The sequence below is a fragment of the Limanda limanda genome, chromosome 23 (genome assembly GCF_963576545.1).
Source record: "Limanda limanda chromosome 23, fLimLim1.1, whole genome shotgun sequence".
Lineage (NCBI taxonomy): Eukaryota > Metazoa > Chordata > Actinopteri > Pleuronectiformes > Pleuronectidae > Limanda > Limanda limanda.
In genome coordinates, this window is record NC_083658.1 from 3,500,584 (window position 1) to 3,570,368 (window position 69,785).

The 69,785-nt window shown below is 45.4% G+C and overlaps 4 protein-coding genes across 6 annotated transcripts in view; 1 reads left to right on the top strand and 3 right to left on the bottom strand.

Moving 5' to 3' along the window:
• The first annotated feature begins 1,041 nt into the window (after positions 1–1,041).
• On the top strand, positions 1,042–8,876 carry stk24b (serine/threonine kinase 24b (STE20 homolog, yeast)). Its single transcript, XM_061067112.1, has 11 exons — positions 1,042–1,771; positions 3,640–3,870; positions 4,189–4,245; positions 4,476–4,584; positions 4,900–5,057; positions 5,244–5,429; positions 5,518–5,666; positions 5,780–5,903; positions 6,086–6,154; positions 6,525–6,661; positions 6,911–8,876. Exons 1-11 carry the CDS (start codon positions 1,730–1,732, stop codon positions 6,948–6,950), a joined length of 1,302 nt encoding a protein of 433 aa, XP_060923095.1. The 5' UTR covers positions 1,042–1,729; the 3' UTR covers positions 6,951–8,876.
• Positions 8,877–9,679: 803 nt separating this feature from the next.
• Positions 9,680–16,085, bottom strand: LOC132996637 (solute carrier family 15 member 1-like). Its single transcript, XM_061066953.1, has 22 exons — positions 16,062–16,085; positions 15,826–15,910; positions 15,348–15,489; positions 15,022–15,141; positions 14,833–14,932; positions 14,269–14,359; positions 14,098–14,178; positions 13,682–13,764; positions 13,457–13,543; positions 13,173–13,262; positions 13,023–13,067; positions 12,903–12,935; positions 12,721–12,809; positions 12,429–12,510; positions 12,218–12,334; positions 11,996–12,133; positions 11,787–11,833; positions 11,529–11,636; positions 11,324–11,438; positions 11,103–11,240; positions 10,778–10,885; positions 9,680–9,922 (listed from the first exon to the last, which is right to left on the bottom strand). Exons 2-22 carry the CDS (start codon positions 15,830–15,832, stop codon positions 9,680–9,682), a joined length of 2,064 nt encoding a protein of 687 aa, XP_060922936.1. The 5' UTR covers positions 15,833–15,910; positions 16,062–16,085.
• A 3,015-nt stretch (positions 16,086–19,100) lies between these two features.
• On the bottom strand, positions 19,101–51,656 carry LOC132996635 (dedicator of cytokinesis protein 9-like). 2 transcript variants are annotated; one of them, XM_061066951.1, is made up of 52 exons: positions 51,468–51,656; positions 44,945–45,061; positions 41,619–41,708; positions 40,740–40,822; positions 39,433–39,502; positions 38,731–38,826; positions 38,166–38,300; positions 37,902–38,076; positions 37,547–37,602; positions 37,019–37,093; positions 36,790–36,930; positions 35,903–36,238; positions 35,719–35,801; positions 35,254–35,376; positions 35,071–35,150; positions 34,788–34,975; positions 34,233–34,298; positions 34,038–34,130; positions 33,687–33,798; positions 33,454–33,572; positions 32,618–32,704; positions 32,443–32,532; positions 32,187–32,302; positions 31,754–31,823; positions 31,513–31,638; positions 31,342–31,413; positions 31,099–31,245; positions 30,901–30,984; positions 30,677–30,788; positions 30,407–30,585; positions 30,213–30,320; positions 29,966–30,062; positions 29,700–29,830; positions 28,641–28,755; positions 28,476–28,542; positions 28,336–28,383; positions 27,776–27,912; positions 26,798–26,913; positions 26,575–26,712; positions 26,267–26,449; positions 26,059–26,172; positions 25,702–25,917; positions 25,520–25,577; positions 23,984–24,090; positions 23,227–23,349; positions 22,934–23,047; positions 22,242–22,388; positions 21,764–21,974; positions 21,122–21,312; positions 20,940–21,040; positions 20,701–20,839; positions 19,101–20,023 (listed from the first exon to the last, which is right to left on the bottom strand). In XM_061066951.1, exons 1-52 carry the CDS (start codon positions 51,654–51,656, stop codon positions 19,907–19,909), a joined length of 6,288 nt encoding a protein of 2,095 aa, XP_060922934.1. In that variant the 3' UTR covers positions 19,101–19,906. The 2 variants fall into 2 exon arrangements, with proteins under 2 accessions (XP_060922934.1, XP_060922935.1); XM_061066952.1 differs by lacking the exons at positions 37,547–37,602; positions 51,468–51,656 and adding an exon at positions 46,797–46,910 and having other exon boundaries at positions 29,966–30,050; positions 30,171–30,320; positions 37,019–37,161.
• A 9,038-nt stretch (positions 51,657–60,694) lies between these two features.
• Positions 60,695–69,785, bottom strand: part of LOC132996638 (bone morphogenetic protein receptor type-2-like) — a 25,951-nt gene continuing 16,860 nt past the window's right edge. The window contains exons 6-13 of one of the 2 annotated variants that reach the window (XM_061066955.1): positions 67,486–67,716; positions 65,321–65,435; positions 63,996–64,156; positions 63,706–63,853; positions 63,294–63,430; positions 63,010–63,182; positions 61,600–62,921; positions 60,695–61,436 (exon numbers count right to left, since the gene is read on the bottom strand). In XM_061066955.1, the coding sequence (XP_060922938.1) occupies positions 61,186–61,436; positions 61,600–62,921; positions 63,010–63,182; positions 63,294–63,430; positions 63,706–63,853; positions 63,996–64,156; positions 65,321–65,435; positions 67,486–67,716 (2,538 nt within the window). In that variant the 3' untranslated portion in view covers positions 60,695–61,185. Of the gene's footprint in view, positions 61,440–61,599; positions 62,922–63,009; positions 63,183–63,293; positions 63,431–63,705; positions 63,854–63,995; positions 64,157–65,320; positions 65,436–67,485; positions 67,717–69,785 lie in introns of both variants that reach the window. The other variant, XM_061066954.1, reaches the window with a different exon arrangement.

Consider the following 69,785-nt stretch of genomic DNA (forward strand, 5'->3'; position numbering starts at 1 on the left):
AGCGTCCCATCATTATTCCAGCGCCGCAGCACGCGATGCTGCACCGGCGTTGGCCCGGAATCAGCCTCTACGTCACACGGTGATGCTGCTGGACAACTTGGTGCTCTGGCGCCCTCTTGTGGTCACGCTGGAGAAACGTCACTCCAAATGGAACTGCACTGCAAACTGGAAAATCTGAAAACATGTAGTTTAGGCTGATACTCCCAGTGTTAGTGTATTAGCTCCATGCATGGACATGCAATAGTATATTGGAGGAATGTTATTGGCTATGAGAGAGAACATGCCGTAGTGCAGGACTGGGAAATCATATTTTTGCTAATATAAATATTGTGATTTTTCTCAACAAATTATATTTTATTGTACATTTAAAACTGAGCTTAACTCAAATAACAGGACATTATGCCTTTACTTTCTGCAGGTCTATACTAGATGTATAATGTGCTGAACTTGTTATATTGCTGTCAATGACAATTATTTATTGATCTGTAGTGAATTGTAATAAAGTTACTGATTACTATTTATTATTTTACACATTCCTATATTCCTACATTTTATACATATTTTGTACTTTATGCAGAAGCTTGGATCGACCTTAATGTTTGAAATGTGCTTTATAAATAAAACTGCCTGATCAAGGTGCATCATGAGTCCAGAGATTTTATGCATCGCTGCATGGGATCCAAGAGGCTTTCATGCAAAATATAACAGTTTCATTTAATAGTTTTATAATATATAGTTTATTAATAACTTTTTGTCACTGACTGGACCAAATCCCCAGCTCACATGTAGCTGTGTTGTTTAGTGTGGCTCTGCAGAAGCAGACACTCACCTGGAGGTATGAAAGCACCTGACTCCACCTGACTCCAGCTCCATCACCTGACTCCACCTGACTCCAGCTCCATCACCTGACTCCAGCTGACTCCAGCTCCATCACCTGACTCCAGCTGACTCCAGCTCCATCACCTGGAGGAGGAGAGGGGTCGGGGTGTTGTTGTTGATCCGGATCCGGATCCGCCCAGCCTGGCGTCACGGGCACCGACAAGATGGCCGAGAGTACGGGACGAAAGTGAGAGGGGGGAAACAACAACACTGGCGGGCGACCCTCGGCGCGGATGCCGGAGCTGTAGCCGGAGACGAGTCGGTGCAAAGTGAAGACTAACCCGCGGAGGGATCGCTGCACCAAGCCTCCGCTCCGTGGCTGACATCTGCGGCATGCAGCCGGATCCAGCTCCCAGTCCGCCCGCTGACAACGTTCGTCAGGTCGGCTAGCCAGCGAGCTAACCATGCTAGTTAGCTGACAAGCCCGTCAGCCAGACAACACGCGTGCAGAAAGGGACAGTTCGGCTCATCGGGACCAAACATCTGTTGTTGGCTCCTCGTTTCTGCAAAGTGGACTCTGCTGCAGCAGCATGTTCCTCCTGAGGTCGGATTCAACCCGCTAGCTAAGGCATAGCATCGGGTAGCAAGCTAACATTGCGGATTTCTCCAGGGTTAGCATTAGCTAGCAGCAGCCCGTTAGCTTGCTCAGCTGTTTTTTGGGGGACGTGGGTTGTTCCGACGCAGGAGAAGGAGCTCCGGTGTGTGTGGAGGACATCTCCTTCACCTGAAAGCACCAGCTCCCTGCGGCTCTGGGTGAACTGGTCCTGGAGGGTTGCTGACATTCAGCGGGACTGTACACAGAGGTGAAGCCGCCGGACGAGGCGCACACCCAGGCAGCAGCAGCAGCACCATGGCCCACTCTCCCGTCCAGGGACACCTGCCCGGGATGCAGGTAAGACGGCTGTGTGTGGGGCTGGTTGTGGAGGTCAGTGTCGGAACAAAATGTCCCCTCCTTCACTCCTGGTTTGCACTGCGCACTTCTCCAAGCTGCAGATGCAGGACATGTTGTCTCTACTCATGGGATCACAACCACTATAATTTGCAATCTAGTGCCACGTCTTGACAAGAGAGGGATGGAGATGCACGGTTCAGATATTTCCTCCATCCCTTGAAGGCAGCAGAGCTCTGCAGATCCCCTGTGGAGAGATTCAGCATCTTTACTTTCATGGTTCTCAGGTAGAAGGAAGTAGAATATATAGAAAAACATGACAATAAGGTGAATTACAAATTGTGCAAAGTGAAGGAAAGAAACTAGATGAAACTCCGGCATCCAGTATCACACTAAACACAAAGAGTGTCAACACAAGAGCATAGGAATAAGTCCAATGGTACAACAGATGTGAGTGTATATTTAAAAAGAAGTAGAATCTATGGTGCACACATGAGCCCTGTTTCTCGCCTAGCATCTTTAGGATGGTGCCTGTAGGGGGTAATTGTGTTGCATAGATAACTAGAGCTGATAACTGCTCCTAATGTAAACTGCTTGGTGCATCACATTGTATTCCCTGGGCCGGCTTGTGGCAGGCTTATCTGGTCTGGAAGTGCAGATGCAGAATCTGGAGAGAACATGCTGGAGCCGACGCAAACTGAGGAAGGCTTCACTCCATTTAGGACATTGTAACGGAGATTACAAGGTCTCTCCACCAAGTACTGAGGTGATCCATCCTGTACTTTTTGCGTAATCCTGCTAACGAGCAGATAAAGAGTGCAGAGGAAAACTAAACATCCTGTGTGGAGGTAACTACAGGACACTGAGGCGAGTGGATTCAAAGCTGTTGCTTGTGAATTCAATGCAAACATTGATTTAATACAGGTCCAACTCCAACAATTCACATTGTAAGTTTGCAGCAGGACTCAGTATTGACCAGAGGCTCTTGTTCCAGTTTCACCCCCCTGCTCCCAACAAAGCATCTCTCTGTTTTATTGAATAACTCATCCCTTTCTCACCTCTTCATCTGCTCTGCACCACACTTTCCTCACAAATCTATTTCAAGGCACTGACACAATCTCCTCTGGTGACACAAGGATCCCTTCTTTTGTAAGAGGGTGTTGTCTGTGAGCTCTAAACAGACGTATCGACCCTCTCCCGGCTCAAAAGAGGTCATAAAAGCAAGTTGTTTTTGTCAGCGACCGCTCTTGTGTTTCCCACATAACGGCCTCTGGAGAGTTAAGTCATTTCACTTCACTTCCTGCAGCGTATGATTAGGTTTTTTCATTCCACGCTCAGATATACACACATGCACTGTGCTACCCCTGAAAAGTTGGAAATACAAATTCAGAGGTCCTGTGTCAGACCGCACAGCACAGGAGAGGAGTCAGTTTTAGGCTGTTGATAGGACATCACAAGACATTAGACATTTAATAGACTAATCAACATACTGGCATATATCTTCAATTTGAATCATGGAAACGGGATGAAATAGGACGATAAACCCCAACGATACAGCTGGATATTGAAGCACTAAAATGTAATTCAGACACATGTTTTGTGTTATTTAAATTCTTTTTTAATCCGCATGTTATTACACTCTTTCCCTTTCATTCTCCTGTGTCGTTTTCTGTACAAAAACACAAGGTGTCGCAATGAGTGAATTAATGTATCCTGTAAGAATGGCCCCCTGCTGGCGTTTCCTATTTACTCCCCGACATTCATTTCCGTTCAAACGTTCCTTTTTATTTCTGTTTCTTTCCTCTTTTTTTTTTTAAACCCCCTCCTTCCCTTTCCTCCCTGCTTTGTTCCCCCATCCCGTTCGCCGCCAGAATACCAAAGCGGACCCGGAGGAGCTGTTCACCAAGCTGGAGCGCATTGGCAAGGGTTCGTTCGGCGAGGTGTTCAAAGGCATCGACAACCGCACGCAGAAAGTGGTGGCCATCAAGGTCATCGACCTGGAGGAGGCCGAGGACGAGATCGAAGACATCCAGCAGGAGATCACCGTGCTGAGCCAGTGCGACAGCCCCTTCGTCACCAAGTACTACGGCTCCTACCTGAAGGTGATCTTTGTTAGTTTACCCCATAGACCAAACCTCCAAGTCATCAGATCTAGTGACACTTTGAAGGATTTCGCTCTTTCTACCCACGCTTCTCCCTGAATAATCCTAAATTAAAAACAGGATTAGCTTCAGATGGCTTTAGACGCCCACCAAGCCCCCCCCCCCGCTGACATCATAACCTGCATCCTGGCTCTTGACACCTCGCAATAAGCCAGTAACCCCCGTTAATGAACGAGCTGCGAATGCACCAGAGCCCTTAATGACGGCCTTGCGCTCATCACAGCTCATTCTCTTCTGTCTCTGTCTCTTCTGTACCAGGACTCTAAGTTATGGATCATTATGGAGTATCTAGGAGGAGGCTCAGCATTAGACTTGGTAAGTGATTCACAGAGCCACTCTTGCTCTGAGCTCTGTTCTTCTTTCCTACTCATGTAAACTGGTTTAGTGACGCATCACAAAACGTCTAACAAGGCCCAAAATACTTCTAACTTTCTTGTTCCTATTTTATTGTAAATCTTTGGGCCTCTTGTTTTGAGTCTGAACAAAAGTTATTATCTTTGGCCTTAGTTGACAGCAGCAGCTCACCATTTTTGTTTGTCCTGAAGATGGAGCCCGGAGCCTTGGACGAGACCCAAATCGCCACCATCCTGAGGGAGATCCTGAAGGGCCTGGAGTATCTGCACTCGGAGAAGAAAATCCACCGGGATATCAAAGGTAGCCGACGGACAGAGAGTGCTGCTGTTAGAGGACACAGGTTTCAGCTGACTAAATGGCATCACACCAATATCACATAACACGTTAATGGCATTGAAGTCCACTCAGGGCTCCATTCATTGTGTAGCTTGTGTGTCAGTGGGGAGTTGAGGCGAGCACTAAAAGGCTTTTGACAGTTGTTTCCCTGTTTATTAAATAAATTGGCGATGCAGATAATTGGCTTTGACAGAAGTGACTGAAGACGTAGGGAAGCTTCTCGCTCAGTGTGTAGTCTGAGTCGAATCACACCGTCTGTCCTTCCTCCCCCCCCCGCAGCCGCCAATGTGCTGCTGTCCGAGCAAGGGGAGGTGAAGCTGGCAGACTTCGGCGTGGCCGGCCAGCTCACCGACACCCAGATCAAACGCAACACCTTCGTCGGCACGCCCTTCTGGATGGCACCCGAGGTCATCAAGCAGTCGGCCTACGATTTTAAGGTACGTTCAAAGCCACTGATGTTTATCCGTACCCTACACTTCAATACAGCTTCTCCAGAGTTCTCGAGCTCCTAGAACAGAGAAGTATGGAAACACTGCTCGACCCATGAAAGAGGATCTCTGCTGGGAGTCCAGGGAAGAAAATGAAGTAGTAAAATTGTCTCAGTGTCTCCCTTTGCATTCCAGGCTGACATCTGGTCTCTGGGCATCACGGCCATCGAGCTGGCGAAAGGCGAGCCGCCGCACTCCGAGCTCCATCCCATGAAGGTTTTATTCCTCATCCCAAAGAACAACCCGCCGACACTGGAGGGAAACTACAGCAAACCGCTCAAGGAGTTTATAGAGGCCTGTCTCAATAAAGAGCCCAGTTTTGTAAGTGTTTCCTTTGCAGATGTGACTATTTACTCTGCTCAGACTTTCAGGCTCTTTTTTCCCTGACTCGTTTTCTTCTCTTCCACAGAGACCAACTGCCAAAGAGCTGTTGAAGCATAAGCTGATTGTTCGCCATGCGAAGAAGACCTCGTACCTGACTGAGCTGGTGGACAAGTACAAGAGGTGGAAGGCAGAGCAGTCTCGAACCGCAGAGTCCAGTTCTGATGAGTCTGACTCGTAAGTTGCTGTTTTCAGAATCCTAATCGATTCCTCTGTCGTTCTTACGGGTCGTTGTCTGCGTTTTATTGCACTCCACTTAGTGCTTTCCTGTTTGGTATCTGTCCAATCAGAGAGCAGGATGGCCAGGCGTCGGGAGGGAACGACTTTGGCAGTGATGACTGGATCTTCACCATCCGAGAGAAGAACCCCAAGAAGCTGCAGAATGGGGAGGGCCAGTCGGGGGCCGCAGATCAGGTGAGACCAATGGTTGTCTCCCGTCCGAGGTGGACAGTAGAAAGGGACAAACCTGTGTCTTGTTGTTTGCGTCAAACATTTCAGCAAAAGCCGTCCTCGTTTCCCCCCCCACCCCCCAAGGTGAAGCTGTGTTACTCCCACTCCCTCTCTCCTGATCTCACATCTCTCTGTTTGGTCCGCAGACGAAAGACATTCCAAAGAGGCCTTATTCACAGAGCCTGGCCACAGTCATCGCTCCTGCATTAGCTGAGGTAAGGAGCTACATGTGGATAACAAACAACTGGGCTTGCCACAGATTAGTCTTGTTTACACTCATGACTTCTCTGGGTCGGAAAGACTCAGAGTGGAGTTTTCCGAGGGTGTAGTCTGTGCCTGAACCGACTTGAGGCTGCTTATCTTTTTGGGTTAGTTTGAGTAGTTAAAACTGGGTCGACGGACCGCAGGGGGTCCTTGAAAGTCCACAGGCTCAGAACAATATGTAAATGGTTTCATTCCCCAACACTGAACTAATTCATGGGTGACTGGTCTGATTAGAGGCTGTATTTCCTTTTCTCTCTTACACTGGTTACTGAACCTTTTCCATGAAATACATGATCCAATCTACCTTCTCCCCGCTCTCAGCTGAAGGCGAGACAGGAGCAGGTGAACGGGAACCCCATGGTCCTGGACGAGCTGAGGGAGGCCATCCTGCTGGCTGAGGAGTCCTACCCCAGCATCTCGGACTCCCTGGTGGCCCACATGGTCCACAGGCTGCAGAGGTAACAGTTCCACTCTGACCCAGTTCAGACCTGGTATATAAACATCCGTTTGAGGGCTAAAGTGATGCCTGACTTGTCCAATAACAATAACGCCAGGTCACCATCTGTCCTGCATCCTTTGGCCTCTTTTAGCTCTCGATTGAAACTCTGATATTCATCTGATTTCCTAAAACAGATCTAGCATTTCTTTAGTTTGAGTTGCAGACGGAATTTACTAATCTCTGCCATTCCTGTCTCGTCTTCCTGCAGTTTCTCTACAAGCAGAACGTCCTCCTCCTCCTCCCCATAGTGATTCGCTCTCTGCTACCCGCCCTGCTCTCCCAGGCCCACCCCCCCCAACACCACAGCCAGTTCAGAGGGTTTATAGTCAGGGGTCAACGCATTCAAAACCAGTTGACCATGTTTGAACTCCCGGGTGTGGGGAGGGGGCCACCAACCCCAGCCTGTAAAAAAAAAAATGACTGAACTCTGAAGCGGAAGATACTTTGGAGAGCTTCTTTTTGCCTCTTAAGAGAGGGGGGGGCAGCAGAACCCCCCTCGTGGATTTGGCTGTGACTCAAAGGTCGGCTCAACCCGCCGGGAAAAACGACAACAGCCAAGTCGGACTCTGGGCTCTGGACTCAGAGTTTGCTCAGCAAGGAGCCGAAGATCTCCCCCCAAAACCCCAAGACGAGACTGGAGTCCCCTTCTGAATGCAGGCGTCATATCCCCAGAACCTCTGAAAGCATGCTTGATGAACCTGCAGGGATATCAGTGTGCAAGCTGCGTGTGTGCGTCTGCGAGTGTGCGTGCGTGCATGTGTGCTCTTGCGTATGTAAGACTCCCTGTTTAGGCAAATTGCAGCATTCTTAATGAAACCTCAGGTAAAGTGCTTTAAGTGGACTTTGTCCTCCGAGGCAATGCGAGGAGGAGGATGGGGGAGGGAGGGTGTCGCCATGCTGTACATGATTACAAGTCGTCATTGCGGGAAATGAATCACTGTGTACAAAATGGTCATGCACATTTTGTTGATATTGATAATGTTTAAAAGTAGATATTTAAAGATTTCAAGAGTTACTCCGACGGAACAGAAAATGCCTTGCCTTTATAAAATACACACACACACACATCTATGTTCTGGCATTTCATCACACACTTTTTATTTACTCGTCGGTGAGTGAGACTCAGTTCAGTATTCATCAGTGTTTTCTCTCGGGTGTGGCCGAGCTCCGATCTCTCATTTCAATCACCTGCTGAATCATTGAACTAACTCTGATACTAGGCTGATTTTGTTTAGAGGCAGAAACTTTTCCTTAGTTTTTGTAGTCAGGGAGGGGAGCTCCTTCCTGTGCTGATGTTTAGACAATTTAAGTCAGTTTTTAAATTGTTTAGGACAAGAGTGAAGGTCGACCTGTCAGCAGCGTCTCTTAATAACACAGGAACCACTGTGGTTCGAAAGGTGATATCATGTGAAGTATTATTTTTCCGTTAAATTACTTGCAAAGCTAAAGTGAGGGCTGAGGACCGTCGCCGGCAATCACATCATGACACTCGCTCATGGCCAAACTAAACCGTATATCAGGACACGCCAAGCTGCAGAAACCAACGCCATCCAGATCCCCTCGCGCCAGACGTGCGTGCTCTGACTTCCACGCCATGCTATAGAAGTGCCATGTCCTCGTTTACGCTTTCACCAGTTGTAGTATGATTTGCACCTTTGTTTTTTTCTCTCCTAAGTTTCAGATCAGTTTTTTTTGCACTTTGAAAGTGTGTCGAGTATTTAAAGAAAAACTGTAAGAGGAGGAAAAAAGAACCACAAAACGAAAAAAGTTGCTAATAGCCATGTTTTACTATACATGTTTACTTAAGAGTTCCAGAATTTTACTACTGTGCTAACGCAGCAATAATGTTGAGGAGTTGCATCAAGACGCACTTGTCAACACAGGGATTGAAAGAAATTAAGAAATATCTGATATTTTTATAACTGCAAAGAGTTAAGTATGGAAATATGGAATGCTTTATGGATATGGGCAAAAAATATCTATACCTTACAGAAAAACATATGCTACGGAAATAACTACAAAAATGTGTACATTTGGTCTCCTTTATCATAGCTGACAGTTTATAGTACTGTATATAATCTTTGCTTGTGTCATTTGAGAATTCCCAAGTTAAATGTAAGCTCCTTGTAAGCTTTCAAAGTGACATGAGAAATAAAGATCTAATGGTAACAGAACTTGCACGTTTTTCATTTTCTTCTAACTTCACGAGGACATTTTAGTTTTTTAGAGATTTCAGGTACTTGATGGAGACATTCATTATTGTTATGGCGGATTATTACGGATTATTACGCCGCCCCTGTGAGCGTGACACATTAATGACTCGCATTCCCATGAGCCTCGGCTGCACTTTTACTGCCAGTCGTCAAATGTTGTCATTAAAACACAAACAATGCGTGTGTGATATTGTTCACATAATTACAAAAGGGTTTGTACAAGGAAAAGGAAATTTATTTGAAATTAAGCCATTACATAGTTTTTACAAAACTACTGCTGATATAAATATTTACCAACAACACAAGTACGGGTGTTTTTCTCCTTAAGGGGACGACAGACATTTCAGACTTAGATTTTAACCTGAAGCATGTGATAAGGTCATGCATACAAAATAGTGACAGTATCTTACAATACATACAACACACTGTGCTGGGAAATAAATACAAATGTTGGAATGGTTTCACATTAAGATGCTAAACAAAAGGAAATAATCTTAAAAAGTAATTTACAACAGCAAGATGGAAAATTAATAATCAGTAGTGAGCCAGGGATTTTAATTGTTTGAGTAAGGTCTTTAAACGATTGGGAGATAATAGTGTTTGCCGTGATCCTTCACTAATAGTGTCCAGCAAGAGCTTCCCCATCGAAGCCCTGTTTGTGTGCTCTTCACATTTTCTGCACCATTTCCCTCAGGTCATCCATTCATTTATGCCAAAATGGCCAAAGAGGTGCAGGCACTCTCAGGCACGAAAGGGAGGCGGCTTCACATCTTGGACTGTCGGCTTTCCTCCTCGTCCGAGCTGGAGTCAGAGGAGCTGTCGCGGGGCTTGATCTTGTCCTTACTGGCCATTTCCACCGAGTTCTTCCGCTTCTTCTCATCGGGATCGAGCTCGGCAAACTGGGCCTCTATCACGGTCGGGTCGGTGTAGGTGTAGAAGTAGGCCATGATGGAGAAGACAACGCAAACGACCAGCAGCAGAGAGGCGAAGAGGATGTACTCAGCCCACTAGTGACCACAAAGACACACACAGCGTCAAAGTTGATCTCAGCTCAGGACATTTTTGGAGAACTGCACTTGAGGAGAGATATTTGAGAAGATTCTAATATTTGTCCATCAAAAATTAAGCCTGGAGTGGATTTCATTCAAAGACAAAAAAATGTAATTCCTATGTTTTCGAGCGCTCCCCAGCACATAATGAGAACCTGAGAAAGATGCATCTGTTTAATATGAAGGGGAACTTGTGTTTCTGCTCCCCAGCACTGGTGCATGGATTTCTACAGGACTACACTTCAGGGAGCTAAGACTATTAGAGAAAGAGTTGGGATTAGAGGTTTGGGTCAAAGCTACACTACACAAATCTGGAAAATATTTAAAAAATAGGTTACAAAATCTTACATTAAGGGATTAAGTTAATTTACACATGAACATTTGAATGGAAAGCTACATTATTAATGGATTTGAGCATTAAATTAGCACTTTTTTATTGTTGTTGCATTCATATAATATGAGCTATTTATCAGACTCAAGTTATATGGCTGTGAGAATGGGGTAGGAACTGCTTTTTGGACACATGAGGGCAGCAGAGAGTTTGGACAATAGTGGTAATTACATTAATTATATGAAGGAAGACCTTGAGATGAATGTTTTGATTGTGTCCCAGCAGGTTTACAATGAACATTAAAGACATGTTGTCATTCCACTGCAACTGTTTGGGTAAATACTTGAGTCACAACCGGAACTGTATCTTCTTATTCAATCAAACGCTTTTACATCCAGTTTCATGCACAAATTATATGCATGAACTTGCCCAGGGTCAGTGAGGAGAATACACGTCTACTGTTAGAAATACAATCTGCCCACCTTCTCTGGGAGTTTTATAAGCTCTGCGACAAGGAGCACAATGATGTTCCCGACAGCCACAGTCAACAGCCATCCAGCCTGCAGCACGGACTTCATGTTGCTCGGGGCCTGCAGAGCAAAACCACATTAGGACCGAATGTTACAGAAAACGAAAGACACACATCTCTTTAAAACTATATTTAAATAAATTCAATTAAATAAATTTATATAAATATAAAGATATTTAAACTTTAATATCCGACATACGACGGAGAGTTAGAGTCATAGAAAGAGAAGAGCGAAGCTGCCTGGTCCGTGTCAGATACATGATGAAATCAGCCTCTACCTGTGAGTAGGAGAACTCCAAGCCAGTGACAGAGAACACCACCTCTCCCACAGTGATGAGGAAATACTGAGGAATCTGCCAGGCCATGTGGATGGTGTTGGGACTGATGGTCATCACTGATCGGATGTTATCTGCACACTTCAGGACAGACAGAAATCCAGATGAGCCCCATCAGTGAAAAAGTGACATATACTGTGACTCAAGGTGTTTTCACCACCTACGTTTGGCCCCATTGTGAACGTGGGAAGGATCATCAGAGTGTACGAGCTGCCAAAGCCCAGTTCTTGACTGTAGGTGCACTCCCCTCCAGTCTCATTCTTGATCTTGAACTCAGCACTGACACCAGAAGAAAAACACCATTCAGGGCAAACATCCTCTAAAGTACTGCATGGGACGTATATGTATATAATGAAACATCAGTCTTACTTTCCCTGTCTCACGTTGAGGTATATTGACATGTCGTTAGGGGGGATGGCCTTGAAGTCCAGGTCACCCATTGTGACATTCAGAGCGGAGCTGAAGCCGTTCAGGAATCTGAGGGAAGGAGAAGTCAGTGCACAGGTGAGAAAACAACACTTTAGAAACAATATAACAAATCAAAATGTAATAGAACAAAAAAGTACTCGTGTCCTCTCAGGCCTTCTACACAAATGCTCACAAGCTTCGTAACAATGTGAAACTTGCCTGATGGCGTTAGCTCCTTGTTGCGGCTTTTCTATGATGTCGACGAACTGCAAATACAAAAAGATACTTTAGATACTGTCCACATCTTTTCATATAATCAGTGGAGAAAGGAATCAACAGGATCAACACAATTAAAGTCCAACTGAAATCACATTTAGTCAAGTATGCTGATCAAGTTTCAACCCTGTACATTGGCCAGGTATACTCACAGGTGCAGCAGTCTGTAGAGCCCCATCCTGGAAGATGACGACAGTATTTCGAGAGCCATCCTTAAAATTAACAAAGTAGGAGTTGTTGGGCAGGACCAGCTCGAACGGCTCATTGAAGGTCAGGAAATCCTCACGCGCCTGTGGGAAAAAAAACCTTATTCAACGTCAATCCGTCTCAGAGCAAAGCCACTAAGTCTTAATGAGTCTGAATTGTTGGTGTACCGTGTACGCCTCCAGGGTAAAGTCGTGGGTTCCTGTCTTGATGGGCAGCGGCATGTCCACCATGTTGATGAACTTGGCTTGGCTCTCAGTGCCTGATGGGAACTTGGGCAGGGTTTGCTGTAGGAGAGGAACAGGGGGGTTGTTTGTGTGAGTTGTGTTTCACGAGGTGCAGGCTGTTAAAAGCTGATTCTCATGTGTGTGTTGTGCTCACGTCGATCTGTATCTGGACCAGACCAGCGGCCACGAACGCCAGAGCGGCGAAGACCATCCCGACAGTCATCCTCTTTAACGGACTGCACACACACACACACACACACACATTTGATTTCATAATCAAACACATCAGGACACAAAAAAACAATACACCACAAAAAAACTGTATACTAGTATCTCAAGGATTTATATCACTTTATTTTGTTTTTCTCAACTATCAAAGACTCTGGTTCTAATCTGGTGTGCGATAAATATACAAGTTCATCGTCAACTGTTAAAATCAAACTCACGTGAAGTTTAAATTGCACTTGGCAATCAGTGGGTAGAGCAAACTGTCCACGACTGGCACCAGAATCAGGATCAGGATGGGGTTGACAGTCTGGTGAGAAGAAAGTGAGTTGCTCCTTTAAAGCTCACGCCGTCAGCGTGTGGACACCAGGACAAGTCAAACGGGACAAACGCTTTGTCTTACCTGCATCTGATCGGGCTGGATGATGAGGACTCCCTGTTGAAGAGGAGAAGAAGAACTTTAAATTAGGCTTTATTGAACAAATAAATTGTGATTTTGTAAAAAAAAATGCAGGAAACCTACAAAGTCCCCGTCCATGGTGGTCGCCTGGAGCGTCCATCTCGAGCCCTGAGGAGGAGAAACAGCTTTTATCTTAACCGTTTTCACACATGAACTCTAGAGCATGCAAGAGGTGTTTCTGTGTATCCTAATCAGTAGAAAATCCGTAGATACCTGCTGGTCAAATAGAGCCCAGAACATGGGCAGTGGGATGTAGAGGAACAGCACCTTCAGCACCATCTTCACCTGAGCGATCAGGAGTTTCTGGACAAAAACAGAGAAGATATCTGTTTGAGTGTGTGTGTGTCTGTGTCTGTGTGTGTGTCTGTGTGTGTGTGTCTGTGTGTCTGTGTGTCTGTGTGTGTGTGTGTGTGTGTGTGTGTGTGTGTGTGTGTTGTGTGTGTGTGTGTGTGTGTGTGTGTGTGTGTGCGTGCGTGCGTGCGTGCTGCTGCACTCACCGTGTATTTCTCGTCTGCCCAGTCCATCCAGTGTTCTCTCTTCGGGTACTGAGAGGAGCGATGCCTGTAGCGGTTCTTGATGGCAAACTACAGGAAGCAGAAAGGACATTTTAAGCCTCTGACTGAAATGTGAACTGCAACTGAGACTGTGAACAGATGTGACGTCCAAAGGTTTGATTTGAAACCATGTAAAATCTATTCTCATGCTTTGAATACATCACTTACCCCGATGCATTTGCAGACTTTCACCATGATGTTGCCTTGAGGGGCCGTCTTATTGTACATGCCACTTCCAACAATGAACACAACTGCAGACACACACACATATTACACATATGTGAACATTAAGGTCTTTGTCAAAGGCAAATATTATTGTTAATTGATTGTCAATTGATTGCTGTTTAAAATACAGGATGGTTAATGAAGGTGAAGGAGAAGGTTTCATTTGAAGAATTGTGAATAAGGTCTTTTACGTTTTAGTGGAAAAACAACATGAGACAATTCATTGCGGTCAGAAACTAGTGTTGTTTTCATTTGTCTTCTTTGTCTGCAGGGGACGTTTAATGAATCCTTCCTCATTACAAGTAGCACTGATCTGCAGGTAACAACCAACAGCTCAAAAATAAATGGAAGGTTCTTACTGAGAGCGACGACCATGAGAGCGGCGGGGACACCGAAGGCCAGCGGGTAACACGCTTGGGGAACGACCCCACATTCCTGAGCTGGAAACCACACAAAGACATTAACACACGTTTGCTTCAAAGTCCACATTTGTGTTAATCCCATGTTTCATGGTCCGATGCCACGCTCACCTCTGAGGATGGGGGTGATGACGGTGGACAGCAGACTGCCGGCGTTGATGGACAGGTAGAAGATGGAGAAGAAGGTGCCTCTCTGCTTCTCCTGTTGGACACAGCAAGTCAAAAGATTCTTGGATCCACTTTTCTAACCTGATAAAACCTTTAAGCAACATTTCAGCAGTATCTTTAATATTAAGAGATAATCTCTGTCCCCAGCCTTGAGCAGTGTAATAAAGTCTGTTGGGACATGTACCGGCACTTCGGTTAATAAACAACCAGCTGGAACAAAACAGATACAAGAAGTGCTGACGAGAGGACGAGAGATAGCTGAGCGACGTGTCTGTTTAATTGCACACTCAGAAAGGGAGAGATAATGCTTGTGTGCAGCCTGGGGTGTGTGCACGCGTGCATGTACATGAGGGACAGGGTGGGGTCTATGTGTTTGAGAGAAAAATGAAGGATTTTTATAGTAAAGATTCTGGATTTCATATTCACATCTCGTCATTAATATTATATTAATGTATTTACGGAGAAACGTGGTGTTCCTGTGATTTGTTCCCTTTACTCTCTGTGTACCTGATGGTCTTCAAACTGGTCTCCACCAAACGCAGCGACGCAGGGTTTGATTCCTCCTGTTCCCAGGGCGATGAGGATCAAACCCACCATGGACAGACCTCTGAGGGGGACAACAGCACAGACACAGTGTCAGTACGTGTTTGTGAGTGTTGATCCACCGCACTGCTGTTCTGAGCGGGCTCAACTCACACGTGGAGGGGCAAGTTGTCGGGCTTGCCGTCCTTGTTGGCATCTGTGAGATCATTGATGGCACTTATAGCCATGATGATTTGTCCCAAGGTGTAAACGATGGACAGGTAGATGATCGTCCTGTGCAGAGGGAGGACGAGGAGGAGGGAGGAGGCGTTGAACATCAGATTCAGAAAGATAAGATACACAAGGGTCAAAAATCCAAGGATCAAACTTAACAGCTGAGCCACAGGTTTGAATGTATTTAACATGTGCAGCACGGCACCATGTGTTCTGCACGGTTTTATAAGCACAGTGCAATCCTGCCTGCAGCCTTTGGAACTCACTTGAACTTGCCGAGCCACGAGTCGGCCACGATGGCCCCCAGGATGGGCGTCAGGTAGCACAGGGCCACAAAGGTGTGGTAGATGGTGGTGGAAAAGTCATCGTCCCACTGCAGGAAGTACTTGAAGTACAACACGAGCACGGCTGCAGGACAGCGAGGGAGGAGGAGGAGGGATGGAGCGAAGTTAGCAGTTAGATTTGTTGTAATATTGCTGCCATTTGGCACACGGAGGAAGGACCGATGCCTCACACATCTGTACAGTGCATGAATGAAAATATTATATAATATAAAGTAGTTAATAGACTCAAAGTAAAAGTTAAGCACACCTTTTTGAGTTTAGCAAAGTAACAATACCTGTAGGATTAGACTTAATTACAATACTTGATTAAATCTACTTTCCACCAATAGGTGCAGGTGAGGCAAAGGAAAATAAAACACCCTCTAGAAATATGAATAAAGATCCAGAACAGCCGACTCACCTCGCATGCCATAGTAGGAGAAGCGTTCGCAAAACTCATTGACCACGATGAAGAAGATGCTTATTGGGTAGCCACAGACGGCGGCCTGTAAGGACAGGAAACAAGCCATTATCAATGAGAAGCTTTTTATACTTTAACCAACCACTTGATGGTGGAATTTCCATCCTTCCAGTCTTGTTTGATATCAAACAGTAAAGAATACATATTACAAACAGTACAGTAAAGGTTGGACTTACAGTTTTGGGCCTGGTCCTTTTCTTCTCCTCACCACTTTCTGCAGAAATTAGATGTTGGAAATCATAAAAATACAGATTGTCTTGGGTGACATATACAATGTTATTATAACTATAATTGCCAAATACACTGGTTAGGTATATACGTTTTCCATGTTTTGCTGAAATATAAGCACATAGACACTGTGAAAAAGGAACAAATAAATATGTGGGAAATAAATTAAGAATGTTCCTCAAGTAGTTCCAGTGTGAAAAGTGTCCCAGTCACAAGGTCCCTGTCCAGACTCACCTGCCATGGCTGCACTGTGTTCCTACTGGTTCCTTCTCCAACAGTATCCTTCAACAAAGAGAGGCAGACCAGTGATCTCAGTCCAGACCAGCGACACTAAGACGGAGCTGAGGCCTGAGCGGCTTCTTATGTGACCTCCCATCAAACTCCTGCAACGCCCACTGATGCTGGACTCCACACAGTAGAGTCGCCTGCACCTCCCAACATGCATGTGTGTGTGTGTGTGTGTGTGTGTGAAATGACTTTATGGCAGTGGGACCTCAGTGAAAGGGTCTTGACTCACAGATAAAGAGGATTCGTCAGGTAAACTGCTGAAGCTGCAGTCTTCATAGTTTTGCTATGAACTGGAAGGAAACTTCCTTAATAAAACATTAAGTGTGTGATTGCAATATAATTGTATTTGAGTAGTCTCAAATTATGGCCTGCATCGGAACTTTTTAAAATCTTTTACTGCTTTTACTTTTATTAGCTTTTGTGCAACTCTTCTTTTTATTGTTCCTGATCAATCACATTTTTGCAATTGTTTCTGTATCTGCTTTGTCATTAACCGCAGCCAGTTTTTAAAGGTGCTTTATAAATAGTTGTTATCATGTACATGCTATGCAGACTTTTTCATTGTACACCTGCACTGACATAATATCAGATAAGCACTCACAAGTTAATCGTCACGTTCTATTTTTATATGCCCTTGTCTTTATATTACATTCTCACTCATTTCTCCCTTTTATTGATGTGCATATTTCCCTGAAGTGTAGGTAATTACGGATTATCTAATCTCACTATCATTGCACTGTCATAGTCATAAAGCATCTGATCTGCAGTGGTGGGAAGTAACAAAGTACAAATACTTCATGACTGTACTTAAGTAGATTTTTCACATATCTGTTCTTTACTTGAGTATTTATTTTCCTGACGACTTTTCACTTTTACTCACTACATTTGAGCACAAATATCTGTACTTTCTACTTCTTACATTCTCAAAACTGGTTTGTTACTTTGTTACTGGTTAGCAGCGTACAACACAAAACATACAACACGGCCAATTATATAAGCAAACGCAAAAACAACTTTCAGCCAACACAACCAAAAATAAACAATGTGTCGTGGACTACTGCATATTCACGCACACAATTCTGTTTTTTTAATGGACCTCGGGTAATCAGGCCCAGTTTTCCACTCACTATAATGGCAATATAATTTTTGCAAAGATTTTATATATCTATATATTGCCAATTCCAATCCTTAGTCGCCCTTTGTGCTGACTCAACACAACTTAGAAGCTGTTGAGTCTTTATATATGTATCGTACAAACTGGCTAATGTGTACAACTTCAAGCAGGGTTGTGTCTTCACTTTGCCGTCCCTACAGGCAAGAGACCCTACAGGTGTATTGTCACCCTGCTGGAAACAAATGCAAACACAACCGCAGGCCCATTCAGTGAAGAGAGTCTAATGATAAATAAATAGGCTTACATGTAGATGCGTGTACAAGCTGGCGGGGAGGTATACAGGCAGGTAAATATCCAGGCAGGGAAAGAAAAATGACAAATCAAAGAAAAGTGCCACATCAGGTGAAGACATGGAGAAGGGCAGGTCTGGGGATATGAAAGAGAACACATGGCCATGGAGAAGTCGGGCTGGTTATTACTTATTTTTTTCAGGCCAAAGGCAAACGCAAAAGAGAAACTATCTTATTTTGTGTGCCTAGTTTTCCTTTGCTGAGTTATCATAAGGGGCATTGTGTATCACTCCTGCTACTGATGAAAGGTCCATGTTTAGTGATATTTACAGACTTTATTAGTGGTTATTCTTTGGTCTATAAGTGTCCTTAGGTAGACTCAAGAGGCACTTGTTTATTCTATTGTGTTGATTCTTTGTTTTCTCTAGAAGTTCAGATCGATTGTCCAATACTATTTTAAACTCAGCATCTCGGGTTCAAAATTTGTAAAATTATACATTATATATATAGTGTTGTTATAATTTTTCAGTCAGTTGAACTAAATCCTGAAGAGAACAATTTTGGGTTGTTTTGTGTCTGTATAGGCCTACTATAAAAGGACTTAGCATTTTAAATTTTGGTACTTGTACTTTTACTTTTGATACTTAAGTACATTTCAACACAAGATACTTTTGATACTTAAGCACATTTAATATGAGCTACTCTAAGACTTTTACTCAAGTCATTTTCTGACGGGTGACTTTTACCGGAGTCACTTTCAAGTAAGATATCTGTACTTTTACTCAAGTATGGCTTTCAAGTACTTTATAAATAAACACTGGCCTGTCGTTTCAACCAACTAATCAGATCAAATTTAAAACAATTCTACAAATGAATACATTGCAATGTAAATTATTTCCAGTGTGTGTGTGTGTGTGTGTGTGTGTGTGTGTGTGTGTGTGTGTGTGTGTGTGTGTGTGTTTTGGGATTAGCTGGTCTTTTACACGACAGTGGCGATTTCACAGCAGTCAGCAGCCTCCTGATTTCACTCGTGTTTCTTTCGGTGAAGCTCTGCAGGTTCACTGGCATCACTCACTGCAACACAGAGCTGCAACACTTTCACTCAGGAGACAGAGTTCAGAGAAGAACATGCAACGATACTGATTCAATTCAATTCATCGAGAGAGCCCAGGAAACAGCAGGAAAATGTGTGGAAAAATCACAGTGAAATACTCAACAGTGAACATATAAAATCAAGGCAAGGACAAAGGTATTATTACAGATTTGATTTATTCATAAGTCTTAAAGGTATTTACATGAGCAGTCATTAAGTAAAAATGTTTTTTAATTTCATCTCACAGATAATAAAAGGCATCTACATGACAGACAAAGAAACAAAGGGGCAGATCACAAAGTGCCATCCTTTATCTTGCATTGTCTTTTTTCATAATGTCTTTGGCAAGAGGGGTTTTCTGTGCAGTAGGTTGCCTAAGTAACAATAGAAAATATTGCACACGCCTTTTCTTTCTTTACAGAAAATAGGTTAAAACATTGTGGTTCACTTGGCTTCAGACGGTTCTTATACGCGTCCATTGGCCTAAAATAGAGCGAATAATTATTTAAATTGTTGTTGGTGGAAGAAGAGAGAGAAATGCATCTGCTGTAACGGCGCCTCGATGGAGAGGAACAGGAAATGTAAAAGTTCTGTGCATGACTTGAAGAATGTATGTGTTGTTACAGCAGCGGCATTTATTCCTAATAAAAAAACTCCTGTGGAAAAACACTGCAGATAAAACGGGAACCGTGCTGTAAAAACAGATAAGGTTCAGAGATTGAAATGCAGATGAGGCTCCTCGTGTTTGTTGGAACGTCCTGTGGGTGCGGTTGAAACACTTATGACGATATAACGCCATCAGTCACGGTGCTGGATGCATGTTTGCCAATTCGCCATCTTACACACGATTCAACAAACAGGCTTAAATGTGGCTCCGTAGTCTCCATAGGAAACAAGAAGAACGGGCCCATTGATATCAACACCACAGCATCATGGTTGTTTTTTCCTCTCTACTTGCACGTCATGAGGAGTGAAGGCCGCACAAGACCGGAGGGAGACGCACGCCAATCAGAGCGCGGTGGTGGAGCCGTGAGCGTTGGCGCTGGTTGGCGTGCCACTGATGGCGTTGAAGATGCCCATAGAGTCAGACAGAGCGCTCCTTGTACCGTCCTCCACCGGGTTGATCTAGAAGAAACGGTCAGAAAGGACGATTCGCAAAGATGCTGACTTTATCCTGACAGATGCACACATGCATGCAGAGACCGGAGGAACGTTAGTAGAGGGAGGGTTGTTCCGCCAAGGAGGCGATGTGTGACGTCTCTTTTTTGCTTGTTTGTTCGTTGGTTGGATTCTACACAAGAACCACTAAACAAATTTCCATGAAATCCTGATTTTCCAGAGAATATTTCATGGATTTGGATAAGTTTAAAAAAGACTGTTGGACCTCCCCCTTCCTTTTGAAATGACTTACAAAAATAAGAGGTATTGAAAAATCACAAAGATGGCGTATTTTTTTACTTTTGGAAACCGGAGTAGGTTGAAAGTACAAATGAAGTTCAAATGAGTAAAATAAAGCGTTACCATCCGATCTTCTCGGGCCAGCACAAAGAGAGCAGGAGATAAGAGACGTGGTTAGTGAACGGGCAGCAGACGTAGAGGTAGCTTTTAACAGTTAGTCGAAAAAGGTACTGAAGCTACAAAACTTGAAACAATGAGGAATGTGCAGACAACAGTTATAACAGTTGAAGAACAGATTGGAAAACAAATCTGGGCATATAAAAGTAAATATTACACATGTCAAATACAAAGAGATCAGAAAACAGTATTATGACACAGGATCTGAATGACGTGCACACATCTACCTGCTCGTGCATGATGTTGGACAGCTCCCTGGCCAGGTCCCTGTAGTTGGCCTTCATCTCGTCCTGATACTCCTGCTGGTCCTCTTTGATCAGCCGCTCGTTCACCCCCAGCGCCTGACCGCAGGCGTCCACAAACTGCCTGAGGACGGATCCACAAGGATTTCAGTGGCGCTGTTAAATCATCTCGAGAGGGAAGAGAAGTAGTTTTATATATTCAAAGGATTCGGACAAACCAGTACCTGAAAACCTCTTTGAGCTGTTTGACCTTGTTGTCAGGATATTTCTTGGCACTGCTGTCGTCCAGGAAGGCTCTGGCGTAGGCAAGAGGACCAGCGTTGACCTGGAAGACAGTATTCATAAATCATATAACAAATACACTGATGTCCCCTAAGTAGTGATGCAGTGGCCTTGGTATTTGTACCTGAACGCTGATGCTGCCCTGCAGTTTGAGCTGCAGCCGGATCATGTCCACCTCCGAGGCTGAGCACAGCAGGCGCAGCTCGGCCACCTTGGCGCTCATCTCGTCGATGGCCACCTCGATGGGGCTCATGTCGGTCTGGTGCTGGTACATGACCGCTATGCGCTTCTTCACATAAGGGAAACAGTGGGTGGCTGGGGAGAAAGATCATGATGTCAGAGGTCAACCTGCAGGTCCCAGCTTGGATCCTGAGACATATACAGTAAACATCTCAAATGTGTGTTTGGTTTAGTCTTAATTATTCTTAATAGAATATTATCTATGTTCCACATGTAAACAGTCCCTGAGTGAGTGGGCCTGGATACAGCCAAGACATTATCAGTCAGAGTGATTATTAACAAGGTAAGATAAGGCCCTGAACTTTGGAAGAAAGCAGACAGTCCAGCAATAAACCTCCCGTGGCCTTTTGTGATTAACGTTAAGGGTTGTTGACACTGAGCCGAGGCACCTGAGACCATGTTGTCATCAACAATAACAAGTGGAAACGAGGAAGTTGTTCTGTGCTTCCTGTCACTGCTGCAGTGATGAGGCTGATTGGAAAAGCTTGTTTTGGTTCTTCCTCCACATTAATGATGCTTGACCTACTGGTGAGAACCGTCCGCCGTTTACACTGCTCCTCCACTCCGCCCTGCTTCTTGCCCGACACGGTGAACGGCGTCTCGAACACGAAGCGCCGGATGTTGTGGCTCTTCTCGAAGTCCGTCTTTCTGTCCTCGAGCTCCTTGTCGTCCAGGTGGGGTGTGACGTGGGTCACCTGGATATAGGCGTACTTGGAGTCTAGGTCCTTTGGGTTCACCTGTGGGTGGAAAAACCGTAGACTGAATATAAAGATGGAGGATGAGTCTCCACATCCTCCCTCTATCCAAACATTAAGTTTAGAGTAAATGAAAGATTTAACACAATGCATGTAAGACAGTGTATTGCAATCAAAAGTGTTTCAGTCAGTCAGGCCCTTTTCTTTCCTGCACAATAAAACTTACCTAAACACGTTCTCCATTGCATAACTGCCAGGGACAGACATTTATCGTTCCAGCTACATAAACACACAGAAACCTGATCCCACCTTGCCGGAGTCCTGAATGATCTTGACGTTCTCCTGTCCAAACTTGTCAGAGTAGAGCTTCAGGAGCCTCTGGGAGATCTCAGACAGCGGAGTGAACTTCGGCTCCTTGTAGATGTATTCCTTTCCATCCTCGTCCTCAAAGAAGCCCTGCAGGAGAGAATCAGGGCAGAGTCAAACTTTGAAAAACAGCCTTCAATTCTGCCATATAATTGAAAAATGATTATCCACAGGGGAAAAAACAATTGAAGGTGTTTTCAAACTGTGGTTCATTGCATTTGATAATGGCAACTAATCCAAGAAAGAAGAAAACAGAAGAACTTGAAGATGCATAGCCTGCGATTAGTTGAGAAAAGACCCCACAGTACAACAAAGATGGAGGAGACATGCAAATCTCATTTGTTCCCAGCTGGACTCACACAGACTTTAAAAAATAAAGAGGAATTGCAGCTAAACCGGCTTCTGTTTCCCTACGAATATAAAACTACTTCTATTCACTACTTAAGGTATCATCCCTCAAACAAACACACCAGACCAACACTCAGTTTAGTCTCTACACACTTACCGCAGCCTTGGAAGGAGAGCAGGAGAAAAGAGAAATCGCTGTTATTAGTTCATACATGCAAAAGATATGATCCTCATTTAATTAAGAGTTTTAATGAATAAGCTTCACTCGGAGTAACTTGGTCCTTTACCTGTCCAAAGAAGGCCACTCTGAAGTATGTTCCCAGCAGTCTCTTGCCAGTATGCATCACCTCCATCACTTTGGTGTAGGCACGGTGGAGGGTGTCGTACAGATGTGTCAGTTTCTGTCCCACACAAAAAAAGAAAAACAGCAGAGATCGATTGATATTAACTTTAATACCTTTGAAAAAAACAATTTGGCAGAACTTCAAAGTTGTGGATGGGCTGTTATTTGTCCTTCGGGGTCCAGGGTCACTTTAAAACCATTTTAAACATAGAGCCTGACATATTTATTGGGAGTAACCTCGAAGTCTCTGCGCTGTTCATAGATAGGAATGATGAGCCTGTAGACATCAGCGATGAGCTCGTAGCGCTCCGCCTTCCAGAGGCCATCAGCACACTCCTCCAGCAGCTCCATCAGCACCTCCTGAACAAACAGACACACACACACACTGATGCCAACGTCAATAAAGTTCCCCTCCGGCTGCAGCTCCAGCTCAGAACATTTAACTGATGCAAAGAGGGAGCTTTCTGCTCGTTCTTATTTGTCTTGAAGGTTAAAGGGTCACTGCAGAGACAGCAGACGTGGGAGGAAATGGATTCATCATCGCCTTTCTTTTTATTGGCAGATGACACTGGGTCCATCTCGTAAAGAGAAAAGCTTCTAACAGTGGATAAAAACCCTTTTCATTGCCTACAGATCGGTTGACCAACTCATAAAATCTTAAGTTCCCCACGCATCACTCTCTATTTTACTGTTAAGCAAGCCTCTGCCCCTGCTGGAGTATCCATGAGCAAGAAAACCTCTAAGAGGGCTGACCCTGAGCTTTTTCAGATTCCCGGAGCTCAGTGGATTAATCCAGAACAACACACGTACCAAGCTCCGGGTCAAAGTCGACTGTATTTTCGTTTGAATGCTCCAAGAGCAATTGATACTTCACAGAGATAAGAGCTGCTGCAGGTCTTCGGTGACACGTGATGCTACAGAGGAAACTCCTAAACACCGAGGGAGTGGCAGTGAGGCAGAGCACGTCGAAGAAGATGACGTTAGAAGGTCTCACCTCGTTGAAGTGAACATCCTGCATCCCCACATCCTCCATCATGGCCGCCTCCTCGTCGATGTTGGGGGTGATGACTCGGAAAGAAGAGCATCCCTGTCTGAACATTCCTAACAGAAAGGTACAGACAAACAAAGTGTTAGACTCCAGCTATATTTACTAACCCACCTACTTAAAACATTATCTTGCATAAAAATCCACAGTTAGACAAGACAAGATGCCACAAAGCTGTGTTCTAAAGGGAACATCTGAGGGGAGTTCGGTCGCTCTTAAATACCCACCTGACAAACACTAACCTACCACATTGTGTAACAGATCTGAACACGCTTAGCTGTCTGCTACGTGAAGAAACAACAAGAGCTGGGATCTTATCTAGAAAATGCACCGTTGGAGTGTTTTGAAGTCGTGAATGCGCAGGTGACCCTTGGACAGGTGCTCAGGTGCTCAGGTGCAAGATGACAGGTCACGTCCCAGTGTGTGCATGTGTAGGTGTGTTTCAAAACGTGTTTATTTTTACTAGTCAAGGAATTAAGAAGTTTTAGAAGAAGAAACATTTTTAGGACATCCCTCACCTGAACATGTAAATCATCTCATATGTTTAGCAAACTAAGTATTTTTACGGGTGCCCATCTTTTACCAGTGACTCTTTTACATTACATTACATTACATTTCATTTAGCTGACGCTTTTATCCAAAGCGACTTACAATAAGTGCATTCAACCCTGAGGGTACAAACCAAGAACAACAAGAATCAAGACAGTAAAATTTCTTCGAATTAAAGCAAAACTACAAAGTGCTTAAAGTAAGTTACATCTTAGTGCTACCAAAGTGTTAGTTTCAAAAGTGTTTTTTTTAATTTTTATTTTTTTTATTTTTTTTTTTTATTCAAGGTACAGTCGGAAGAGGTGTGTTTTTAGTTTTCGGCGAAAGATGTGTAAACTTTCAGATGTCCGGATGTCGAGTGGGAGCTCATTCCACCATTTAGGAGCTAGGACAGCAAACAGTCGTGATTTTGACGAGAGTTTAGCTCGCAGTGAAGGAGCAACGAGTCGTTTAGCTGAAGCAGAGCGGAGTGAACGTGCTGGTGTGTAGTGTTTGACCATGTCCTGGATGTAAACTGGACCTGATCTGTTTACAGCATGGTATGCGAGTACTAGTGTTTTGAACCGGATGCGGGCAGCCACTGGTAGCCAGTGTAGGGAGCGGAGGAGCGGAGTAGTGCGAGTGAATTTAGGTTGGTTAAAAACCAGTCGAGCTGCTGCATTCTGGATGAGCTGCAAAGGTCGGATGGCAGTAGCAGGTAGACCTGCCAGGAGGGAGTTACAGTAGTCGAGGCGTGAGATGACCAGGGCCTGGACCAGAACCTGCACCGCCTTCTGAGTGAGAAGGGGGCGTATTCTCCGGATGTTGTAAAGCATGAATCTACAGGACCGCGTTGTTGCAGTAATGTTGGCAGCTCTTTGAATGACCTTTGTAAAATAGGATCATAAAAGGAAGCGTCCTGTTACCAAGTCACAAACACACAAAACCTTGACTCACCTTTTCTCCACAGGTACTCAGCCACCAGAGCCGCAACGTGCACATAACACATGGCTGCCTGCAGGTTGAGCACACAAATCACAGGTTAGCACAACAAACAATGGGAAAATGGGAAATTTGTTGAATAGCATCATGTTTTGGAATGAATTTGTGTCCTACAGGAACTGAAATGAGGAAAATACCTCTGACAGATCTCCGTTCTTGTTGTGGATGCGTGCCATGCTGTCCAGCCAGGTCTTGCGGAGCTCGGGCGTGCTGGTGTAGGACTTGGCCAGGCTGTACTGGAGGTCCACCAGCATCTCCGGGTCGTTCTCGTGCTCCTTCATCTGCTCGGTGGCCATCAGCACTGTCCTGATGCGCTTGGTGAGGTCCTTCACGTCTGAGGGAAACGCTGTGTGCTGCAAAATACAACAGCAACAAATCAGGCTGTTTTGCTTAAGGCCAAAAAGAAATGTATTTCTAACCAGAATCTCTGTTCGCGTGTTGATTTGAGCAATAAAAGAAAGTCAAAAGAGAGAAGGTCATCCCCCCCTCCCCACCTTGATGCTCTTGTCACTGTTGGCACAGTTGTTGATGATGGACAGAGACTGCTGGAAGCGGGTTCCCCCGATGCCGATGACATCTGCAATCAGCTGACTGACAGCAATCACCACCTGCACAGGAGAGGACACTGCATTTGCTTACAGAAGACAAATAAAACCATATTCATAGCTTTGAATTTGCAGAGACACAACCAGGAGCATGTACCTGCAGGTGTGTTCGCACAAAGGACCTGCGGCCCGTGTAGTCAAAGTTACTTTTCATGAGGAAGTAGAGGAGGTGGGCGGCGTCGCTGCGGATGGAGCTCAGCTTGGAGTTACAGCACTTGAGGATCTCGTAGCACAGAGAGGCACACATGTCGGCCCGGCCGTCAAAGAAGGTGCAGGGGAACTGGAGGGTTGAAGAAGAGAGACCGGACGGAATGCAAATGCAAAAAGAAAGATTTGTCATTTAAATAGAAACAAGATGATAAAACTGAATTAACAAGGTGGCACGGTAAAGGAAGAATATTTCACCTTGTAGATGAAGGTCCTGAGGGAGGTGAAGACCTGTTTGAGGGCAGCCTCTGACTGAGGGATCTGCAGGAAGCACAAATGCACCTGGAACACTTTCTTCATCAGGGGGTTGTGACCCAGGTCGGAGTTCAGCTGAGTCTGTGGATGTGAGGGGAAATGTGATGCAGACACAAAGCATGTCACATACTGTGCTTTAGAGTCGTTTTTTTGTCTCAGCTAATACCTTGAATCCCATGATGAAGATGCTGAGCGTGTCCAGCACAGTCAGACACACCTCGGTCGACACATTGGCCTCCAGCAGACACTGGCTGCTCACATCTGCTTCTGTATGACTGTACACTGCACAGAACGCACAAGGTCACGCTCACAGATATCACTTTTTTGGAGCAATAAATATGGCACAGAATATGGTCTACCGGCCTTGCATTGCTTTTATTATTATATTGTTAAGTATAAATGATTACAGGATTATTTGCTAGGCCGGGGCTTGCATGATTTATATTGCAACAATCATTAGCTGTCAATAGAAGTCAGTAAAACACAGATTCATTGAAGCCCAGTGGCTTCAGAGGCACAAAAATGCCTAAATTATACCAGCTCGACACAATTGACTTTAATTTAACAATATAAGGCTGTGGTCTTAAGTGCATTAAGGTCCAAATCCAATTCTGTTTGTTTCCAGCATGACACGATGCCATCTCCCATTCCCTCTTAAAGCCAGGAGCACTTGCATAGTGGTTGGGTGCTTTTGTAAGAGTAGTAAGAGAGGAAGCTTCTCTGCAGAGGAAACACTTTGCACTTCTGTAATCTGAGTTTAACTTTAAATTAACAGTGAAATTGTATTTTTTTTATCATTTTATTTAATCTTATTTAAGTTATTTAATTTCTGCCTTTTTTTCTTTACCCTGAGTGTTTGATTGTGGGTTGGGGGTGTTCATAAATGTTTGTATGTTTTTAAATGTTTGAATGTATGTTTCTTATATGAAAAACTCAATAAATATATTGTTAAAAAAAAAAAAATGAACAGTGAAATGCACAGCCTCAGGCAAACAATCCACCTGATCACTCCACAAGCATATTTCCATCAAATCAACTTTGCCTCTGTGTTGGTCGGAAACATAGATTGTGTATAAAGATGGATGACGTGTCATTATCTGTCAATCTATGTCTCATGTGTAAAGTTAAGGCGGATGGGGCTCACTGTTGTTAAAGGTATGTGCGGTCTCCAGGTTTCCCAGCTGCTGCAGGCGGGCGTGCAGGATCCCTGCCCTGTTGCGAGACACAGGTAGAGTCAGAGACTTCCTGTCAGGAGCCACAGGCCCTGCCCCCTCCTGGCTCCTGTGGAGGAGATGGACGGTGGTTAGACTACAGTCATGTGACAGCAATGCTGATGCATATGAATGGATAAAGGGCCACAAAAGGATGAGATAAAGACATTTAATAAAAAATACAGCAGATTCTTGATTTGCTAGAATGTTTGAACTTTGTTAATAAAGACAAATGGCAGCATCATGCATTGAATTAAGCAAAGTGAGAAATAAAAAAGACAGGGGTTTCTTACCCATGCAAGAGGGGCCAGGGCCCGGGACATTAACCACAAAACAACTTGCCAGCAGTGTTAACAAATGAGAGAACAGACCAAGAGCAAGCGGTTAAAAGACCTTGTGTTTATAAGTCTGTGCTCAGTTGTGAGTGTCAGAACAGTATTATTGATCAAACTTTGTTACTTTGAGTTGAAGAATTAATTGATAAATTCAGTACCTGGCGATGAATCTCTTCCCCATGTATCTGAACTGATGAAGGCAGACTCTGCAGGACAAACACAACCAGTCAGAGAATCACACCTTGCATGCAAGTCAGATTCTCCTGATTTATTTACTGCACAAAGCCTCTGTACTTACTCTATTAATGTAAAGAAGTCCATCAGCTCTGAGGAGGCTGCTTTGTTCCAGTACGCAAAAAGAGCCTCTAAAGAGACAATATGGGATAAAAACATTCACTCTAGGCCTGTAGTTAAAAACATCTATATACTTATCATATAATATACTTGTGATAGACTCTCTCACCCTCGGACATGCTCTTGAGAATATGCAGAAAGCACATGAGCAGGTTTTTGATCTCGTCCCGGTCCAGTTTGTCGCAGCGCAGCATGGTGCTGCCCAGGGCCGACGCACACTGGTTCTGATGCACGGGACGAAACGAAAGGGAAAGAAAATATATCAGTCTTCAAAGATAGAAAGAACATTGCAAATTTCTTGTTTTTTGGAGGGGAAATGAACACAAGAGCAGAAAAAGGTCACGCTTGCTGAAGCAGTTCTGTGCTCGGACAGAACAACATCAGCTGCAGGTTTGAAGAAACACTCTCAAGTGAAAAAGGTCACGAGGTCAGTTCAACCTCTGCGCTGGTAAGAGCACACACACACTCCCTCATGTGGGACACTCAGAGAAGAAGAATGTTGGGAGGAAACCATGGGAGGATTTTGGACATATTGTACAGATGTGTGCAAACTGCAGAGTTTGTTTTGGTCTCTGAAGAGGAAAGCGCCAAAAGCACAATTTGCTGAACTCTGTACAATTCCAGCCAAAAGTTCCCTCTGGAGAAGTGAGGAAGGTCAAACTGAATACTTGGATAGGTATGTTTTCCTCATGATTTCCATCAGCCGCCTGCTTGACATTATCACTGTCCTGCAGCGGGTCGGGCCGGGGGGCCGTGAGGAGGGAGAAGTCCATGGTGACGCGCTTGTTTGCAGAGCTCAGCGGAGGGGCTCGGTGCTCGGGGTCCAGGGGGAGAGGGGGCACGTTGACCGAGTGCCTCCGAGTAAATCTCTCTTTTTGGTGGAGTTGGGAAGTTAGAGAGCGAGTAGAGGGGGTGTAGGAGCTCTGGGGGAGGGGGGGAGTGGGAGGAGAACATAGAGGTCCAATGGTGCAGATGATACAGTTAATATAAAAGTAAAGAGTCCTAAAGAGCTTATTTTATCCACTTGCCCACATCATGGATACTTTCTGTCCCTAATCTCTAGAATATTATAAGAATGTGTCCCGGTCTTGACTCTTGCACAGTGTCCGAATGTCCGAATGAATCAAGCCTAAAACACCTGAAACTGTTCTATCATGCATCTGTGTACCTTCTCCAGGGAGTTGGTCTTGTCACTGCTCTTGTCCAGAAGACTGTTTCCAGAGTCCGTGGAGACCAGGGAGCCTCTGGAGTCTGCGTGGTGAACCGAGCTGACATTGGGAGTGGAGCTGTGAGGGGATGCTGCAGAGGTGCAACACAAATAAAAACAGTAGTTTGTTGCATGTCAGAAAATGGGAGTGAATCTACAGTGCACACGTTCAAATGTAAAAAAGAAAAATAACCACGTGTGATAAATGTGTGACCAAAACTAGTCACCTGTTCCAGAGATGACCCCGAACACGTCTTTGTGGAGGGCGTTTTCTATGCAACTCCCGGGTTTCTGAGGCGGCACCAGAGAGTCCTCCCTCGCATTCTGGGTATAGAAGAGGTATAAGAAACTTTTATTATAAAAGAATAATTAAATCACACTTGTCATGCTGAGATGTCATTAACCCAGTAATTCATGATATGGAAACATAACAATCCTCCTATTCAGAGTCCCACCACTAGATGCCAGGCTTACACTGTGGGTGCTGAAAGGTGCTGACTCCTTGATGTCGAGTCTGTGGACGTTCTCCTGGAGGAGGCCGAACAGAGGCAGGTACAGGGTGGCGAGTCGGGCCTGTTGGCTCTATAAAGACAAAAAGAAGCCAATAAGAGGCCTTCGCTGTACCTAACAGTTTTTCCCTTTGGTGGTGCAGAACTTTAGAAACTCACTTTCGCAGCGTAGCGGTCGTCGAACGTGTGTTTGATCATCAGGCCCTTCAGCACCTGGATGGCGATCTGACGGACCTCTCGGAACTCCTGAAGAGCCCCGCCCACCTCCCTGAGCAGCAGGCCCACCAGGAAGTGGTTTCGACAGAAGTCATCGGTCAGAGAATAGTCGAGCTGGAGATCTGCAGCGAGAATTCAACGCAGAATCAAAGATATGAAGAGAAGAGGATGTAGAAAGCAGGCATAATATCAAATGCATCTTTTCGTTTTTACCCTGGAATCTCTGTATTCTCCCCTTTCCAAATGGCATGGGAAGATTTAGAGGAACATAATGTTCATGGCTGCAGACGACCCGCAGGAACTCAAACTTGAACTCGTACAAAGTCTGACAGGAGAACAAGAGAGGAGACCTTATGTGGCTTGAAGTTTGCTTCAACTTTATGGTTGATAACTGGGATAAAACCATTAAAGAACAGGCAGCAGCAGAGCTTTTCAACCTTGGGGTCTCCAGGCACAAAGCAGTTCATGTAGTTGTTGATCTGCTTGAATACGAAGCCTCGGTCCAGGAAGGTGAAGCAGCGCTGAGGGAGAAAAATGCAGATGTTTTATTCCTGATAATCAATAAGCAAAGATTATTATCAGTAACTTGACAATGCAGTGCAGTCTAAACCAGTTTTTCAAACAGAAGTGTCAACCTTGATGAAAACTGCCAGGCTGTGGTTGGCATTATGAGCCGCGTCAAGGTTGTCTTTATATTTCTGGGTGATGTGCGGCATCAGCATATTGACCAGAGTCTCCACCGAGTGGTAGAACGTAGCAGAAAAGCGCTGGTTCCTTGAGAGCTGCACAAAGAGAACGAGAAAAGAAAAGGGGAAGATGAGTTCAGCTCATAGGAGAGGGGGTTGAAGAGAGGAGGAGGAGACAAAGAGGAGAACTACCTTGACCTTTCCACTCTCCATGAGATACTGAGCCATTGACTTCATGAGAGCTTCAAAGAAATACCACGAGTGCTGCAACACAAACACAAAGTCGGTGCAAGGAAAACTCACACACTAAATGTGTAAGAGTTGAAACATTTAAAACAAACACAAGCTATGACTGTAGGTTACCTTCAGCAGCTTGTTGCTAGTGAGGAAGTCAGTAGATGGCTTCAGTATGGCTGTCATGGCTTTAGCCAGCTCCTCGTGAACTGTTTTCACATTGATGGAGGAGTAAGGCTCTGGCTTGAACACAAACTGAGAGAAGAGAGGGAGGAAGGACAAACATATTATTACTTCATCTCTACAGGAACATCCGATCTCACTTTCCAGCTTCATGTGACATGACAATGATTTCAAAAAAGAAGTGCACCTTGACATAAGATCGCAGGTGATGTTCAAGTCCCTCTTCGTGGCACTGTGCTACAACATGAACCATCACCCTGCAGACACAGAGAAAGACAAGGAGGACGTGAGGCTTCCTGGAGGGAATGAGCTGAATATAGGCAGAAGCTTCATTAACTGTAAGGCTCTGACACCTCATTAAACACAGAGCTTCAAACACACACTGAGATATAGAACACATACATGCAGTGTGTGAGCCATAGGTGACTGTCTAATGAGGAAAAGGATTCAGGGTATGAAAGAGAAACTGGGGGAATGTGCTGCTTTGGAATGAGAGCGAGATAAAAGCGATGCTGTTTTATTTAAGTGCTGTATCATATAGTTTTCTGCTTCTGGAAACCAGGCTATTCGTGTGTGTGTGTGTGTGTGTGTGCGTGTGCGTGCGTCTGTGTGTGTCTTGCCTGGTCACGTTGACAGCCACGTCCTCTACTGTGGCTCTGGTTAGGACACAGAACAGCTGGTTGAGGGTGGTGGGCAGAAAGTTGACCATCACGTGACCCTCCATTGCGTGGAGACTCTAGAGGGGAAGTGGATGAAGTGTTGAGGGAAAAGTAGACTGTGGCATGAAATGAAAGAATTGAATCTGACGGGGGCATGAATAAAAAAGGGCGCGTCCCATTTCCCCGGGGCATTGGAAATAATAGGAGCTCTGCAAACCTTCAGGTATTTAACCAGCTCCCCCTCCGATGCTTGTTCTGACATCTCCATGCTTTGACGGTGATGGAAGAAGTTGTGTAAGTGCTGGTCCTGAGGGAAACATGTTATTTTTAATTCACATTTCATTCTTATTAGAATGTTTAGGGCACTGAGCCCAGGAGACATGTGTATGTACCTGAGTGTAAACTGTAGAAACAAGATGAGTTGAGACTTTGAACACAGGTTTTCCTCCATCTACCCATTTGATCTCTGGGCCAGAGTGCTGCAATAACAAGTGGGAAAAGATTACTATTACTACAAACACTATGTCAATCAACCAGAAACACCATACACAAAATTAGATAATAACTGATCCAATGATTTAGGTCTAAAAAGTAATTTTTGTGTCATACATTTCAAATTATTCGTATTTGTTCAGTAAGCAAGTTTAAATTAATATTTTTCAACTCCATCTTCTCTTTTTTATGCACTGTAGATTTTGCTATTCCCCATATTTTACAGCCCATAATATTCAGTTAGTGTCCAGAATAAAGTGTCCTGCCCGTTAAACAGTTTTCTTATGGCACATTTATGTGAATGCAAATATAAGCTTCCTAAATAGAAAAATGCTTGTTGCATTTTAAGAAAAGTGGTTAAAATTGAATTTAATGCACTTTGTTTACATAATACAGCAGTTTTCATTGGATTTACAATAATATCATTGTCCCTGCCTAAGTGGTACCATGACACTGACTGTTAGCTATAATGGATTCATTTTAATACTGATCGGATTAGGAAGTATGCAACCCTTTTGGACGTGTATAACATCCCAATCCCATCACAGGTAATGTGATGTTTATACATTAACCATCACCTGCATTTGAATCCTCTTGGAGAAGTGTTTGAGGAGAAGACGTGAGAACAATCTGACCTAGAAAACAACTTCGGTCTGAAGCACTTGACTCAACTTAAAAACCAAATACTGCAGCAAACACTGACTCACACAAAACACTGCAACCTCTTCTCTTTTACCTTGGTGACACCATCCTGGGCGCCCAGGTACCCGGCGGGTAGATTCGCCGCCACAGGCAACTGCTGTTCATTCATGATGACTCTGCCGTCCCTCAGCAGAGGCAGCCAGGCTGTTCCCACTGTGGAGGAGAGGTGGAGTCACATGTTCACACATTATCCACAGCAGACAGATACACACTTTTTTATTTGTATTTTGCACTTGTTTTTATTCTGCTCCGACTCAAAGCTCCGACCTGGAGTCTCCACTTGGTCTTTCTTCTTGCTGTTGCTGTCACAGCTGACATGATAGAAGGTGAAGAGGAGGTGATGCTTCTCATGCAGCTGGGTGGGGAGCTCCATCTTTATCTGATGGTGAGAGAAACACAGATTCCTGAGGTTGGTGCTTTAATACAGAGGAAGCTTTGCCGAGGAGAATGAAAGGGAGAAAATGCCTGCTGAGCGTTTCCAGTGAGGATTCAACGAAGAGTTGAACTCAGACAATTTGAAAGAAGGTGAGAGGTACCACCATAAATCTAAATAAACAGCTTAAAAATCTGAATATTAAATTACCCACAGTACTTATTACACTGATAATGAGATATCACCTCATCGTAGAACTCAGGGTTCTGCTGGTGGTGCAGGATGGCTGCATACGCCTGCTTGGTGAACAGAGGAGCTCCTGGACGACCATAGATGCACTGCAGAAGATGCAGAACGCAGGAGATAGCATGAGCTTCTGCAGAATGCTAACAACTGAAACTTTACTGTGTGCAGCCTTTGTACAGGATGTGTTCATGCACCTTCAGTGGCTGGGCCTCATCTTCATCAGAATCCTTGAATTCAATGCAAACAGCAATGTTCCTGGCCTGGATCAAAAGAGAAAGAAGGCAGATTAAAATGGAAAAGCAAGAACTAGTTCATGATGACATCCCCGCTGTCCTGGACCCAATTTCATGTCTGTCATTATCCTCACTGCTCCTCTGTGTGCATTTCAGATGTCCATTAGTTTCAATGAAGGAGGGGAAATATTACAGGCAGCTCTGATTTAAAATAAAAGAGGGCAGAGATGACAGATGAGGGAGAGAAGGCAGGTTCCTATATGGAGCTGACCTCGTGAAAACAACATCCCACTGTTAATGCATTAATCAGAAGCTGCTGCTCTGCACCGGGATAATTCTATCCAGCTCTGCTGCTTGGCTGAAGGAGCTGGAGGCAGCTGCCAGTTGCCCGGCTGAGCAGGAACACAAAATGATGACGATAAGAGAACGCCTGCCAAACAAAAGCATTACTTTCCAAAGAGAGTGAGCCATGTAGCCTCTGTTAGTGTTACTGCTACGCATCTTTACTCCACGGACCTTCGTGAAGGATTTCTGCCCGTCGTACTTGAGTTGTTTCGGGTAGACGTACAGGTGGTTTTTATAGATGGTGAATGGTTGGGAGCACTTAGCGATGCAGGGTACGAACTCCTCCACCTCCAGAAGAGCGCTGCCCGGCCCGTCGCCTTCGAAACTCTTCACCGGGATGTAGGAGGAAGTGACACAATCTGCAAGCAGGAAACGTGGGAAGTTACAGAGGTCAAGCTCAGAGTCGTACGGTTATAAATAGACAGTGATTTACTAAATATTTAGAAGGGTTTACTGGTGACATCCGGGGGCACACTGTCGATAGTTACATCTAAGTTCCCTAAGAGCACAGGGAGTTTGGCCATTTTCTCTGGTCTGTTGGGAAAACAGAGCGAGAAGCAACAATTATGAAAACATCTCAAAACTAATTATGATCATATCTTATAAGGAAAGAGGAGAGAGAAGGGAGATAACGGACTTTCTGAAGTCAGTTAGCAGTTTGAACATGTCCTCGTCCGACAGCTTGCTGCTGTCCTGTCGGTAGAGAGCTGAGAAGCGAGACGTCTTGTCCAAAGTTCCCGAGGCATCTTTGAACACAGGCCTGCGGAGACGGGAACAACAGAGGAACATGGAATATACTGGAGATAGAAGACACTTCACTTCACTGCAGTTTCCATTCAGTTTATATGCAGTGAATTCAATCATCATGTGTCAGTACATGTGTAAGTAAGTCCCCTTAAGAGTTTATATTAATTGGTACAACAGCAGCTGTTTCCCTATGCTTACAGTCAAAATCTGTAAATTGCCTGCTCTCAAATTTCCAGACATTCGATAGAGTTCATGTCTGAAATCATTAATACAGACATGACAGAATCACTGATCTGTATTCCCCCAATATGTTTAACTATTTCCTCAAAGAATGATGCACAGTGGTGTTTCCCACCTTGCAGCCCAGGCGAAAGGCATCCTGTACTGTCCCAGTCTGTTACAAGCTGTCTTAGCATTCTTCAGCACCTTCTGAGCCATCTAGACAGGAAAACAGGGGATGAGTTTTACAAGTGAATCGTTCCACCTGAGCACAATTTAATGTACAGCTACTTTCTCACTGTCTCGCCGAGTGTGCAAACCTTAGCAGAGTCCGAGCTCTTCATGTAGGGTTCAGTGCAGTGAGTAATCCCCCCCTGCAGGACCTTCTCAATCCTGGCCACTAGGAAGATCTCTGGGTGGGGGCATGTGACTGAGAACACCCCCTGCTTGGGGTACTGGAGAGCCTCCTCCGGGAGCCTGCGGCCGCTCAGCACTCCATCATCTCCACCTCCGTTGATCTGCACGTCCTGCCTGTTACCAGAACCTGCTGTCATTTGTCGGACCAGCTGATGGTTGAGATCCACGTGGAAGTCGGCTGAGATCTTCCTGCTGTTCTGGACGTCAAAGAAGGACAGGACCACATAGAAGGGCTCCACCTTCGAAGAATGAGGACAGGAAGGGAAAGATGAGACAAGTAGAAACTAACTGTGCTGATACGTCCTAATGCATCTCACATATTCCATCGCCACTGATGTAATTCATTTGCCCATTCACTCTTTCCACCATGTCCGTTACACAAATCCATCTCTGAGTGAGCGTGAGTGTGAGAGTACCAGAGCTAATGGCTGTGGTTTCCCGGCTGAGAGCCGAGTGTTACGGAGGACGACTCCTTCTGCAGAGACAGAGACATCGGAGAGTGACGGAGAGTCAGACTGGTGCTAATGCATGGTGGGAGGCCCGGGCTGGTTGCCATGGTAACTACCATTCCCTTTTGCCAACAGCTACGGTTTTGACGGGGGCCGGCCAAGTGGGCCATCTGAGCTGTCTGGGATCTTCTTAACTGATTTAGACCTCGTATGCTAAAGGATGTTTCCGAGAATTAAAGAATCACAACATGTTCCTGTACCTGTAAACACGTGGGCATCCTACAGACGTTTGCCTTTATCACAAATAGATCAATAAACGCCATAAGCTGTATTTCACGTACATTCGTTGTCGGCCCCTCTTCATTCTCGGCGACGCAGCCCTGCAGGTTGAAGGCCAGGTCGTTGCAGCGGACCAGGACTCGCTTCCCGAACTTCTCTTCAAACTGACGCACGTCTGGTTCAATGCCAGAAAAGTCCAGTTTCTATGGAAACAGACGATACTGTCAGGTCATTTAAATATTATCAGCACATAATGCACAGAGCTTCACAGTCAGGTGTTTTCTTCATCACCTGTGTGTAAGGGTCCAAAGTGAAGAGTTTCAGGCGAGCTTCACTTCTCATTTTGGACTCAATATCTCGGGCGGTCTGTCGTAAACAAAGCAAAACACTGTATAGATTAGTGAGCAGAGGCGGGATGGGATTGCTGTTACTGTCTGCTTAGTCACTTGATACATTAATGGTATGAAACATTCATGTGAGCAGGTTAATGTGGAATTTGCAAGTACATAATGTTTGTTTTCAGACTGCCACGTCCCACTGCTGGACGCCTGTGCAGCACTGGTGCTGACCTCGTCTGGCCTCTACATTTGGACCGTGCACAGTAAACCAGATGTTTGCTTGGTTAGCACCAACAGGAAGACGAGGGGACCTGCTCGCAAATACAGCTGTTGAGGTATTCTGCTGCAAGTTAAGCTCCAGGTCCAAGGGAAGTCATGTGGACACCCAGAGCCCCTCCTCAACAAACAACCACAGAAGGTGAGCTGCTGTTGTGCTGAGCATCGATTCAACATGCTAGTGGAGATGGAAGAAACAGGCTACCTGAAAGCTGTCTTGAAAACCTCCGGGGGTGAGGTCTGTTTTTCCGTGCTCCTCATCTGTTGGAGAGATCAACACGAGCCGTGTGTGCTTAGGCAATTATATAAAAACATAATGATGTGTTGGTCCCTCTTTATGAGGAGGGAACGAGAATTACAAGAGAAAGAACTGTAGCAGCATCTGACTGAAGAAATAAATTATTCCACTGGGGAATAGACAAGTGGCTGGAGGGGCAGCAGGCATCAAAAGAGACAAAGACAAGAAAACAGACACAAACACCACGAGGAGGGGGAATTAAAGACATGCAAGAATAATTCAGCTGCTACTTAAAACAAGGATGAAATGGAAAGAAACACACCATCGTGCAGGTCTCCGTTCCTCTTCTCCTGCATGGCCTGTTCAAAGCTGCTGTGGAGGATCTTGTTGAGGGTCCCGATCCACTCGTCCATCTCTACCTCGCTGTCTGCAGCCAGAAGGAACGTGCTCTTATCCTGCATCTTCAGCTCGAAGGCGAACCGACGCACTTTGCTGTTCTAAAAAGAACAAACATTGATATCAGATTTAATTCAACATGAATTGAAGCCCAGGTTCTGAAGGTCCTACTGTGCACAAGGTTCATTACCTGAACAACCCCCATGCATGAATCAAGGAAGATGGTTCCTTTGGGTTCTTTGGAGGTGTTCTCGTCTTTGTAGAAGTTGAGGTTGTAGGATCCATCTCCAAGCTGAGCCAGGTGGAAGTACCTTCTCTTGAAAGACTAGAGGAGGAATATGGAGAACGTTAACAAGACAAAACCACACAGCTTCTTTCTCCTTAGAAGAACTTTCAACTTCACTCTTGTTCAGGATGACCTCTATTATTCTCTAATATCTGTATGTCAATTAAAGGCAAAATTCTGTTACTTTTTCATTATGGCATCAATAACTTACTCCTATTAAACATTATAATTCAAAAAGAGGTCTCCCTCATACACTTATGGTTCCTCAAATGATTAGAATAAGGGAGCTACTGACCGGACAGTGTCCCTTCACAACTTCTTTTACACCTGAATTATTCATTAGTTGTTTGTCAGAAGTTGTGGATCAGTCAACATGTGAAAAGTGCTTGTGATGTTGCTTTCAGGCGTCGAAGCAGAGAAGAGGGAGGGAGCTTGGATATGATTGGAGCGTTAACTCTTCTGTACTCACACGCATAGTCACACTGATTGCACTGTTCATGTTGCCTTTGTACAGCCAGCCGTGTTTTGACACTCCTCCCTTCTGGGATCCCAGGGAGGCTGAGTCCTGCAGGAGGAGACGCACACACATTAAGGCTTTTAAACAAAGAACTACAAACACATGTCTTCTTATCTCGTATACGCACTCCAACACTTAATTAACAGGTTTTGCTTTGGGATAAGAAATCTGTTGAGTGCCCTGGAGGCCAGTGACCGTCTATTCAATCCTGAGAAGAATCCTCTTCATTAAAATCAACATTAAGATCTACACTGCACTTTATGAACCTCGGGGGATTTCAGCCATGACGCCGTGTCCATTGAAGGTCACTGGCCTTCAGTTAAATCAATATCTAAAGCAAGGTAATTATCTGGAACGGATGTGCTCGTAAAACTCGACAAGTGTCATGAAGACGTTGCTCATTCCTGGAAATGGCACGGGCCTCGAGCCTTGAAGAAAAGAAAAGGTTGGCTGGTGAAATCAAATAAAAGGACACAGCACGGTGCGATAAATTAAAAGAATATTGTTTGTGTTGTGTTTGAACAGCGAGGCCTGACTCTGCAGGGTCGTGGTTTTTAATACTTCAGGGGTTTGCTGAAGAGCCAGCTGGGTTCTTCACATGAGCAGAAGTGAACCGTGAGAACGAGAGGAGGAGAAAGCTCCGGATTAACTTACCTCGTCTTTTTCCACGTCTTCATCCACCTCAAACAGATGAGCTGCCAGTTTCTCCGGTCTTGACACCTTACTGAGAGGAAACATAAAGGTTTCATGCACAACTGTTCTTCCGCCTTAATGTGTAATAATTGTGACTTCATGTGGTGGAATAATCGCTAGTTCCTGACTGGGACAATTCACGTGAACGCCACCTCATGAAGTCTGCAAAAACTTCGGTACATTAGTTGCCAAGTTGCTTACGTCATCTCTTCAGCTCTGAATTGCAGGTTTTAATGTAAACTTGTCAATTGTTACACATTTGTCATTTGCAAACTACTTGTCTGTCTCTAACAAGCACCATCACCACTTTTTAGCATATACACAAGTTTTAATGACTAACGTGCATAGAGTTTATATTCCTGTGACACCTGATTTAAGGTATACGACTCAAAGGTATAAGGAGGGTTGAAAGCTAAACACACATTGTGACTGTGTGGCTCTCAGAAACAATTATTTAAAGCTACTTAGAAATGCCTGTAGCCTTTCAGGATGTGGCTGAGATAGCAGCTGCTTCTCTTAAGTGCAGCTCCAACCCCAGACGGACAGTTTGCCCTTTGACTTTTACAGGACCCAGCGTGCTCTGGGGAACTTCTAGTATAAACAGTGTCAAGGCCAAGGCCAGGGCTTGTCTCGTTTTTATTCGACAACGTTTTAAACATGACACGCAACATCTGCAAAGCACATTCCTGTCCTTAAGGAAAGTGGCTCGACCTAGGACACATAATGCTTTGTGAGATTTCCTGTACGTTTTAATGGCATCAATCAGCGGCAGTCCCAGAATAGCACTGCTTATCCTTGGTAAAAGAATACATAGGAAGCTTTCTATTGTTGTTGTAGAGCCTCTAAGACACAGACTTCCGTGTTTCTAGTGTTCAGACAAAAACATTCTCTGAGGCCAGTGTCATTGAACACAGGGATCTCCAAACCTCCAACCCCCAAAATAAAAGTGCCATGCAGACACATGCGAACTCAATTATCCCTGGAGGTCGTTGAACCATACTAAGAATAGGGATTTCTTTCTGTTTGCTATCTTTTGTTGGTTAACAAATGCTATTTTTAATAGTATTTCAATTAAGTTTTAGTGGTTGATGCTCTTCTGACATGCATCTTAGAATACTAATGTACTGTGTCTTCTTTCACTATTCATGTCCGTGCAGAGAAATGTAAAAGTGGTTAACTCCAAAAATCACTAGAGAATAAACCCACAGTCTGATAATGGACCTGTCAGAAAACTGGTTTACACATCTGTCAGTGGACAGAGCACTCACTTTGGCAGCTGACGGAAGTCTCCAGAATACTCCTCGTACTTGTAGTTGACCACGTGCCAGTCGGACTTGTAGGTTTTGATGCACTGCAGAGACAGAAAGTGAAGCCGAGCGATTTCAACGAGAGCAAATTAAGTCATGTACATACAAACATAGTCCAGACATGGACGGACTCAGGAATCCAAAAGGATCCATGTTGAGATACACTTTTAAAATGGAAAGCATCAAATGTGCCTAAAAACCGGAGAAAACCTCCCTATAGACAGAAAACTGAACAGATGCTTTACATACACATGTTGAGTGAGGGAAGGGTTTACTTAAAAAAATTGTTCTGAAAGAAAACATCACATCTGTAAAAGAAAAGGACACAGCTCCAGATGTAGTGATGATGTAACTCCTGGACGCAGCCGTGGGGGACTATCCCCTATCGGCTCTATCAGGCCGCACCCAGAGATGCCCGAGCACACAGCCCCTCTGAAACAACACGACGTGGACGCCATCTGTGGCCAATACACCGCTCTGTCAGGAAACATGGGAGGGTGGAGAACACCAAGTTCACCTAAAGGCTAACGGCAACATGCTTGACATGCACCGTATCGGCTTTCCCTTGTCTCACGTTCATCGGAGTGCTCGGCAAACGTTTTTCTTTTTCACGAGCTTTCTCTGAAAATCTCATCAGCTCGGCTGTATCTTCACTATAAACTATAAACAGAGCGGAATGAATCTGGGGCTGAGCTCCGGTATCTAACTCCCGGTGTGAGAGTCAGTTGCTTTCTCTGGACAGAAGCAAAGCACCTGTGTTTCCAAACAAAAAGATGAGGCAGGTTCGGTACTTTTTGCCAAAGTAAAGATCGGACGAATCCAGGTATGTGTTGTTTTTACCTCTTGGACAAACAGTGAGTGAGCTTCTTTCTCAGCAGTCTCCGGCACGGTGGAGAACAGAGTCCTGCCCTGGCGCTGGAGGGTTGAGATCTGAGGAGAGAGACGGAAAGAGGGCATGAAAAACAGACTGAGAGAAGAGATTGGCAGATCGGATTAGACCTGCCGGTGCTTTTAAAACCTCATAAACATCGAATACACGCAAAGCTAATCGCCAGCTGGCTCATTTAATACAATATTATTATCCTGATGGTTTTCTTATATTTAAGAAGTTGAAAATTATGTGTATAGTATGTATTTTGCGACATAAGATATTCCAAAAAAAGAGTTTTCTCCATTTCTCCATATATGAGTTGACGTTTTTTACATCTGTATGAGAGAAAAGGTGTCAATGGATTGTGTGTTTCCAATCTTCAAAAAATATTTTCATCGAGACCAGATTTTAAAAGGATCAGGATTGTTCTACATTCAGGGGAATATTGTTTTGGTGCACAGACTAAAAAGCTTTATCCAAAACCAACTCTCATCTAAAGCTAATGAGTAGGAATGTTGAAATGGACGCTCCTGAAGCAATACAGGGTCTAACTGTCTATTTTCTATTTCAGATACAAAGCCAAACTTCACAGTGTGGCCCAAGCAGCTTCAAGACGATTTCCCTGCTTCTTCTGGGTGCCAAGTACGATTTAAGTCAATTATCGTTATATGTGTAAACAGAAATTAAAGAATTTATTGTTTTTTTGAGTAGATATGAGAAGAAACTATACTGCAGGGAATCTTCTGCAGCTTTCTCATGCTCCAGTCATCATTCCTCCCCTTGCTGGTCTTATTAGATGCATACAACTGGAGAGAGGAGAGCGAGGATCCATGTCGGGGAACAAAAGGCGCCTCAGGGCATCGAGACTGTCCTCAGCTATTCAACACTGCAACCACCATCGCTCCCACTTGGCGATTTGCTGCTTTTCTCCACAGCCCAGTAAGATGAGTGGGACGCAGTGGCACAGTGACCTAGTTTTGTCATAAATCTACGACTCTCACACGGGAAAATATATGTAGTTATTGAACCTCTGGCCCCGTTTGTCCACTTCACTCACGCAACAGCTATCAAAGACCTGTCAGTGATCTGAGTTTATTCAGTCCTGTGTGTGCGCAGGTCAGATAAAGTTCTTATAAACAACCGGCAATGATGAACTATCTGAAGTGAGGGAAATATTCAGTCCAATAATGCAGCGGTTTGGCAATAAACAAATTGACCTGATGCTTGGAAAATACTGATGCTGTGCTTTTGTTGTAGCTGCGTATCAAAGGGAATATTCCACTTATTTTAACCCTGGTTTATTGTAAGAAGATCAATGGACTACCACAGGAAGCTGATATAATATAATTTAAAATAATTAACATAAAAGGGGATACGATAAAACTGCAGGGGCTGAGCTTCACTGCGATCCTAGATTATAAAAGGGTGATTAGATAACGGGGGAATATTCATTAATGGGTGAGCGATCAATTAATAGTGTGACACTTCACAGGCGATGCTGCAGCTCCATGTTCTCCATGTTTTACCCAGTCTGCATTTTCAAATATTCACTCCAGAACAAACCATTTAACACACATAGCCTGCCTGTTACTTTGCTGTCAAAGATCTGTGAGGAAAAACTGCTGGCTACCAATTAACAGCGTTCCATTCACAGTCATTAAACCAGCACTTTGATGGGCCTCCACTGGGCCACAGGAGTCTCTTCCCAGTGGCAGTGGCGCTGCAGGGCAGATAGTGTGATGCCAGGCAGGAATTACATTCACTAACATGTAGATATCTGGGCAGAGTGGTTAAGGACGGGAGGAGAGGCGTCTTCTGAAGTCCTCTTTTCACTTTGACCAATGAAAGTGATGAAATGTTAAGTTATGTGTCTGCAGGATAAACAAATTCAAGACTCTGGATGAGCGAAATATAAAAATTCATTCCAAACTGACAAATAACGTGTTTTAAAATAAAATAAACTGCATATGCCCTTCTCCATACATGCACATGTAGAGAAAGTTATGGTGGTCAACGCTTCACCTCGTTTTACCTCCTTCCGCCACGCTCTCTTTTGCATGCCCCGTTACCCCGTGTGTGTGTGTGGGTGTGTGTGTGTGTGTGTGTGTGTGTGTGTGTGTGTGTGTGTCCATATGTGTGTGAATCTGTGCAGCACGTGCGCACGCTGGACCCACATGTCTGGCCAACTCCCTCCCTCTCCTCTCTAAGCCCAGTGATGTAAAACATATGGCAGGTTAGACAGATGGACGGACGGGGCCAGACACACACATACACACTCACACACACACACACACACACACACTGACACACACACAGAGGGCAATTACTAATGGCTGTGCACTGTAGACGGCCTTGTAATGAAAACCACTCATCATCTACTGATTGTGAAATAGTGTGAAAACGGACTGTGGGCTGTAAAGCGTCCCGCCCTACGGCCCCAGCACTTTCTCTGTTGTTGCTGGAACTTTAATTCACAAGTATGTCTATTGTGTGCAAAACAACAAGGAGGCGGTCCTACACTGCTGGTCACAAACACAAAGTTTAATTTATTTAAAAGAAAGGAAGGATTTTCCTAGAACAGCTCTGCTCTATAGTTTTCAATAATTGATGCTACGTGGTGGATTTGTGAGTCAGACTTATTGATTATCACCAGACTTATTTTTAAAAGTTTGATTTCTTGTGGTTTATTTTTTCATTCGACTTGAAGAATGCCAAACATTTGAGCCCAAGCCTCTTTGTGTTTTTCTCGCCTTCTCTCAAACTGGGAGTGGACCCCGCTGAGCTCCTCTCGCAGCACTGCAGTGATGTAATGTTGACACAGTCTCTGAGCTCCTTTGACTACAGGCAACAGATCTGTGAAGCGTGTAAATGTTTAGAAGACGCAGAGCCAACGATTACATGCAGCACATGTAGAAGTGTATTTCACACACAGGTTTCCCAGGTAATTTGCCTACATGTGTTAAAATCAACCTGATTTAGCTAAAGGACTTTTTTTTTTCTTTGCATTGACGCATTTGAAGGAGCGTTGGAAGTGGCACGTGCTGGTCACACCGCTGTGATGCAATCGGTCTTCAGATACAGGGCCACAGCTGAAGCTATCATATCGAAGCATTGAGCAGCTAAAGACTCAGATCTTAGGAGTTTGTTGAGACCAAGCACAGTGTGGAAGATTAAATATTGGACTCGTGAAGTGGCCAAATTAAATAACCATATCATATCCAAGATTCGTGGTGACCCGCCAGAGTCTGACCTCTGAACTATCATTTACACACAGGGCTCAGCAGGTCTGTCTCACCTGGAAGTCGTCGGTGGGAAACTGCAGCATGTCCCGCAGAACATCACTGATGATCTGGGTCTTCCTCTGGAGAAGCACATTCTCATAGTCCAGAGGCTCTATGATCTTCGGCTTGACCTAAAGGAGCAAAGAGAAAATATCAGTCCAGCTCGTGGATCCGTGTTTCACCTTAAAGTTTGTGTGACTCTAGACAAAAGGTGGAGTTAACCCCGACAGTTTCATCAATGTACACATGAGGGGAGTCTGGGATGCTGGTTGTCTGGACAACAAGTCGCCATTGTCCTCTCACTGAGCGACGGGCTGACATCTACGGCAGCAGGAACTGGCACAGAGACGGACATGAATGTTGGTAAAGAGAGAAGGAGACACTCCACGAGCGGGAGGTTGTGTGTGTGTGTGTGTGTCACTGTACCAGTCACTGAGTCATGAGCTCACATGCTGAACCTGATTGTAAACTGCAGCTCTCCCTGAATCCCCAAGAATGGGCCAGAGCTCCTCAGACACCGTTCCCCACTGCAGGAAGATGGACAGTCCAAACTCTCCATTCCAGAGTAAATCCTCATAGCTGCAGCTTCATAACAGTTAGGGCTTTGTAAGACAAGGGTAAAGATAAATGAGCCTGAGCAGAGATTAAACACCAGCTCCATGATACCACACAGAAGACCTCCTGGATCCCACCAGCGCTGTCGCCCTCACAAAGCCTGGCTGTGATATCAGAAAACAGATCCTCACACATGACCCACACGTGTGGCCCAAGTAAACAGAACTTTGATCTATTTATAAAAAGAACTGAGGCAGAGTTTTGACTTTTAAATACTTCACAATCTGGAAAGCTGATACGACAAAGCAGGGTCTGCCTGGCTCCCTGAGGAACTTCTCTTTTGGCACATGTACCAGTGCAGCTTGAAGGATTTCTGAGTATCTGAAGTAGGTCTGCAACTAAAGAATATTCTCACTCCTCGTGTAGTTTTCATAACAAGAAAATGATCAAATAAACACAATGCTAAAACCAAGACTTACAGCCCATCTCTCCGGCCTGAATGTGGCCACTGGGCGTGAATGTGATGCAGATTATTTGGATTGGCCTCCTGATCTACGTCCAACGAACACATAACAAGCCGACGCCAATTAAACACACGTCTGACCACAGATTTACATTTGGATTGGTCCGGCCCTCCCTCCTGATGACGTAATGTAAATATCCCTGCACATCTCTCAGCACCATGGACGTAAAAGATCATCTGATAAGTAGAAAATCTTCTGCTCTGATTGGCGGCTGGGCGATGGCCATTCAGACGGAAGATAACACAGCTGTGAACTGAGCGACTTGCCGGTAATTATCGCACATGAATACGTTAGAAACTGATGGAGATTATTGTAAAGTTGAAATTGAAATACCGTCAGTTTAATAATACTGTTACTGAACTAGTGAGCTGATCTTTATTTGCATTTAGCCAAATACGATGACAACTGAGCAAAATGCCAGTCAAACCAGGATAAGAGCGACTGTCTTTATAGAAATGCAGGAGAAAATATGGTTATTTTATGGTGAATATCTCTGCAGCCAACTTGTCAAAGTCCCAGAGTCTCAGCTCAGGAGCCATCAATGAACAAAGGGAGCCACAAGTGCTCCATTTCCTAAAAAAAGATCAACATTCAACCCCCAGGAGACTTGTACCCTGAAGCTGCCATTTCCCATTTCCGTCCAACCTCTTTAAAAGATCTTCAAAGCTGCTCTTGAGAGGAAATCTAAATAAAAAGCTCAGATCACGTTGCACCAAACTCCCCCAAAAACCAGGAAAACTTCAAAATTTGCTTCTATTTATAAGATGGCAGAGCAGAGACTTACCGCTGCCACCTGTGACCCAGACTCCACCTCTGCCTCAATCTCCGCCAGGCTCCTGAACTGCTGAGGAGACTCTATCACCATCTCCCGTTTGGGGGCTTTGCCTGCCCGGCCCTGCATGCTGCTCCCCCGCTGCTGCCCCGGTGCAGCCTGGAATCAGGTGGAGGACTCACCGCACACACACGCTGCCATGACACCAAGTCGCCTGCAGTCTGCGAGTGGGTTGTGAGAGCTCCAGTGAGATTCCCTCTCTACTCAGTCACAATAGCCCAGCCTCCCTCTCCCTCTCTCTGGCTCTCATCAGGAGGGTAGGGCGCCTCCCACCCCGACAGCTGTGCAGCTGCGTGTGTGTATGTGTATGTGTGTGTGTGTGTGCGTATGTGTGTGTGCTATACAGTATGTGATTTGTGAAAGCAGGAATGGAGGAGCAATCAACCACTCCCCCATTAAAAACTTAGCAGAGGCCCAGAGAGCATGTCGTCATCTGCCTGATTCACCTGCCTATTGTGTGTGTGTGTGTGTGTGTGTGTGTGTGTGTGTGTGTGTGTGTGTGTGTGTGTGTGTGTGTGTGTGTGTGTGTGTGTGTGTGTGTGTGTGTGTGTGTGTGTGTGTGTGTGTGTGTGTGTGTGTGTGTGTGTCTGTGTGTGTGTGTTGAAAACAGAAAGTGTGAGAAAACGCAAAAGCAAAGTTTTGGCTTTGTTTTTCACTTTAACGATTAAATATCCTGGGGCTAAGGGGAGGAAACTATTTTGTTTGGGCGGGATCTTGAAAATAAACACACTAGTAGAACTTTATCTAAACAATTTAAAAATTGAATTTGACGTACTATTTTTTTCTGTTTAATTGTGGTGGTTATTGTGTGATAATAGCTGAATATATATTCTAATTATATCGTGATTTATATTACATACTACCCAATTATAATGTTATTACCTCATTACTGTAACTACACTTTTAACCACAAAATGTTACAGGCTGCATTTTACAGAACACCATAACTACAGTTTATTATATTTGTTCTGACATGGACATAACAATAGCATTGGAGCTGCATCACATGATGAGAATAGGACAGAAAACAAATCCTATGGATCCCAGGGCTGCAGCTTACAGCTGGAACATCTCACCACAGAAATGGTATTTAGACACTTTATCTATGATGATGAAGTTCAAATCCCTGCTGATATGCCGCTATGCTTTGTACTGTTGCTGCGCCGTATCCGCTGCAGCAGGCGCCCACAGCAGGATCTGTGAAAACACACTTCCCCCTTATCCGGCTCTCAGAAGCAACGCACACTTACGCAGAGTCCTGCAGCTTCAGGAACGGTTTGAGTTGCCGCTCGTTTCTCCATCCACTCGTTCTTTCTGCCGTTTAATGTTTAAAGAGGGGCGCTGGATTAGCCGGGGTCTTTCTGTCAGCGTGCATGTTTCAGAGCGATGGCATTTAAAGTTCTCAGTGAGGAATTACTGTGGGAAAATGAGGCTAATCGTGTATTCTGAAGATGTTTTTCTGTCTCTAATGCTGCATTATACACAACTCCCCAAACCACAATGCTGTTTACAAGCCGCCTGATTAATAACTCATCCAATTATGTTTGTGGGTTGAGAAGTTTGGCGGAGGACACACCACAGGTCAGGACGGCTTCAGAGACCTTCAGCTTCATCGCCTCCTAACAACATGCAGCTCAAAGATGGGGAAGGACGTGCGTGCAGTAGTTTCACCTCTTTGTACTGCAGGGTTCTCTGATGTGTGTGGCGCTGAGCAGAATTTGCATAACTTGTTTTAACTGTACTCGCTTCAAAGGGACTGGATCAAATGTTCCATTCAGAGAAATAACTTCATTCCAAAAGGAAAAAAACAGGAAACGGCCCCAGTAGCGGGTGAGTAGCAGGGTTTCTCCAGAGAGGAGGACAGACAGAAAGCTTTGACCACAGCAGAATGATAAGATGCTCTCAGAACTTTGTGCTTTTGGATCCTGAGCAACTCAATTTTGACAGAACAGTTGGACCAGCATGAAACCAGCCGACACAGCGCCAGGGTTTTGAATTGAAGAACAGACTCTTAGTAAAATCTGATTTCAGACATTAACATCCCCATCTGCTGCTCCACCTCCTGGTTCTGCTGGGACAAGACAGACTAATGAAGCTTGTGTGGCGACACCTGAGGGGTGCCCAAGGGAATTGTGGGAAAGATATCCTATTCAACCGTATTGAGATGTTGTCAGCGCTGAGATAAAAAGTCATATTAAGTCATCCTTCTTATTTCCAGTTCATTTTAAGTTGAATAAAACTCTTATATAAAAACGTAACGACTTTTATTTTATTCGAGACCATTAATGAGCATTTTAGTCATTTAAATTCAGCAATAAGATTTCATCCCACTGATTTTAACCATTTGTTATGGTAAGATGCAACAACATTTGCAAATCTAAGATCTGCACTATTATCAGAAATTAACCCTTAAAATTAATTTACAAAAAGAAAAACATCACTAGTGCCCCTTATACATTCTTAACAAAGGAGAAACCCCCAAAAATAAAACTTTGCACTATAGTTCATATTTACTTTGCACTGCAGGCCATACTGGGGATACTGGTGGTAAATATTGGAATGACTATGTTCTGCTATAAAACAGTTGGTCTCTGATGCTCAAGCTGTCTGGAAACGTTTAATATTCCTCTTTAGTGTTGGAAAAGGCTGAGAGATTAAACTAAATGGGGAAACTCGATGTCTGTTCCAAAGGATATTTGGGCTTACGCATTTAAAACAAATCCTGTCCAGGTTTCTGTCCAGGTTTCTGTCTGTCCTTCCCCTGGCCTCAGTCTCTAATGGCCGGCTGAGCGACCCGTCGTCCTGCAGAGGCCTCATCAGTGACAGCGTCACCAGCTCAGCGTGATAATCAGCCTCTTGTCAAAGATCCTGGCTGCGCTGAGGTCATCCAGTTTCATTCACCCACATCTCTGGGGCACTCGCACACCATCACGCTTCCTGGAGCTGCTGCTGCTGGTCCAAGGCCAGCGTTACCACGAGGATGTGTGACTTTGTGTCTGAGCGTGTGGATCATGGGCGATGGCAGTGCAAATGATTTTACAAGGCCATCTGCGTAAGAGCTTGACGTAAAAAAGGTTGTCTGAGAGAGAGAGGGATGAGGAGTTGGAGAGAGATGGCGTCCATTTGTTTTTACACAGCTTGGAGCCATTAGGACGTGTAAGCCCTCCACACCCTTCCCCAGACACACACACACACACATATAAACGCAGAGCATCGCACAAGCCTATGGAGGATTGCATAAGGGCCGGTTGACGTCATGTTTGGGAGCTGACAGACGCCTTGGAGAGAGAAGGCGTCGGGGGTGTTGCCTCAAGTGAAAAAACTCCCAATTCAGTCTCCAGTCACATGCTCCACACACAGACCCAGGGATCACATGCAAGTTAGCGCCCTGATCCTAAACTTGCTCTTTTGTCACAAGCTTTTGTCGGTCATGCAAACAGAATAAACAACAATCTGTGGCCTGGCAAGTCCGCTCATCTGTAAAGGACTTTTCCTCCAGGTAGCAGCACATGGAAAAACATATGGGACGAGTTAAATATGACACACGAGACGGGAGTTCCTGGGTCTGCTGACGTCAGAGCACTCGCCTCAGGACTGTAGAGCCACATCAGCTGGAGACATAAACATACAGTCGCTCTGTGACATTCATTCTTCTGTATGTTTGACAAAGAGAGGATCAATAATTTGTCCTGGACCAGTGAGCGAGAGGTTTGTCTCAGTGTAGCAGAACCTCCAGTCTACACCAGGATTATATAAACATGAGCAACGACCTGAAGTGACAGAAAACATCTTCACGTTACATTTTGAGGAATTTTTCTGAGATCAAGTCGAACTCAGTCCTTGATGCTTCTTGTGTTTTTCCAGTTTAAAACTCACTTGCTATAATTGGGAAATTAATAGGAAGATATAATCAACTGCCACTGCAGCTGTGAAGAGAGGCCAACCCCAGCTTAATGGCTGCAAAGGAAACCCTAAATGTGATAATGGCTTCCGGTGAATGTCCTTGATTTAGCATGCACTAGCAACCCTGCTTAACCCCCCCCCCACGCTATTGATTATCCATTATATCTGTTTGACTTAACCCAGGTCAGCCTACTGGCTAATGGAGCTACTTCACATGATAGTGTAGCGGTGCATAAACTCAAAACCTGGATTTTACTTTCTCTGCTCACTGAAAGCAAACTTGCACAAATCCAGAGACCAACATGTGCTTCCGGCCAAATGTGAAGCTTTTGATGTGCGTCTCCAGTAACTGTGGGATCAGGGGCCCTGACACACACACGCTCCACTTCTGAATGTGCGTCCTCGGGGGAGTCTATTAGAAGGGTTATTAGCCAAAGATCTGCTGGTGTGGGCAGTTACTCATATTTAATCTGACGAGTTCCCCCCTCGATCGGTGAATTATTCATTATGCAACTAGTTTCCAATCTCAAAAGGGATACGATATCTTGTGTGCAAAAAAAGAAGTTAGGGTGTAGTTTTAATCTATTCAACAAAAAGCAAATGAGTAAAACCAGTTTAGGGGGAAATCCAGTCATGGTGTTGGCTAACAACTGCATGAAACTTTAAAAATACAACTTGATTACGAAATAGAAAATAACAAATTACCCACATACACGACAGAACAGAAAGAATCCTCTGAATGGGCTTTACCAGAGCAGTGGTGGGATTCCAGAGTTGAGATCCCCTCAGACTGAGCGTCTCCTCTTCCTCCTCCAGAGCTCCGAGCTCCATCGCCCCCTTGATGTAGCCACAGTTCCTCTCAAGGATGGAGCGCAGCCCCTCCAACAGAACCACACTGGTGGTGCATCCCATAGTGCCACCGAGCACCCACAGCCACCATGCAGGAAGGAAAGGAGCTCACTTGTTTCCCCAATATTTGAATTTCAGCTCCAGGCAACTTGATCTCTCAGACTCTACCTCGTCCACATGGAGAGAAGCAGGTGCAGTGACAGGTTTCCCTGATAAGTCAAAGACAGATTCCCGGTCGCTCCCTCTTTGAAAACAAATCTCAGCCGAGTCGTGTTCTCCCGTGTGGAGACGGAGGGCGTTGACTCCTCCACTCCTCTTCCTTCCTCCTTCCTCCTGCTGGCAGACAGGGATGCAGAGATGCTCTCTCCTCCTGCCTCCTCCTCCCTGTCGCTGGTTCGCTTTCTCTCCCTCTTTTCTCGCTCACTCACGCTTGTCACTTTCACTTCTTCCCTCCTCCCTCCCTCTCTCCAAGCAGGCTCTCGCCCTCCCTCGCTCTCACAGCACAGTCATTCCTCTGACTCGGCATGCTTTGTCAACACACACACACACACACACACACACACACACACACAGACACACACAGATACACACTGCTGCAGACAATGTCTGATTCTTTCCCTCCTTCCTCTTTCATTTGACAATGAAATTCCAAGCGATGCAGTCATCTGTCTGATGTCATCTACATGCACTCACATTAAGAAAAGTGTTTAACTTCCCCTGACCCATGGAGCCTGATGCGTCATAGGACGACCAGGACGAGCCTGACGACCATCTGTAAATCACCTGATTAACGTCACACTTTCCACTCGTCCCCTGAAACGAGGCTGAAGGAAACACGTTTGTCTCATGTGAGGCTAATTTAAATTATAACTCACAAATCCCTGGATTTTCTTCTGCTTCTCCTCAGTAGCTGATGTAAATATTTCATCAGCAGCTGACACACTCAGCTAATGAGCAGCAAAATGAGGAATTTGGAATTCTGCAAATAGTATCAGGACTATGTAAAGACAGTAAATATAAACTTAAGGAGATATTGTGCTCATATGCACATTCATTATTTCACTGTGTGTTATTACTTGAGATGGTTTCCATTCTCCTATTATCAGAAATCATCACTTTCCATTGCTATGAATAGGAAATGTCGGCTCCGCTCTCAAAGGGTTTTAAAGGCAGGATCTGGTTTTGGCTGTTTGGAGCTGAGCAGGTTGAGCACCGTGGTTTCACCGGAGCTTTTTATGACAGAAAACAGCTCCCTGCTGCTGCTGCTGGAAACAGGACTAATGAGAATGAGCCAGAACAGCAACATTCCTGAATATTAAACTTCCACAGTGAGCTGAAGAAGCTGAAAGATTATAAAATGCTCAACGGAGGTGAGAAGAACTTTCCAGCACAGACTAAACACAAGCTTAAATAAGTAAACTCAAAGTAGTGAAGGTTGATACCCGGACACTCAAAGAAATACTACAATACCCACATTGCAACTCAATGCTTATATGTTAAAAAATGTGCCATCTCAGGTCAGACGTATGTAAACTTATTTCCTCTGACTCCCTTCCTTCCCTCACTGGAGTTCTCCTTTAAATCTATTTGTATTATTTATGTTACATTATATTCAGGCCCATTCAAAAAGCCTGGGCAGCACTCTCTCCATTACATTAGGGCTGCTCCTCCCAGGATGCATTAATCTAATGAGCTGAACCCAGTAACCTCCTCACACAGAAATCTGCCAAAACCAGTGGGACTCTGCTCCAGAGCCCGGAATTGATTTATCAGAATCAGCAAAAGATACGAATCAGTCTTAAAAACAGGACTGCGGAGGAGAAGATGGAATCGGCCTCACTCAGCAAGTCACACACAATGCTCTTTTGTGCTGCTCATTGAAAAATCTACAAAACATTAACGTAAATCCTTCCTAAACCAGAAATCTCCTCTGTTAACTTGTTCTTTCTTGCATTATCCGCCTTGGAGCAAACATTTATAGTGTGACTGACTACATGCAACTCTTATACACATGACTGATGCATGTGGAAGATAACACACATCAGAGTTCTAAAGACGCACAAATCTGTCTTTACATGTTGAGATTCTTCCAAGATGATCGTTTCACTGCGTGACCTTTACAGATATGCATCACCGCTGCCTCCTACAGGCTGCTCCTAACACTGCAACAACACTGAGGCCTGACGATGGTTGTTGCCTCATCTTTTTCTAATAGATGTTGAGAAACACTCCACAGGAATCAGAGCAAACAGAACCGATGCCAAAGAGCAAGTCTGCGCAAAAGGGTGAGATCATGAAGAACACCATGTGAGCCAGAGATCATGCAATGCAGAGAGAGCCGTGATGAACACACAGACATGTTGATGTGAAGGGAATGGAAAAAACGATATTCTAGCTGTGATTTGAGAAACTGGGCTTGGATTCTCGTGCATGAAGGTGAAAAGAGAGAAGTCCGCCTGAAGGTTGTGGCTGTTATCAGTTAACCTTCATGGACTAATCAGTAGTGTGATAAACTGCCTGTGTTGTTGGGATTATTCTCTAACTGTGCCGCTGGTTAACCTGCGTCGACTCCCTTTGTTCTGCCTAACGACCACGTGGAAGGATTCAGATTCTGCCAAAAGAACCGTGAATGTTTTCCACATTTGAGGCTGACGGCTATTTTTACACGAGCACCGGAGAACTGGATGTACAATTGGGTCAACTGGGAAGAATCATTTTATGGTCACTGCCCATTTTCTGCACACGGAGCTGGATGCACTGCGGACAGAAATAACAGTTTTTTAATTATGGCTGCAGTAAAGACACTGAATCATTACAAATAAGTGCCTAAGCAGAAGTGGCGCTCTGGGTTTTACACATAAATCGGTTTAGTCCTCACAGTATTATGAGTTCTGTGGCTGTGGAGGGGCTTAGCCAGGTCGGAGAAAATGACCCTGATGATGTAATAACCACGGGGTGATGTCATGAGGGATATTCAACTAAACTATAAAAGCAGAAAGATATTTACGAGGCAGGGACGGTCCGACTCAATGAGCTCATGGAGTTAGGGAGGGCCAGTGTTTCTGTTGACTAATATAAACTTGGCATCTGCTCACTAGTGAGGAACAATATTTCATAAATAAAAAAATAAGTTGTCCGAGAGACATATGCAAAATAAGATAACAACTTCATCAATTTGCAGGTCCATCACTTTTTTGTGTCCCCTGGAAACATTTCCCTTTGAAATATTTCTGCAAGTTTTGATATGCAAGTGAAGTTCTGCACGAACACGTTAACACACGCTCACATGTAGGTGCACATCGATAATGGAATGCACTACATTGTGAGGTTATATTGTTATTGTAGCAGCTTAGCTCAACTTTAATTTGTCCCACAGCAGCTGAATGGATTTCTATGAGAGTTGGATCATCATGGTCCCCTGGGGATGACTCCTAATGACTAGTGATTGACAGCTGTAGTTTTAAATGGAAAGTGATGGATTGCCACTGAACTGGACACAACTGGGACTAAGCTAGTGGAGATGCTGGTGGTTTGATTAGCAAAGAGCAGGCTTACCTTTCAGCTAGCAGGTGGCAGAGACAGAAAAACTACAAGACCCAGAAAACCTGAACAGATCAAACCTAGAAACCACAGGGAGCCAAACTGGAGAAACTCTGGGGAACAACGGATGAGAACAAATTAACAGAAACAAAGGAGGAAGGGAACACGTGGATTATTGATCCCAGCTGTGACACTGACAGATCAAAACAGGATGTAGAGCCAGTCCTTTCAAAGTAAAACAGGAAGAACAAAAGTCACAGCAATTAAAAAATGATTAAATACCCCAAATTCACCAATTAAAATATGAGTCGAGACAAGTCAAAGAGAAAGAAACACAAACCAGCTCAAAAGGTTCCCCACACCGACACACAACTTCTATACAGGACACATGCAGGGAAATCTGCATATTTATCTCACCAGCAACAATTATTTATTCTAATGCTCTTCTCCTCTGTGTCCTTTGTGCATATTGTATATGTACGTAAATTATGAATAAGATTATATTCAGCAGCTTCATCTTTTCCAGGAATATTTGATTTGTTCAGTCTTGGAGACAGTAAAAAACTAGAATCTGTTGTGATTGCAGTTAAAGTGTATGAAACACTCCAAACACTCAAATTACTACATGATGTCTGCAAAGCATGAGGCCGATTCCTCCAGTGAACAACAAAGAAACCTAAAAACCACTCAAGATGTTGCAATGAGCTGAAATCTCTCTCTCACACTCACTCGAATCAACAATGGAGCCGTGCAGCACAAATGAAAACATGCAGCAACAACACGATGGGCTGCTCAAACAAGAGCAGACCTTCTCATTCGCGAGCCTGCGGCCTGTGAAGAACGGTGACAGCCCTGTTTGGAGAACTTTATGGAAACTGGCGTCGCGTCAGAATCGTTTTGTGAAGCTGCAGGCGAGGAATTTGGGGTAAATGCTGGATCTTGCCATTCTTAAAGGAGGAGTGGCGTCTGAGGCCTGCAGGCGGCTAAATGATACTCTATGCAAACGCACACATGCCAGACTGGGACGTCAGGGTAAGGCTGGTAACGCCGAGGAGCAGCAGGCAGCCTAAATAAAGAAGACTTGCTAACCACAAGGCCAGAACAGCTCCGACTCGGGACTCAACCACAAACCCGGCAGACACCCAAAATGCCCGGCTTCATCACAGCGTCTGTATTATGACACAGATATAGGTCAGCAGTGCCGAAGCAAATCTGCAGATTATCTCTGCCAGGTTTTTTTATGCTCCGATCAGACCAAATCCTCTGAAGTGGATTCACTGTTAAGTGGAGTTCAGTAGTTTGAACCAGTGGTCGGAACCATCTATAAATGGGAGGTGGTATTAAGGTCTCATGATGCGTGGAGTTTCTCACGCTTAAAGCTTCTGGTGTCTATTTTCGGGGGGGAAACTGTGCACAGGAGCGTAAAGTTGACTCTGGGAAACTTGAGTCTTGTAGCTGGAAAGGAAAGAAAGAGTTGGCAGCTAAACCAATACATAAAAAGACAAATACAGAGAATTAAAAGTGTTTTTCTATCGCATGTGTTCCTGCGTGTGCTGGATGAAAAGGAGCAAAGACGTAAGAAAACTCAAAGCTAGCATTTCCCACAGTTGGAAGTGATTATTAAAACTACAGGAGCCGTCTTTACTGCTCCACCGCTTGGCTTCCACTTTGTTTACTAAGGTAAAGCTGAGGGCCAGCCCGGCCTGCAGGAGCTCCACTGGGCGTGTGAACATCCAGCCTGGACGGGAGCCGGCCTCGGCCTGGACTCCGGTTGATTTATCACATATGTTATGTTATTCATAATTGATGGGTACTTAGTGTGACAACAGGTTTGAGAGGAGAAGAGGGCACGTTTAAAAATAGCCAGGACGCCGACCATCATCTCATCCATTATTAAACACAGCGCAGAGATCTGATCTGACATTCATTATGCCACTGTGGACTAATACAGAATTAATGCGCTACTATGGCATAATGGTCAAGTGTGGAGGTGATTATCAAGACTAAATAATGGATTGTGGTCCGTGTATATCAGGTTAGAGGTTCATCACCATCCGTGCTTCTTGTTTTCTCATTTCAGTCTTTGGTTTGAACCTGAAATCTGTCAATCCAACACCAACACGCTTCATGGAGTTGTTGAATAAATTCTGAGGAAACAGCTGCACGAGGACTACAGTCAAAAATAGAGGAAGCGTTTCCCAGAGGCACCATAACAGGTGCATAGGCCCAATAATGCTAAATATATAATTTAAGAGGTGTTACAACCATTAGCACGTCATGGGAGAGGTAAAAAACAAAACAGATGTAAAAGGTTAAAATTTGTTTATTGCTGTCCAAATCTAAGAAGTAAATATAACCAATAGAAAGTCAAATCCCACCTCAATTTACATTTAAAGAAATATTACTTCATACAAAACGTTAGAAACAAGAGCCAATTTCTGCTAATTCAGCTAAACTAAATCAGTCAAAGGACACCAAGTCTACACATGAGTGAGTTTAGTCTAAAGTGATGAGTCAAACTGATTTCTTGTGTCGTCTGTGGCTCCGCACGGAAAACAAGAGTGAAAACCTGTTGAGGAAATCTGTTGGAAAGAATCTAATAAATTGATCAAATGCATCTTTGTGGTATATAAAAATGGACACGTCTCAGTCCTCAAGTCTCACTTAGACTAAGAGGGACTATATTACAAGATCAGTGGGACCACGGGGAGAGGGAGAGAAGCCATAATTATCAGATAAAAAAACATTAGCTGCAGACACAGACACACACACTAGTCCCCTCAGTGTTTGGACAAGTCTCACAAACAAGAGACAGAAGAAGAGGAAACAGTCAGGGTCGTCTGAGGCAGCAGCTTCAGGCCAGTTTCACCTTTGTCATCGCTGATCAGCTGTTTCTATCAAACCTCTCTGGTTGCAGGGCCCACCTCAGGGGCTCAGGTGACAGGATGGAGTACAGAAGTGTGTGTCCATGTGTGTGAGAGCGTGTGTGTGTGTGTGTGTGTCCTCTTTCTCATCCCTTCAGAGTTGCTGGTGTGTGTTACAGTAACCTGGCAACCCCTTTGAGAAAGTTGTAACAACAGACCCCCTGCAGAGACACAGCGGTGCAATATGTCATAAACGAGATTGGGCACTGCCCCTTGAGCAAGGCATTGAATTTGGTGCCAAATCTACAGGCAGCAGGTCACCTCCATACAAAAAGTAAGGTCTCCATCTAACCTGAAGGAGCAGAACATGAGCTCTCACCACCAGCACTGAAGTCCTCACGGCCTCGGAGACGCTCTGCCTCAGCTCGGCGGCGGTGCCCGGCTTGTGGAGCCCCCGTGTGAACCTCCTGGCCTCGGGTGGAGCAGAAGAAGAAGAAGAAGCCATGGCACCGAGCACCTGTCATCGGGGTTCCACAGGACGAGTCCTGCGCTCCGGGGAATGTCCGGCGTGCGTAAACTGCGCACAGGCGCCGCTTCATCCGGCCATGGCGCTGGTTCCTCAACTCTCTATCAGCTCTGCTTGCAGGAGACAGCGGGCGATGGCTTCCAGGATCCACAGGAGAGGAGAGGAACATCCACAGGAGAGGAGAGGAACATCCACAGGAGAGGAGAGGAACATCCACAGCCTGCTTCGCCCTGTCCCGTCCCGAGGAGCTGCGCAACTGGCACGCCCCCATCCTCCCCTGTAATAACGCACCGTGGGACCGACTGGAAACCAACTCCCCCCCCCCCCCCCCATCACATGAGGACACCAAACACTCAGAGAAACCAGTGCTTTTTCTTCACAACAAGACTGTAGTGTTTCTGAAATGAGGCTGGGACGCGTTTTATGATGCGGTCATCAGCACTTTGGGATATTGTCCATCTGGAGCAGTGTCTCCAAACAGAAGAGTTTCTACTGTCAGTTGCATCTCAGGCTGTTTAATGTGAAATCACTGGTTCGGTTGTATGGAAACAAGAAGCAGAAAGTATCTGGGCAGCACTACAGAGCCTAACTGATGGTTATACAACAACAAACCGCACCGTTTAGCTGGAGGCGCACGTCAACACTGCCCCCTACTGGATAACCACTGATTTAAACTCTACAGCCTGTAGTGTCTTCATATGACCACACGGTGGCAGTAAAGTCACACTGATGGAGGATCTGCTCTCATGAAAACATGCCTGCAGCCACTGGGGGCACCGGCGAGCAGCCATAAAAAAGAGTCTTGCCTCTTCCAGGTATTAAAATTATGAAAGCATCTTCTCTACATTTCCAGAATTTTATTAAATACTTGAGGAAAATAAAGCCTGAGGCTTAAAAGAGACGTTTAGTTAAAAGACACAACAAAGAGTTATTTCATACATTTATTGAGATTTTTTTTCTTCCATATTGACTTGAAAATGTTTACAGAAACTGTACCGAGCATACGCATAGCAATGGAATCAAAGGCCATGTCCATTGAATGCACAACATAACTCCATAAAAATGTTGCAAATATCAATGTAATACACATAAATGATTGTTTTTTTCATACAAATTACAGGTTACAAAAACATAAATGAGATCTTTTCAATATGCCCTGAAGCAGCTGCTGAAAACACAGAGGGTACGAGGACGTTTCAGCACGTCTGTACAGCGCGAGCGGCCCCGGCGGTTCGAACGCTTGCTGATGGAAGGGAAACACGAGACGTGCACATTCACACGCACACTCGCTGAAATCAGTCATTCCAAACATGATAAGGATGAACACGACGAGAAGCAGAAATAATATCCAGCGTGCTTCGGAGGGGTTTGTTTTTTTTATCTTCTTTTTATATATATTTATATATATTTATATATATATATATAGACTAGTTTCTGATTTCCAACAGACTTCAAAGAGCAGAATCTGGGCCTTCTAGTGTTTCTGGTCTTTTGTGTCACACACAGCAGTCACACACCGAGGTCAGGTGATAGTGGTGCAGCGACCGACTTAGCCACTGTAACAGATCCCTCCGTGGATTGGATTTGAATGATTGTAGTGTTTCAAAAAGACCCCGGAGCTCGAGCCATTTCCTGGTGAAATTGTGCAAGCAGAGAAGTTCCACGAGAAAAGAAAAGAAAACAAACACTTTCCACTCTGCTGGGATCGCTCGTTAGTGTTTGTGCCCCCTAAGGAGAGTCCGGAGAAAGAGAAGAGGATTGTCGTCCATTTTCTCCTCTCGAGTATTAGTGTCTGGTGGATTGTTTGCAAATAAACGATTGTGACTATTCATAAGTGCAACAGAGATTAAACATATTAAAATAACCACGGGATAAAAACCAAAGTAATGGAAGCAATAAAACATTGAAAGCATCTAAAAGCTACATCCTATTGCACAAGTAAAAATTATGATACAAAACAAATGGAGACAGTCAAAGAGGACAAAAATTGGTATTGCATACATATCAAGGAAATTAATATTAAAAAAAGTTAAAGTAGTGTGTTTTGTCTTTTAAGACCGTCACTCATTTACTGAGCCCACTCTCGTTACAGCAAAAGTATGAGAGAGAGAGAGAGAGAGAGAGAGAGAGAGAGAGAGAGAGAGAGAGAGAGAGAGAGAGAGAGAGAGAGAGAGAGAGAGAGAGAGAGAGAGAGAGAGAGAGAGAGAGAGAGAGAGAGCGCTCAACGGGTTGATTGTTTGTCATCGCCTTGTTTAAGTTTAAAGACCACTTCTTGGTGTGGTCGCAACAGACAGGATTTCTAAACACTGATTTTAATCGGTTCAAAGTGCACATAGAGAGAAAGAGGGAAAGAAAATCCGTTCAAAACATTGCTATGCTCATGAGGACGAAACATGACACAAACTGACAAAGATGGAGATTAATAAAAACGCAGGAACAGAAGCGGATGAGAAGGCTGCATAGCTGGATTCCATTTAAAGCAATGCCATCATTAGAAAGACACACGGGAGCGAGACAAACCTAATTACTGTACACGATCAGACTCCACTCTGCACTCCATAGCTTCCTCTTGCTGATTCAGAGCCCGCGGCTCAACAGAGAGAAACCAAACCGCTCTGTTTGTTCTTTTTTTTTTCTTTCAGTATTGTCAGAGGGTCCGAGTTCACACATGCGTGTCGCTGGGCTCGCTGGCCAAGCTCCCCCCCCGCAGGTAGATAGCCGAGCTGGACTTGGGCCGGTTCTGACCGTGGCCTTGACCGTGGGCCGAGCCGTTGTTGTTGACCTCCGGCCCCCTGGTGTCTGTGGAGATGACCCACGTGGTGGGCCGCCACTTCTTCAGAGAATAAGGTGTTTTGACGCGCTTCTTAATCTTATCGCCTGTGCCCAAGGCTCCGTCCGGCTGTAACAAGCCTGCTTCTGGAAAACAGGAAGGAACAGAGATCAGTGACCTGGGGCCACTTTTCACACCAGGGTACATGAAACATAAAGTGATAGCAGTCATGTGAGGAGCAGGTAAGTGTCCTGAGCTGCTGTTAGACATGTGCTGCTGTCTGGAGGTGTGGGTGTGTGGAGTCACCTAGTGAGGCCAGGTCCTGTGTGGTGAAGGACAGGTCCAGGGAGTTGGGTCTCTCCGGCCTGCGGGCCCTGGGCTGCCTGAGCAGGGCCTCTCCTCTCATGATGACAGGTGCTGTCTCCACGGCAACAGGCCCGGAGCCCAAGCTGTCTCCTTGGGGCCCCGTGGTTTCCCTGCTTCCTCCTTCTCCGCTCCCGCCCTCCTCCCCTCCGTCGCTCTCTCCTCCGCTCTCACCTTCCCCCTGGCCCTGGCCGGTGTTGCTGTTGTTGTTGTTGGTGTTGGGCCGCGCGGAGCGGAGGGCGGCGGCGCTGGAGGAGGCGTCTCTCAGGTCCGGCTGCTCTCGCTCTCGGCTCAGAAGCGGCTCGTGTTCGTCGGGGCTGGCGGTGATGACCCCGAGGCTCAGGCGGCTGTCGTCCGACCGCAGGACTCCGGAGCCGTTCTGAGTTACGCCGGATCCTCCGTAACCGGTCGCTCCGCCTGCAGCCATGGAGGAGCTGGCATGACCATTGGCGGCGCCGTTAGCGCTGCCGTTGACATGCGTGTCTCGCAGGGCGGGTATGTTGTTGGTGCCCGGGCCCCGATGAGCCTCCACACTTGTGTTTGTGCCTGTTACTGCACCAATGTTCAGCTTTGCTGCCTCCACCTGCCGCAGGTTGGACTTCCCGGAGCGTCCGAACTTGAACCTGAGAGAAGACGACGACGACTCCTTCTTGGTGGGCTTGGTGCGCAGGGGCAGGCTGGACGGCCTCTTGGGCAGGTTCTGCTGTTTAGGCAGGGGGAAGATGGTGGTGGGCATGGGGGCAGCAGTGTCTGACGTGCCCGAGGCCTCAGTCGCCATCTTGATGAGAGGGTAAAGAAGGCTGGAGCTCCCGGGGCTCAGTGGGTCCGGTGAGCAGAACTGCTTCTGCGAGTGCTCCATCAGATTCTCGTCCGAGCTCTCCTTCAGGTTCTTGTCCACCTCTTTCGGGTCCAGCTTGGTGGTCTCCAGGTCTTCCTGTGTCAGGTGGAGGCAGACAGGGACTGTGGGGACCCCTGCCGGCCCCTCGGTCTCAGAGATGATGGTGGTGGTGGTGGTGGAGGCTGAGGGGCTTCCTCTCAGACCCATGCTGGTGCTGCTGCCCTCCGGGCTGGGCAGACGGGCGTTGGCTTGCTGCTGGCGCTCCTGATTGATGGAGTTCCTGTTTCTCTCCCCGGTCCCGGCCACGGCTCGGCCGCTCAAAGAGCCAGTGGTGTCGGTCTGCGTGTTCTTGGCCACACCCTCATTCTCTTCGATGTAGGTGGATGGGTGGTCTGCGTACGGGCCGGACTTTGGCGTCATACGATTTCTGAAAAACAAACCAAAAAAAACTATCAGAAACATGAAACCTTGGAATGATGAACGAAGCGTCGCCGCAGGAGCAGATGTGTGTTTACCTCTCGTTGTGCAGAGTGGTGGACATGGGGTTGAGGGTGGGGCTCACAGACTTGGAGCGGTCCCATATGAGGAGCAGCTCTGCCAGTCGCTCCTCGGCACACTGGGCGGTGAGGCGGGCCTCGGCGTCCTGGTCCCAGCAGTCCTCCATCGTCTCCTTCAGGGAGCGGACGGCCTGGCGAGAGACGCAGTGTTAAAGGACATTTCAATCCAGGGCTTCAAACTGCACAATCTGCTGACTGTTATCTTCAACTCCTCTTTCTCTCTCTCTCTCACACACATTTACCAAACTGTTTTCTTTCCAGGCCTCAGGGAATTTGGGCCGTTGCTTCTCCCTGGATACCAGGACCTGCATGTCCTCAAACGTTGGGTGGTTCCCTGCCTCTGCCTGGAACGCCATCTGGTACTCCGGCACAGACTCTCCTGGAGGCAGGGCAGGATGGGGAGAGGAAGGAGGCGAATTAGATATCTTTCCATGCAGCAGAAATATTGATTTTTTTGTTCCTGAATGTGCATTTTTATTCTCAATAAACAAACGCTTCTGTCTGCTGGAAGCCTGTTTTTTGCAGCCTGCTGGACGTGGCGTGGGAGAGGCTCAGTCGTGTGTTGTTTGTGATAATGACGGTCGTAAATACGTGATGCATGTGTGTTACAGGCAACCAAATCGACTCCAAACAGCTTGTGTCTGTCGTTCTCACCGGGGAAAAGGTCAGTGCATCTCATGAAGGTCTCCCAGTAGACCAGGCCCAGGGCGTACATGTCCACCTGCTTCAGCGCCGACTCGCAGTCCCTCAGGTTCACCGCTCCCTCCAGCACCTCGGGGGCCATGTAGCGGATTGTCCCGACCTGGAGCCAGGCAGAATAACTGGAGGTGTTAAGACACTGCAGACCCAAAACAAGCTGTCCTCCTGCGCTGTCTTGCTTTGGTGAGGACCAGAGGACACACAGGCTTCTCTGTGATTTCAACCTCACACTGTGGTACACTCACCTCACTTATAGCCGTGTTCTCCTCCTCGCCGTGACGCGCCGGCCTGTTTCCAGTCAGCTTCATGGACAGGCCGAAATCGATGATGACGCATGTGCCGTCCATTTTCACCAGGATGTTCCGGCTGTTCAGGTCCCTGTGGGACACCGCCGGCTTGTACAAGTCTTGATGGATGAAGAAAGGAGAAGAGAGATTGATCAGGAGAAGACGCAGGAAACAACAAGTGGGCTAATCTATCATAAATTAAACATTTAAGCCCAAAATGTTCCCTACAGGGCATCAAGGCCGTTTTGTGGTGTTTGCTAATGAATGATAACATCCAGAAAATCCTCATATTGCTTTCCATTCTCCCTCATTACTCATTGTTCCCCACAATGAAGCTGAATTGTCAACAGACACTCTAAACCCACTAATCTAATCTGTAACAATGGGATTAAGACCATATCACTGTGGCCTCCGCCTGCAGTATTTTATCGTCCAGCAGAGGGTGCAGTGGGGGAGGGCGTCTGGAAGTTGAGGCAGTCGCCACAGTTTTCTGCCACTGATGTGCAGGAAGAGTGGGGGAGGATGGCGGCTGTACCAAAGCCCGAGAGATTCTGCTGTTAGCAGCGACACGCAGGGCTAACAAACACCACCCCCCCCCCCCCTCTCTCTCTCCTCCGTCACTTCCACACTCCGTCCCTCACTTTAAACTAGCAGGAGAGGAAGTTGGGAGATGGAGACCCGTGATTTTAATGGACACGCTTGTATACAGAATAATCCCTCTTCCTTCAGCGTGTTATGTCGTACACTCTTCTGAGCCTGTTTGATGTGTATCTGTCCTGATGAAGGGAAAGCAGGAGCAGGGCCGCGTGCCGGCGCTGAGCCTGAGCTGCGGTGAAGTGAAAAGAAAACGAACAGTGGAGGTTGGGTTCAGTTGTCACTTCTCCGTCCGCAGACGCGTTTCACAGAGACGCAGGAGTATTCACACGCAATCTGAATCCCTATCTCGCCTTCCTTCCCCCGGCTTTGTCCCTCTCTTCGTTTTTCACTCTCTCCGGGCCTAGCTTGAGGCCAGTCTATAAATACTCACGGCTGGGCGTGGACGCAGTGTGTGCGAGTGTGTGTTTGTCGAAACGCAGGGACGTGAGGTGCTCCAAGCCAAACAGACCCACGTGGAGCTGCAGTGTGCAGCTCGTAAGGAGGCTCAGCGAGGCAGTGAGACGGGATAGGGCGAGTAATACACTCACACACTCTTTAAAGCCTCTCCAAATAATCTCAGCTAACTAAATCTCACAAATAACGCTCAGTTCTTCAGCTTTTTGTTTCCATGGCGTCCTCCAGCTCACCTCCTTTGAAGAGCTCCGTGTGCAGGTACGCTAGGCCCCGGGTGACGGAGTGGGCGAGCCGGCAGCTGCTGATCCAGTCGCTGGTCTGGATGCCCAGGTAGCGGTTCAGTGAGCCCTGAGGAAGACATGGGGGAAGGAGATGAGAGATAAGAGAGACGCACAAGAATATGGAATAACAGCAACAACACTCTGCATCAGGTCTCACTTATAAAAGGGAAAATTGGTTGAGCTTATATATATAATATAATATTTCACTGCCAGCAAAGACCTAGGACCAGCCCTGAGTTGTGATGCTTTTGGAGGAAAAACATTAAATGTGAAATGATGGCGTGAGAACTTGTCACAAAGATGTTGATGATGTCATATGAGGTCAAGGTTTAACTGGTGATTAGATTAGATTAGATTAGATTTCTTTATTTATCCACACAACGGGGAAATTCACTTGTTACAGCAGTAAAAGAGAAAAACAGAATTTAAATAACAGTGCCGAAGCACAATAAAAAAGAAAGATCAAAATATATACACTACTAAACTACACATAATGAGAGTAAAATGAAAGATTAAAGGTGCAGTGCAGAGCGGGTCGGTAACATCAGGTCTACCTGGATTTGTCATCTGTCACGTATCATGAGCTTACGAAAAAACACATTTTGAGATCAACTCTCGGAGAAAACAATTATGGTGAGAAGAATGTGAGTCAAAGAGGAATCAACTCGCTACAGTAACCCAGTCAGCTGACGGGCGGCAGCTGTGGACAGACGTCCAACCGGACAAGAATTTTGGGGAGCAGCCAAACACGGTTACATTGTCAGACGAGTATCAGAGGATGAGAGAATTGCAGCTCAGTTCGCAAAATATGTGACGGATAACTTCAGGACATAACTTCATCTGAGAGCAGATCTGTTTGACTTCTTTCCTGTCGATTTCTGAGTGGAAAAACAACAACCTGTGCTGTGATGCTCATTTCAAACCCTGGAGGAGCATCAACACGTTTGCAGAAATGTTTAGCAGAAATCCTACTGCTTCTGAATCATTTACTTGCTCAGTTACTTCCATCAGACAGGATCATTGACTGGGCCCTGACACACAAACTAAACAAATGTATACAGATACATGTGCATACACTTACTGTTTATCCTCAGAAACCATCACAAGGCAATTTGCGGATCCGCTACTAAAGAGAATTACATTAGATCTGGTCGTTTTAAATAAATTATATCGTTGTTTACTTGAATGCATTATGTGTCCCAGTCCCCTGGCCTGGCTTGCACTGCGTTCCCATGACAATGTGTATTAGAGTAATGGTTACGACGCATAATAGGCTCCTTTCATGGGCTGGCCGGGGTAATTATGAGGCTGAAGGCTTGGAGAGCAAACATATTCAGTTCTGAGGTACAGCCATTTTAACATCGAAGAGTTCCTCCATGCCGCTGTCAGCTGCAAGTTTATTTCTCGTTGGAAAAAGCTGAGATGATTATACTTGTTATTTATGATGATCCTGCTCTGTCTGTCTGTGCTTTTTTTTCAGTTCTGTAAACTGCAGGAGCAGGAGAAGGGTGACGTGTAGCTCTTCAGTGCAGAAAGGGCATTTGATCAATTGTTAAGACAAGTCGCGATTCATTTTGATAATTTATTTAGTCCGTTATACAACACCCATGATAAATGTTAACAGTTTTTCTTTTATATTGTTGTGAATGAATAGTCTTTGGGCTGTTGATCAAACGAGATGTCATCTTGGGCTCTGGGATATTTATGGAGGACGTTTTTCATTTTCTAGCCGATACGCTGAGAAATCAAATGGTTTCAGACTTGATATTTAATAAAACTGATATTTCTGCCACATTGCAATGGCTGCTGCCCTGACAGCACATTTAAAATATACACTTAACACACAGTGTGTCATGTAAACTCAGTGATCTCTGCTCGCTCTCCTGCAGCAGCGTCAGAGCTGGATTCGATTACTGATAACGCTGACGCAGCATTTCCCTACAGACGCATCAGACACCGATGATAATCAGTCACGAGACGACACGGCACCGTGGCCATTTCCCGTTTTGTGAAGGATAAGTTTGAAATATTGCAGGAACAAGGATGAAAAGAGCTCCGGCAACTGATTATCTGCAAGTGGAGCGAGGGGGGGGGGCTGCAGCACGCCGAGGACTCACATGTGGGTAGTAGTCCATGACCAGCAGGTACTCTGTGCGTCCTTCCAGGCCGGTGCGCTCATCTGCCGCCACAAAGCGAGCGATGTTGTCGTGCTCCAGCAGCGGCAGCCGATAGATGGAGCATTCGTTCAGGAAGTTCTGCCGGTTGGCCGCGGTGAAAACCTTCACGGCGACCGGCCGCTCGTCCAGAGCGCCACAGTACACTGTCCCGTACCTGCCACGTCCAATCAGCTGAAGGGAGGAGGAGGAGGAGGAGGAGGAGGAGACCATTAACACACTTCCTTCTGGTTCTGGACCTTTAGCACTTGCTTGTCTCGTAAAAACATCCATAACAAAGTAATGATTCTGTTCCCTCGGGCTACTTGAACACAGACAGATTGTTTCACAGATTAAAAGAAGCAAAAGAAGGAGTGGTACAAACATAAATAAAGACAAACGAGCCGGGAGCGAGGGAATAAACTAAATTACAAACAGCAGGCAAACAGCAGGGTTAAACAGTTCAAATGGCATTAAGTCAGTTCCAAATCATTCAATTAGCGTCCTGAATTAGCCGAGCACAGCGTGACGTTCGGGTCGAAACATTCTGCTCGAAAAGTCGTCTGCAAGGGAGCAAGACCTGAATCCGGGAGTGCGCTTGTATCTGTGTGACTCGCACCCGCACGTCCGGCTGTAAAACACACAGTGAAAGGACCGGACGGCTGTTTTGTCTGCGAGTCGCTCTCGCTGGCACCTCCCCTCCCCCCGCGTCCCGCTGCAGCCAGTGTGATGTGAAAGAACGTGCGCCTGCATTCGATAAGGCACAAGGACGGCGTTCTGAATACACGTCCTGCCCGAGAGGACATCGCTCTCTCCGCTCTGGTCTGAAACGCACTCAATAGATGTGAAGAGAGAAGGAAACATCTCTGTCGTCTCTGTAGCTGGATCATTAGCGTCAGTGTCGCTCCGTCTCCTCAGGATTCGAGCAGACGCCTCGTTTTCAGAGTCGTGCAGTGTCTCACGTAGAACACATCAAACAACGCCCTTCGCATTTCAGATGTGTAGCTAATATTCACACCAGCCCTTTTTTTGAAAGCATACCACAGCTCTTAGGCCCTTTCCTGCCTTCCTGTCACTGTCTTCGCCTTGTTTGAGGATGAAAAGGAACTTGCAGGGACTTGAAAACTTGCATGCGACAGATAAGACAACATGTTGTCGGAAATGTTTCTGTTGTGTAACTGAAAGGACAGATCTCTGATCCTGGGTAGGAAACCTACGTGGAGCAGTTTGGCTGTTTTAAAAAGATGAGGTGGTATAAATGTGTTCATTTTGGTGATTTGGGGAAAAGCAATATCCGGGCAAGCGGTGCCCCTTAAAACCTTCAGCTGCCCGTAAATCCTTGAAATCATTTCCTCGTGTCAGACCATGCGTTGCCGTCGATTTGAGTCTCCTCCAAACAGCTCGACAGGCCTGGAAGTTTGAATGTCACGATGTGCGAGATGGGTCTAATAAAATGTGTCATGCTGTGCAATATCAACGTGTACGAGCGGACACGCACTCCCTGCCTCAACACCACTCTTATTTTTTGGAAAATAAAGGTTTTATTCTTTGCCAGAGTTGCATTGTTTTCCTCTTCGGTCTCTTTGCATCGTTTCATTTTTGCCTGAATTTAATGGAAACTAGAATTGCGCTCACAGAATATCACCCAGTGTTTCTGCATCAATTCATGTTGGGCTGTGTGTGATTGTTTTGTAGAAATGAGTCAGGGCAGCAATCACATTGTGAGAATATTGTTGCATTAATAGAGAGGAGATGGGATTTCGTCTGTATCCGTACATTGAAGATGGGGGGGGGGGGGGGGGGGGGGGGAGAGGCTGCCCTGCTCTCCAAACCAGGACGATGATCCGAAGAGGAATTCAACATCCACCATTAACAACAAGCTGAAGCTTTTTGGATCCGCCCTCACAAGGCCACCTGACTTGACTATCACTGAAGATCAGAGGCTAGATTTGAAACTCGCTGTGTGTGCAAAACAAACTCAAGATATCTCAGAACTCGAGGTCACCTACAAGCGAAAGAGGGCGAAATTAAACTGAGTCTGAAGTGGCTGCAAAAAGTCTTTACAAGCCGTTCTTCTGAACATTTCTAAAGGAGCCATTTACATCTGTTTACATTTCACTAAAATGTACACTTTGTCCTCACACAGATTGTGTTGCCACTGTTGCATTTCACAAATCTCTCCCACAGACGTGTCGAGTGCGAAGCTTGACTTATAATCCACATGGACACTGTTGTAAGAATAAGACCTAGATTGAAAAATACCA

Excerpts from the sequence above, each read along its gene's own strand:
- LOC132996635 (XM_061066951.1), bottom strand. The coding sequence starts at position 51,656 with ATGGGATGCACCACCAGTGTGGTTCTGTTGGAGGGGCTGCGCTCCATC. Across the intron at positions 36,931-37,018 it reads CTTTGGACCCTTACACACAG|AAACTGGACTTTTCTGGCAT; the intron begins GTGATGAAGAAA and ends CTGTTTCCATAG. Across the intron at positions 25,578-25,701 it reads AGAACGGAGATCTGTCAGAG|GCAGCCATGTGTTATGTGCA; the intron begins GTATTTTCCTCA and ends CTCAACCTGCAG.
- LOC132996637 (XM_061066953.1), bottom strand. Across the intron at positions 13,263-13,456 it reads GGGCAGACGAGAAATACACG|AAACTCCTGATCGCTCAGGT; the intron begins GTGAGTGCAGCA and ends GTTTTTGTCCAG. Across the intron at positions 11,637-11,786 it reads CAAGGAGCTAACGCCATCAG|ATTCCTGAACGGCTTCAGCT; the intron begins GCAAGTTTCACA and ends TCCTTCCCTCAG.
- stk24b (XM_061067112.1), top strand. The coding sequence starts at position 1,730 with ATGGCCCACTCTCCCGTCCAGGGACACCTGCCCGGGATGCAG. Across the intron at positions 1,772-3,639 it reads GACACCTGCCCGGGATGCAG|AATACCAAAGCGGACCCGGA; the intron begins GTAAGACGGCTG and ends GTTCGCCGCCAG. Across the intron at positions 6,662-6,910 it reads ATGGTCCACAGGCTGCAGAG|TTTCTCTACAAGCAGAACGT; the intron begins GTAACAGTTCCA and ends GTCTTCCTGCAG.